Here is a 72089-nt window from a genome sequence, read left to right on the forward strand (position 1 = left end):
ATCACAAGTCTATCCCCTTCTTAATAGGCGCCCAATTTAAAGGAGAGGCAGGGGTCAAAAGGACGTTGTTCAGATTGTGAGTCCTCCGCATCAGAGGTGCTGGGATGTTTCCTCCTTTCTGTCTGGGGCAGGAAAAGTCTTTGGCCCTTACTGTCGGGCACATCCCGACAGTAAGCAGGTAGTGTGCACTCAAATAGGGCAGCTGAAGAGAGATTGATGAAGGGACCGTTTACCAGGTGTGACTAGAGCTGGGGAAGCCAGCAAGGCGCAGTGAAGCATCCTGGCCATCACAGCAGGGGTAGCTTTGAACCACCGCAGACCCAGGGGCCAGGAGGGGACGTGGTGACTAGGACCCAGAGCTGGAGCTGAAGGGGAGGTCAGCCCAGCAGGACCGATGGGCTTCTGAAGAAGGACTTGGTCACCGGCAGTCTCCGTCCTGGCAAGGAGAGGGTCATGGAAATAAATACCTCAATAGCTTTCTCCAAACTCCGGTCTCCCACCAGAAGCCAACGAGCAAAAGAGCTCAGTTGAAGCTTCATGTAGAAGTCAGCCTCCTGGGCGCCCAGAACAGAGATGAGAAGCTGGGTGTCGGTCTGGAGGGGCAAACAGAGGTTACTCAGCACCCCGAGATGGGGCACTCCAAGAATCACCCATGAAGCTTGGAGGGATCTAGCAGGGAGCTTTGCGCTCTCGTTTTCTGGCTAGAATCTTAGCTACGGTGCTGGGGGAATAGCCATGAAGAAGGTGATCCGGCCCTTGCACTCGTCTGAACCCTGGGGGTGATGCTGGGGAGGGGGAGGGGAAGACATCAGTCAGAGGTGATGTTGATATAATATTGTGGTGTTAAGCTGCATCGAGTTGAATTGGAGCTTTCACTCCCTGGGAGTGAGTGGGAAGCCTTAGGATTTATTTAGGATGTTGTTAAGGGGATAAGAAGCGGTGGCAGAGCACAGCTGTAGTCAGTGCTCGTAGGAAAGCAAAATGCTTACCTGTTTGTACCGCCCCAGGTTCAGACTCTTCAGTAAACTGGTTACGTTGGAAAGTTTGGGAACAATAGCACAAGCGTACAATTTATATGACAAGTGACAGTGATGACCTTCCAGTCTCATTGTGGCAACACTCCAGAAGTATAAACTGCCCATTCTTGGTTCTGATTTGTTAGCTGAAAAACTAGGACCGACACTTCTTTGCATAAAAATCCTATCACGAAATTTTAATTTCTAAATTAAGAGTACTTCCCTTTTTCTTAAGAATTTATGTCAAATTACCCTTGAGTAGAGAAATTTGTATTAAAACCTATAGTTTTTAATCTTGACTATCAAAGATCTTTACACTAACTTAAATATTTCTATTTTGCTATGTACCGTCTCACTGTAACATATTTATTTCTTTTAAAATTTTAATAATGTTTTAAAAATTTTCACATTTCAGGGCCTTTCTTTTTATTTCCCCCCTACATTATGTTTTATTTTTAAGCAACAACAAACTGGTGACCATCCAGGGGAAGAATCGAGAGGCCCCGTATCCCCATCAGAGGCTATGAGCGCCCATAAAGGCGTCTCCCTAATACCAGGGAAGCTTGTTCGCGTTGGCTGGGATTACTACTCATTGGATGTGGTGGTCGATCATTTTGTTCGCTAACTCCTCTCTCCAAGGCTGGACTTCCTGCCCTCTGTGGTTGAGCAGGACCACGAAACTAGTTTGGGCCAGTAAGTCGTCATTTAAGGTGGTATTTCTAATTTTCAGGTCAGAGCACCTGCGCTTGAGAGCCTGGAGTCGTTACTGCCGCTGCCACACACCTTAGCCTCCTGTGGCTGATGTCCCCGACGGTGCGGGTGGGTGGCACAGGTGCTGGAAGTCAGGAAACAGAGACCTCTGTCTCAGAGGCTGGGCGCACAGCCATCCGATATGCAGGGGCCCAAAAAGATCACCTGAGTTCCTCAGCCTGATGGGGAGCCATGCCCATGGATGGACGTGCAGTGTGATGATAGTTTGACATTTGGGGAGAAAAAATAGTCATGCAATGCTCTATTCATCCTCCCGGGCTGCCAGAACCTGTAAGATATTTAAAACATCTTTCGGTAAAAGAGTAGAGCCTTTTACAGTGTGCCCCGCCTCTTAAATAGACATGACGACTTGACTCAGCTCCCCTGCAGTAGCGTTCTGTAAAGTGACTTTTTACTTGGACTCTTCTTAATTTCTTTGCAGTATGGAAGTGGAAGAGAAGCAGTCTGGTGTCAGGATTGGTTTTTTTTTAAATTTTTTATATATTTTTTAACATCTTTATTGGGGTATAATTGCTTTACGATGGTGTGTTAGTTTCTGCTTTATAACAAAGTGAATCAGTTATACATATACATATGTTCCCATATCTCTTCCCTCTTGCGTCTCCCTCCCTCCCACCCTCCCTATCCCACCCCTCCAGGTGGTCACAAAGCACCCGGCTGATATCCCTGTGCTATGCGGCTGCTTCCCACTAGCTATCTACCTTACGTTTGGTGGTGTATATATGTCCATGCCTCTCTCTCGCTTGTCACTCCTCTGATTGATGGTACCCAGAAGAGACCTCTGAGCAGACACCTCTGCCCCCATTTCTCCAAATCCATGGTGACAACGAGGTCAGGACTGGAAGTTCAAAGTCCTTTATGGAAAGCTGCAGAGCTCACTAAAAACACTAGACATTTCTTGAAAAAAATATTAATGAATTCTTTTGCAAAACCGCTAAGAACCAACAGGCTATTTTGTGTGGTCCTGAGCTACTCAAAACAATCAGGCCACACCCTTTAACTAGGTCCTGAAATATTATTTCTTATTTTTATTATACCAATTATACATACACATATTCTTTTAAAATATAGCTCAGGATGATGTTAACTTCCTTTTGACCACATGTTGGTCTGAGTTGTCTCTTGGCCTTTTTTCAAGGTTATAGCATCAGGAGCTTTTTGAGTATAGGAGCTGAAACTTAACATGGATTCTTCCCACACAGACCCTTCCTGGATAGTTTTCCTGTCCTTCACTGTTTCCAGTTCATCTGCCCCTTTGTTCAGTTCCCTGCACACTGTTGCAATCGAGCATCTTGTTTCCTATCTGGTGTCTGACCTGTTGGTACTCTTGTTACCTGTTAACACTCGTCATCCTCTCAGGGATAATGACCCCTCACATTTCTTGGTCAATTACCTGATGAGTCCCATCTCCAATCTGCCTCTCATAGAATCCCAGCCTTAGACTATAATTGTTGCTTGTCTTGAAGAAGCTCATTTTTGAAACCCTCCTTTCTTGGGGGGAATGGAATACAAAGCCCATCACTGCCCGCCCCCCCCCAACCCAGCCACAGTGTGCGGAGTCATTCATGATAGTTTAATCCAGGAGCATCAGTAACAAGGTCCTGAGGGATGTGCAGAGTGATATATATTGATATATACTGAACATGGTTCCCTGTGCTGTACAGTAGGACCTTGTCGTTTATCCATCCTATATACAATAGTTTGCATCTGTGAACCCCAGACTCACACTCCTTCTGCACCTTCTCCCCCTTGGCAACCACCAGTCTGTTCTCTCTGTCTGTGAGTCTGTTTCTGGTTCATTTGTGTCATACTTTAGATTCCACATGTAAGTGATAGCATACGGTATTTGTCTTTCTCAGGGAGTGAAGTTCTTGAACCTCAATTCTTTCATACTTCTGAGGTGGATTGGAGCTAAGGCTTGCAAATCATCTTTTTGAAGCCCTCCTCTGAAAGTTCTGTGTGGTCAGCCCAGGTCCTCCCTCTGAGGTGCAGGCGTAGGTGCCATGGCGACTGTGTTCTCACTCTGCCCTGGCCCCACCCATCCACCCACACGTACTCCTTGTCATGTCCACCATCACAATGATTTTTCATATTCTTTGTAAAGTGTTCCTTTATATAAATACCTTCCCTCTCTCTTTCCTTCCTCCTTCTTTCTTTCTTTACTTTTTTCCTACTTTCTCTATTTACTTTTTCTTTCGCCATTTGGTTTTTGCACATTCATCGTCTTCTTTTTGGAATTGTATTTCCTCCTTTCTGGTCCTTTCACCTGGATACCCCTGACTCAGTCTTCAGGAATGAGAAGACTCCTCTGGCCCCCATGAAACATGTCCACAGGATCCTGCACCTGCCCCTCTGGGAGCTCTTCTCCTTGCTGTTAAGTTGTCTGTTGTGTTTGTATCGCCTCTGTTAGAATTCCGGCCCTTTGAGGAAGGGAGGTTGGCCTTCCCCATTGTATCGTTAGAACCTAGTATAATGACTGGGACAGAGTGCCAGAAATAATTGTTTAGAATGAAATGTGACATCTAGAAAAGCACCCAGTTGCCCTGTTAATGATGAATATTGGTGGGTTCGCTGGAGCAATGGACTCCAAGATTGGTGCTCATTTACCCTGTAGGAGAACGGCAAAAAGTTTTGTGTGCTGTCGTGCATTTTAATGGTGATATCTAAAAGTTCTAATCATACGTTAAAATAGTTTTTTTTTAACATCTTTATTGGAGTATAATTGCTTTACAATGGTGCGTTAGTTTCTGCTTTATAACAGAGTGAATCAGTTATACATACACATATGTTCTCATATCTCTTTCCTCTTGCGTCTCCCTCCCTCCCACCCTCCCTATCCCACCCTTCTAGGTGCTCACAAAGCACCGAGCTGCTCTCCCTGTGCTACGTGGCTGCTTCTCACTAGCTATCTACCTTACGTTTGGTAGTGTATATATGTCCATGCCTCTCTCTCACTTTGTCACAGCATACCCTTCCCCCTCCCCATATTCTCAAGTCCGTTCTCTAGTAGGTCTGTGTCTTTACTCCCATCTTGCCCCTAGGTTCTTCATGAGCTTTTTTTTTCTTTCCTAGATTCCATATATATGTGTTAGCATACGGTATTTGTTTTTCTCTTTCTGACTTACTTCACTCTGTATGACAGTCTCTAGGTCCATCCACCTCACTACAAATAACTCAATTTCGTTTCTTTTTATGGCTGAGTAATATTCCATTCTATATATGTGCCACATCGTCTTTATTCATGCATCTGTTGATGGACACTTAGGTTGCTTCCATGTCCTGGCTATTGTAAATAGAGCTGCAATGAATATTTTGGTACATGACTCTTTTTGAATTATGGTTTTCTCAGGGTATATGCCCAGTAGTGGGACTGCTGGGTCATATGGTAGTTCTATTTTTAGTTTTTTAAGGAACCTCCATACTGTTCTTCATAGTGGCTGTATCACTTTACATTCCCACCAACAGTGCAAGAGGGTTCCCTTTTCTCCATACCATCTCCAGCATTTATTGTTTGTGGATTTTTTGATGATGGCCATTCTGACCAGTGTGAGGTGATACCTCATTATAGTTTTGATTTGTATTTGTCTAATGTTTAGTGATGTTCAGCATCCTTTCATGTGTTTGTTGGCAATCTGTATATCTTCTTTGGAGAAATGTCTATTTAGGTCTTCTGTCCATTTTGGGATTGGGTTGTTTTTTTGATATTGAGCTGCATGAGCTGCTTGTAAATTTTGGAGATTAATCCTTGTGTCAGTTGCTTCATTTGCAAATATTTTCTCCCATTCTGAGGGTTGTCTTTTCGTCTTGTTTATGGTTTCCTTTGCTGTGCAAAACTTTTAAGTTTCATTAGGTCCCATTTGTTTATTTTTGTTTTTATTTCTATTCCTCTAGGAGGTGGGTCAAAAAGGATCTTGCTGTGATTTATGTCAAAGAGTGTTCTGCCTATGTTTTCCTCTAAGAGTTTGATAGTGTCTGGCCTTACCTTTAGGTCTTTAATCCATTTTGAGTTTATTTTTGTGTATGGTGTTAGGGAGTGTTCTAATTTCATACTTTTACATGTACCTGTCCAGTTTTCCCAGCACCGTGTATTGAAACGGCTGTCTTTTCTCCACTGTATATTCTTGCCTCCTTTATCAAAGATAAGGTGACCATATGTGTGTGGGTTTATCCCTGGGCTTTCTTTCCTGTTCCATTGATGTATATTTCTGTTTTTGTGCCAGTACCATTGTTGTCTTGGTTACTGTAGCTTTGTACTATAGTCTGAAGTCAGGGAGCCTGATTCCTCCAGTTCTGTTTTTCTTTCTCAAGATTGCTTTGGCTATTCGGGATCTTTTGTGTTTCCATACAGATTGTGAAATTTTTTGTTCTAGTTCTGTGAAAAATGCCAGTGGTATTTTGATAGGGATTGCATTGAATCTGTAGATTGCTTTGGGTAGTAGTCATTTTCACAATGTTGATTCTTCCAATCCAAGACCATGGTATATCTCTCCATTCATTTGTATCATCTTTAATTTCTTTCATCCGTGTTTTATAATTTTCTGCATACAGGTCTTTTGCCTCCTTAGGTAGGTTTATTCCTAGATATTTTATTCTTTTTGTTGCAGTGGTAAATGGGAGTGTTTCCTTAATTTCACTTTCAGATTTTTCATCATTAGTGTATAGGAATGCTAGAGATTTCTGTGCATTCATTTTGTATCCTGCTACTTTACCAAATTCATTGATTAGCTCTAGTAGTTTTCTGGTAGCATCTTTAGGGTTCTCTATGTATAGTATCATGTCATTTGCAAACAGTGACAGCTTTACCTCTTCTTTTCTGATTTGCATTCCTTTTATTTCTTTTTCCTCTCTGATTGCTGTGGCTAAAACTTTCGAAACTATCTTGAATAATAGTGGTGAGAGTGGGCAACCTTGTCTTGTTCCTGATCTTAGTGGAAATGGTTTCAGTTTTTCACCGTTGAGGACGATGTTGGCTGTGGGTTTGTTATATATGGCCTTTATTATGTTGAGGAAAGTTCCCTCTGTGCCTACTCACTAGAGGTTTTTTATCATATATGGGTGTTGAATTTTGTCAAAAGCTTTTTTGCGTCTATTGCGATGATCATATGGTTTTTCTTCTTCAATTTGTTAATATGGTGTATCACGTTGATTGATTTACATATATTGAAGAATCCTTGCATTCCTGGGATAAACCCAACCTGATCATGGTGTTTGATCCTTTTAATGTGCTGTTGGATTCTGTTTGCTAGTATTTTGTTCATGATTTTTGCGTCTATGTTCATCAGTGATATTGGCCTGTAGTTTTCTTTCTTTGTGACATCTTTGTCTGGATTTGGTATCAGGGTGATGGTGGCCTCGTAGAATTTGTTTGGGAGTGTTCCTCCCTCTGCTATATTTTGGAAGAGTTTGAGAAGGATAGGTGTTAGCTCTTCTCTAAATGTTTGATAGAATTCGCCTGTGAATCCATCTGGTGCTTGGCTTTGTTTGTTGGAAGATTTTTAACCACAGTTTCAATTTCAGTGCTTGTAATTGGACTGTTAATATTTTCTATTTCTTCCTGATTCAGTCTTGGCAGGTTGTGCCTTTCTAAGAATTTGTCCATGTCTTCCAGGTTGTCCATTTTATTGGCATAGAGTTCCTTGTAATAATCTTTCATGATCCTTCGTATTTCTGCAGTGTCTGTTGTTACTTCTCCTTTTTCATTTCTAATTCTATTGATTTGTGTCTTCTCCCATTTTTGCTTCATGAGTCTGGCCAGTGGTTCATCAATTTTGTTTATCTTCTCAAAGAACCAGCTTTTAGTTTTATTGATCTTTGCTATTGTTTCTTTCATTTCTTTTTCATTTATTTCTGATATGATCTTTATGATTTCTTTCCTTCTGCTTACTTTGGGGTTTTTTTTGTTCTTCTTTCTCTAATTGCTTTAGGTGTAAGATTAGGTTGTTGATTTGAGATGTTTCTTGTTTCTTAAGGTAGGATTGTATTGCTATAAACTTCCCTCTTAGAACTGCTTTTGCTGCATACCTAAGGTTTTGGGTCGTCATGTTTTCGTTGTCATTTGTCTCTAGGTATTTTTTGATTTTCTCTTTGATTTTTTCAGTAATCTCTTGGTTATTTAGTGACATATTGTTTAGCCTACATGTGTTTGTGTTTTTTTACGTTTTTTTTCCTTGTAATTGATTCCTACTCTCATGGCGTTGTGGTCAGAAAAGATAATTGATACGATTTCAATTTTCTTAAATTTACCAGGGCTTGATTTGTGACCCATGATATGATGTATCCTGAAGAATGTTCCATGAGCACTTGAGAAGAATGTGTAGTCTGTTGTTTTTGGATGCAATGTCCTATAAATACCAATTAAGTCCATCTTGTTTAATGTGTCATTTAAAGCTTGTGTTTCCTTATTTATTTCATTTTGGATGATCTGTCCATTGGTGAAAGTGGGGGTGTTAAAGTCCCCTACTATGATTGTGTTATTGTCGATTTCCCCTTTTAGGACTGTTAGCATTTGCCTTATGTATTGAGGTGCTCCTATGTTGGGTGCTTAAATATTTACAATTGTTATATCTTCTTCTTCGATTGATCCCTTGATCATTATGTAGTGTCTTTCTTTGTCTTTTGTGATAGTCTTTATTTTAAAGTCCGTTTTGTCTGATATGCGAATTGCTACTCCAGCTTTCTTTTGATTTCCATTTGCATGGAATATCTTTTTCCATCCCCTCACTTTCAGTGTGTATGTGTCCCTCGGTCTGAAGTGGGTCTCTTGTAGACAGCATATATACGGGTCTTGTTTTTGTATCCATTCAGGCAGTCTCTGTCTTTTGGTTGGAGCATTTAATCCATTTACATTTAAGGTAATTATTGATATTTATGTTTCTATTCCCATTTTCTTAATTGGTTTGGGTTTGTTATTGTAGGTCTTTTCCTTGTCTTGTGTTTCCTGCCTAGAGAAGTTCCTTTAGCATTTGTTGTAAAGCTGGTTTGGTGGTGCTGAATTCTCTTAGCTTTTGCTTGTCTGTAAAGGCTTTAATTTCTCCATCAAATCTGAATGAGATCCTTGCTGGGTAGGGTAATCTTGGCTGTAGGTTTTTCTCCTTCATCACTTTAAATATGTCCTGCCACTCCCTTGTGGCTTGCAGAGTTTCTGCTGAAAGATCAGCTGCTAACCTTATGGGGATTCCCTTGTGTGTTATTTGTTGTTTTTCCCTTGCTGCTCTTAATAGTTTTTCTTTGTATCTAATTTTTGATAGTTGATTAATATGTGTCTTGGCATGTTTCTCCTTGGATTTTTCCTGTATGGGACTCTGTGCTTCCTGGACTTGATTAACTATTTCCTTTCCCATATTAGGGAAATTTTCAACTGTAATCTCTTCAAATATTTTCTCAGTCCCTTTCTTCTTCTCTTCTTCTTCTGGGACCCCTATAATTTGAATGTTGTTGTGTTTAATGTTGTCCCAGAGGTCTCTGAGACTGTCCTCAGTTCTTTTCATTCTTTTTTCTTTATTCTGCTCTGTGGTGGTTATTTCCACTATTTTATCTTCCAGGTGACTTATCCGTTCTTCTGCCTCAGTTATTCTGCTATTGATCCCTTCTAGAGAATTTTTAATTTCATTTATTGTGTTGTTCATCACTGTTTGTTTACTCTTTAGTTCTTCTAGGTCCTTGTTAAACGTTTCTTGTATTTCCTGTATTCTATTTCCAAGATTTTGGATCATTTTTACTATCATTATTCTGAATTCTTTTTCAGGTAGACTGCCTATTTCCTCTTCATTTGTTAGGTCTGTTGGGTTTTTGCCTTCCTCCTTCATCTGCTGTGTGTTTCTCTGTCTTCTCATTTTGCTTAAGTTACTGTGTTTGGGGTCTCCTTTTTGCAGGCTACAAGTCCGTAGTTCCTGTTGTTTTTGGTGTCTGTCCCCAGTGGCTAAGGTTGGTTCAGTGGGTTGTGTAGGCTTCCTGGTGGAGGGGACTAGTGCCTGTGTTCTGGTGCATGAGGCTGGATCTTGTCTTTCTTGTAGGCAGGTCCACGTCCGGTGGTGTGTTTCGGGTGTCTGTGGCCTTATTATGATTTTAGGCAGCCTCTGTGCTAATGGATGGGTTTGTGGTCCTGTCTTGCTAGTTGTTTGGCATAGGGTGTGCAGCACTATAGCTTGCTGGTCGTTGAGTGAAGCTGGGTCTTGGCGTTGAGATGGAGATCTCTGGGAGATTTTTGCCGTTTGATATTATGTGGAGCTGGGAGGTCTCTTGTGGACCAGTGTCCTGAAGTTGGCTCTCCCACCTCAGAGGCACAGCCCTGATGCCTGGCTGGAGCACCAAGAGCCTGTCCTCCACACAGGTCAGAATAAAAGGGAGAGAAAATACAAAGAAAGAAAGAATAAAGTAAAATAAAGTTATTAAAATAAAAACTAATTATTAAGAAAAAAATTTTTAAAGTAATAAAAAAAAAAGGCAGACAGAACCCCAGGGCAAATGGTAAAAGAAAAGCTATAAAGACAAAATCACACACAGAAGCATACACATACACACTAACAAAAAGAGAAAAAGGGAAAAAAAAATATATATCTTTGCCCCCAAAGTTCAGCTCCTCAATTTGGGATGATTCGTTGTCTACTCAGGTATTCCACAGATGCAGGGTACATCAAGTTGACTGTGGCGATTTAATCCACTGCTCCTGAGGCTGCTGGGAGAGATTTCCCTTTCTCTTTGTTCGCACAGCTCCCAGGGCTCAGCTTTGGATGTGGCCGCGCCTCTGCATTTAGGTCGCTGGAGGGCATCTGTTCGTCGCTCAGACAGGACGGGGTTAAAGGAGCCGCTGATTCGGGGGCTCTGGCTCACTCAGGCCGGGGGGGAGGGAGGGGCACGGAGTGCGGGGCGGGCCTGCGGCGGCAGAGGCTGGCGTGACGTTGCAGCAGCCTGAGGCGCGCCGTGCGTTCTCCCTGGAAAGTTGTCCCTGGATCCCAGGAACCTGGCAGTGGCGGGCTGCACAGGCTCCCTGGAAGGGGGGTGTGGATAGTGACCTGTGCTCGCACACAGGCTTCTTGGTGGCGGCAGCAGCAGCCTTAGCGTCTCATGCCCTTCTCTGGGGTCCGCGCTTTTAGCCGCGGCTCGCGCCAGTCTCTGGAGCTCCTTTAAGCAGCGCTCTTAATCCCCTCTCCTCGTGCACTAGGAAAAAAGAGGGAAGAAAAAGTCTCTTGCCTCTTCAGCAGGTCCAGACTTTTTCCCGGACTCCCTCCCGGCCAGCCGTGGCACACTAACCCCTTCAGGCTGTGTTCAAGCCGCCAACCCCAGTCCTCTCCCTGCGCTCTGTCCGAAACCGAAACCCGAGCCTCAACTCGCAGCCCCGCCCGCGCCGGCGGGGGAGCAGACAAGCCTCTCGGCTGGTGAGTGCCGGTCGCACCGATCCTCTGTGCGGGAATCTCCCCGCTTTGCCCTCTGCACCCCTGTTGCTGTGCTCTCCTCCGCGGCCTCGAAGCTCCCCCCTCCGCCTCGCGCAGTCTCCACCCGCGAAGCGGCTTCCTAGTGTGTGGAAACGTTTCCTCCCTCACAGCTCCCTCCCATTGGTGCAGGTACCGTCCCTATTCTTTTGTCTCTGTTTTTTCTTTTTTCTTTTGCCCTACCCAAGTACGTGGGGAGTTTCTTGCCTTTTGGGAGGTCTGAGGTCTTCTGCCAGCGTTCAGTAGGTGTTCTTTAGGGGTTGTTCCACGTGTAGATGTATTTCTGGTGTATTTGTGGGTAGGAAGGTGATCCCGTCTTACTCTTCCGCCATTTTGAAGCTCCTCTCCTAAAATAGTTTTAAGGAATGTAATTTACAGTGCTAGTGAGTACTGACATTTTAAAATGAAACCACTGTGTCATTCTTTAAATGCATCAGTGGAAAATAAATATCATGGTGATTTGATGACCTGTCATCATTCATTTTAAAAATACGTGAATATGCTCACTTTTAAAGTCAGAAATTTTACTTTGTTCCTTTCTCTCCTTGACCTTGTATTTTCATTCCTTGTCCCTCAAAAAATTTCTTTACTCTATTACATTGTTATGATTAAATGTGCTCTTGGTAACCCTATATTGTTTGCAAAGAAATATGATAATCAATAAAAAATATATGTATGTGTATCTATATGGTATATATTTATACTGGTATATATTTATATATGTGTGTATATACATATATACACACATAATTCATGTATATGTATAGTGTATATGTATTTATCTTGTACATATATATTGTACATATATAGAGATTTAAATTTTTCAGTGTTTTATTTTTAATTATTAGACTCTAGATATTAAAAAATTCTTCTATCTTAACAATCACTTATTTCCATAATTGGTCAAAGCAGCACAAATATATTAAAACATTTGATAAATAATTGTTAAATATGAAAATAAAATTTTATCAGAAATGCATTTGGTAACATAAACACATACACAATATACACACAGAATTTATATGTACATTAATCTGTTGAAAGGTTTTTTTGATTATCCTGTTTCTTTGCAACCAAATAGGGTAATCAGACATTCTTTTTAATGATCTATTAGCTAGCAGCATGATTAAGCCACCCCTTAAATATTCTTGAAAGCAAAACACCTGACTTGATTTGCTACCTGGTTCACTACTGAATTTACTCTCTGTTTCTGAGTAATGTGTTTTTCAAGGTAAATCCAATGCATATAAAAGATTTTATTCATTTGTTTAGAGACATTAGGTTTGACCTGGTTTACCTAGAAAAGGCTGAGAAAATTAAATTATTGTTATTTAAATGCATTTGGCCGAAAGAAATTTTGGTCAGAAATGCTTTTACCTTATCATGTTTTAAGTTTGTTTGTTTTAAATCATAGTGCCGTAGAATTAGGGCATTTCGTTTGTGGAAAATATTTATAATGTATATGCCAAAGCCATTTCCCATAGTCAAAAAAAAATCTACTAAATCAGACCTAATTTTAGTCAGAAAAGGTCTGACTTCATTTCTCAATTCAAGTAGATGTGTTAACACATTTCTCAGAGGCAGAAATCTCACCTCTGAGGCAGGTTATGTTGTCATGGGTCATTGTCTGGGTGACCCTGTGAAGCAATGTATTTCTCCCACTTCAGCGTTTCTCACTGTTGTTCTCTTCCCTTGGCTTTTATCACCCAGAGGTGGAGGAGGTGAGGTTATTAAGTGAAAATTGCCATCCCCCCTCCCTGCTCCCTCATACATCTAAATCCAAGATATCACCACACGAACCAAAACACCAAGTTTCTAAGGCGGCTGCACCCTTAACAGAAATGGGAGTGCACAAGACATCAAGACTTTTTTGCTCTCTTCTTGTTACTTTTCTGACTTTTCTAAATTTTCAGAAATGAACACATAGTACATTTATTATGAGGAAGCCGGAAATCAAAGAGGATGATTTTCAACATTTAAAAATGACACATTCATATTAGTATAAAAACTTGGTTATGCAGCACTGCACCAACCAGAAATCTCTGGAAACAACTATTACTGACATCTTCGGATTGAAATTCTCAGTTTTCTGCCTAGCTACAGTGCAAAACCCCCTAAGGTTAGAGCAGCTCACTGCAGCATTGAATTTCGGTGGGATTAGTCTGGGTTTGCTGAAGACTGTTATTTTTTGTTTGTTTTGTTTTGTCTTGTTTTTAACATCTTTATTGGAGTCTAATTGCTTTACAATGGTGTGTTAGTTTCTGCTGTATAACAAAGTGAATCAGCTATACATATACATATATCCCCATATCTCCTCCCTCTTGCATCTCCCTCCCACTCTCCCTATCCCACCCCTCTAGGTGGTCACAAAGCACTGAGCTGATCTCTCTGTGCTATGCGGCTGTGAAGACTGTTTTTATCAACAATCTTCCAATTAAGATGGATGATCACCTGTGCCTTTGCACAGAGTTGTGTTTACATGTGTCAATACTGCCCCTTCTTTGTCTTTAAGATCTTAGTGGGATGGTGAGAGATGGGCAGTTAAGAGAGTTTTTGGCGATCAGTATAGGCTTATTAGGGACTTCCCTGGTGGTCCAGTGGTTAGGTCTCAGTGCTTCCACTGCCAGGTTCAGTCCCCAGTTGGGGAACTAAGATCCCGCAAGCCATGTGGTGTGGCCAAAAAAAAAAAAAAAAAAAAATTGAAGAAATAAAAGAACAGGCTTATTAAACAGTCTTAAAAATAGAGTTCTCTCAATATAATGGAATGTGAAATTGACATGGTACAACAAAATTGGAAATACCTATGACTTAAAATTAGGAGAAGGACTATTCTCAGTGTCTCAGATAATGCCATGTGTGTTACAATGAAACCAATGAAAAGTTTGTTCATGTGAGTGACTCAAATGGATGAAAAGAAAAAGAAATAAAATAGATGAAATAGAAATCTAATGTACCATCTGTCATTTTTAGGGTATAGTATTTTAGTATTTTTATGGATAGTATAGTACAAAAATACTATATAGAGAATTTTTCAGTGATAGCATATTTTACATATATATCTTCATCTATTCCTCATAGCAACACTAGGAAGTCATTACAACTTTGCAGATGAATAAATTGAAGTGTAGGGAAGTTAAGTAAAAAAAATAACTGGTTTACAGTCCAGATAGAAAGTAATAGAGGCAAACTTCAAATTCTAGCTGGGTCTTGCTCCAATGCCCATGTTTTGCCCAATTATGCCTTGTGTAACTGAGTGCACAAGTGATTTGGATTGGTGGTTATTGGGCAAAAGGGAGAATAAAGCTTCTCTGAAACATGGATATGCCATTGAAGCAGGTCTGTACGATGTAAAATGACCACAGAAATCTAAAGTAAGACACAAACGAACATATCTATGAAACAAACAGACTCACAGACATAGGGAACAAAGTTGTGGTTGCCGAGGGTGTGTGGAGAGGGGTGGAATGGAAGTGTGGGATTAGCAGATGCAAACTAGTATATACAGGATGGATAAACAACAAGGTCCTACTGTAGAGCACAGGGAACTCTATGCAACATCCTGTAATCAACCATAATGGAAAAGAATATGAAAAAGAATATATGTGTAACGAAATCACTTTGCTGTACAGCAGAAATTAGCACAGCATCGTAAGTCAACTATACTTTAGTAAAGTTTTTTAAAAATAGATAAAGTGACCATAGAATCTCAGGTTTCAATGATGCATACTCTGGGGGATGGGAATGATTGATCAATGCACAGTGGCAAAGCAGAAAAAGAAAAACAAAAGTCAAACAAGAAAGTATTAGAATCAGCAGGAGATGACACTTAGGAAAACATATACAGAAAACTTAGAAACGATAAAATTACTAATCAATCTTCAGTAAACTCAGCAGGCAATAAGTTGCAAAGGTCTGCTAATGAATTATTAAACTGAAACGTGGCCCTGGATTAAGATTAAAAGGAGCTCGAAAATGAAGTCTTCCGAATGATATGAAACAAATGTGACAGTCAGCAACTTTGAAAATGTTGCTAGGCTGTTAAGGGGGGGCTATTTGCTTCACATGCTTCTCCGTCAGTTATGCGTTTCCAAGTAAACTTAAAGAGGTTCCTAATTCAGCTCCTTGTGCAGCTGTCAGAGAACTTTTTTCTTTATTTAGTACCAAGCTTAGAGCCTGTGATAAAACGTCCAGGATTACAAATGCCAAGTGAAGGAGCAAATGAATTAAAAATGCACCCGAGATTCTGAGCACCATTCAGGTAGCTTCCGAGGAGAGTTGTCTACAGTATTGCAAACAACTAGAGTTGGTATTTTCCAAGATCTGATTCTCCTTCCTTTATTTCTATGTAGACGTGTTTCTGTTGGCACGTGATGCTACTGTAAATAACAGTGTGAAATTATTAGACCACCGAGAAGGCTTATTACCCTCTAGGGAAGGAGAGGGCATACACCATCTGGAACAGAGAGGTTGTGAGAAGCCATCCATCAGCTCGAAATCTCAGTGCTGTTTTTGGGAGATCGCACTCTCCCAAGGAGTCGGACTTTGTAAAGAGAGAAAAGGTAGAATTTCTCCCTAAATAGATCAAGAGTTGTGCTGGAATCAGGCTAAAGAGCTTTCCTTTACATTCAGGGCAAAAGAAACAGTAACAGTGTCAGAGGATAGAGGAAGTACACAGATAAGTGATTGTAGCTGAGTTCCTGCAGCCTATGGAGAGAGGGCAGGAAATCCAGGAAGGCTCGCAGGGAGCAGAAGAGGTCAGAGTCCTGGTGGACCGGCAGAGTCCTAGGGTCCGGACTGGGAGAACACAGAGTTGTGCAATGCCAGTGTCCACCCTCAACCAGACAGCTCGGTGGGCAGACACCTCGGGATCGGGGGGAGACCACTGATGTGGCCCCAGGGAACACAGAGCTTGATGTCCGGAGAGCACCTTGACCAGGGGACAGTGAAGACCCAGAAGACAGCACATGGAACAGAGGCTCCTCTGGCCACGACTATGAAGATAACTGCTTGCTTTGGGAGAATCAGATGACATCTTGGGAGAATGAAGCAGGGTGGGGAAGGTGCCATGGACGACTGAGCATTGACCCTAAAGAGAACTTCAAGTCTCTTTTAAGTTACTTTGAAGAAGACTGACTGACTTTCCTTTTTTTAAAATATCTTTATTGGAGTATAATTGCTTTACAATGGTGTGTTAGCTTCTGCTGTATAACAAAGTGAATCAGTTATACGTATACATGTGTTCCCATATCTCTTCCCTCTTACGTCTCCCTCCCTCCCACCCTCCCTATCCCACCCCTCCAGGTGGTCACAAAGCACCGAGCTGATCTCCCTGTGCTATGCGGCTGCTTCCCACTAGCTATCTATTTTACGTTTGGTAGTGTATATATGTCCATGCCACTCTCTCACTTTGTCACAGCTTACCCTTCCCCCTCCCCGTGTCCTCAGGTCCATTCTCTAGTAGGTCTGTGTCTTTATTTCCGTCTTGCATGGTGCTGGGAAAACTGGACAGCTACATGTAAAAGAATGAAATTAGAACACTCCCTAACACCATACACAAAAATAAACTCCAAATGGATTAAAGACCTAAATGTAAGGCCAGACACTATCAAACTCTTAGAGGAAAACATAGGCAGAACACTCTATGACTTAAATCACAGCAAGATCCTTTCTGACTGACTTTTAATTGGCAAGACCCAGTGGGCTCTCTGCGTCCCTCTGCCGGAGCCTACTCCACAGTACAATGAGCTTGGTTACAGAACCTAGAGAAGTGGGTTTTGATTTAATTTAACCAAGAATGGAAACTCCTTCTCTTGTGCAAAAGTCCAGGGCTGTGTGAACAAGGGCCACTCCATGATGCCATGTCCCACCATTTCTATGATGTCACATTTTCCTCCTGGTCTAAGATGGTAGCACTTGCCTCTAAAGGAGAAGGCTGGAGAAAGGGAAGAAGAAGAAAGGGGTGGACGTGCACCAGATTCCTTTTAAGGAAGGGTCTTAGGAACTACTTAAGGCACATCCTCTTATGTTTCAGTGGCCAGGAGTTAGCCTCATGGCCACTTCGAGCTGCAAACGATATTGGGAGATGCGAACTTTATTTTGAGTCACCATGACTAGCTAACACTTCTATTTCAGAATAAAGAGATGTTGGGGGAAAATTAACAACTCTGCCATGGGGCCCTGGATGTAAGACATTAGAGGGAGCTGATTACAGGCCATGGAATGATGTGTGATTTATTCCTCCTTCAGATATGGAGGAAAAATGCCACCTGCCATATTAGTAAACGATGGATGTTGCAGCCAATATACCCCCCGAACTGTGCAATCTGAGGGGATTCAGGCTGGAGAAAAACAGGACACTGGCCGTAGGTAGCTGAGGTGCAGATCAAAGGAATGATTTCAGTGAGCCCAGACTCTTGCATCTTCATACGTATTAGAAAAGTGCTAAATTCATTAACTTGAGATGTCTGGTCTTCTTGAATGAACAGCAATCTTTTGACGTTCCGACTACCTGGTGTTTGTTGCAAAAACTCCTGTGTGTCCTCGCTCCCCGCCTTACCTCTTCGGAGCAGTCCTTCAGAGCTGTCTGAGATGCTGTTTCCCGGGCTGAAGTCCTCAGTTTTGACTGCCAAATAAAACATAATTCTCAACTTCTAAGTTGTGCTTTTTTTCAGTTGGCAGAGTTTCTTACACATTTGACAGTAGCTGGACTGCAAGTGCTAGCTTTTAGTAGAGAGACTTTCATGTTTTTCTTCACCTTTACAGGTATTGCACAGAGGGATTAGGAGAGGTGTGTCCAGTTCTGGTGGCCAAATACCACTCAGAAATCTCTCTCTGAAGTTTTGGTTCTTCAGGAGTTACACAGAGGAAAGTGGCTCAGTGTCAAACTGTATCTTTCACTTATTTGGGGACTTTATTCTTCTTATTGCTACTCTTTAGTCTCAAAGGAATCAAATTAAATTTTTCCTCAATTCATTCCCCACTAAGCTACTGACTAATTTTTCTTCTCTTCTCATTTGGAATTCTCACAAGATTGGTCTTTATTTTTGTTCCCTGCAACCTGTCTGCCTCTCTTTTCATTCTGGAAACAATATTTAAAAAAAAAAAAAAACTGTATCAAGGCACTTTAAAAAAATAACTTCATTAAGGCATAATTTTATAACTTTTAAAATAAATTTATTGAGTTTTAATGCTTTATACTTCTACTGGTGACAAAGAAAAGTCACCACCCATCCCAAGTGCAATTCAATGATATTTTTGGTAAACTGACCAACTTGTTGAACCATCACTATAAATCAGTTCTGGATTATTTCCATCATCCTAATAAGATTGCTTATGCCCACTTACTATTAAATTGTAATCGTCTTTCCCCTTCACTCCAGGCAACCAGTAATCTGATTTCTGTCTCCATAGATTGGCCATTTTTGGACATTTCATGTAAACTGAACCATACAGTACACGGTCTCTGTGTCTGGCTTCTTTTACTGAGTATAATGCTTTATTTCTGTGTCTTAGCTTGTATCAGTTCTTCATTCCTATCTATTGCCAAGTAATATTGCCAAATAGTATTCAACAGTTGTAAGAATATACCATACTATTCTATCCATTTTTTAGTTGATGAATATTTAGGTTGTTTCCAATTTGGCGTTATTAATAAGTAATGCTGCTAAAACTTTTGTGTGCAAGTCTTTTAGTGGATATATGCTTTCAGTCGTCTTGACTAGATACCCAGGAAGAGAATTCCTGGGTCACATGGTAATTATTTTTATCAACTGAGTAGCTTTCGAATTGTTTTCCACAGTGGCTGTAGTAGTTTGGTAGGGCCCCATAGCGAAGTACCATGAACTGGGTGGCTCAAACAACAGAAATATGTTTTCTCTCTGTTGTAGAGGCTGGCAGTGCAGGCTCAAGGTACTGCTGGAACCGTTCTCCTCTGAGGGCTCTCCTCTCGGCCTGCACTTGGCCACCCTCTCCTGTACCCTAACTCGGCATCTTCTCCATGTGTCCCAGTTTCTTCTTCTCATAAGGACATGAGTCCTACTGGATTCGGGGCCATCCTAACAGCGTCATTTTAACTTGATCATCTCTTTAAAGGCCCTGTCTCTAAAGACAGTTAGATTCTGAGGTCCTGTGATTTAGGGCTTTAATATGTGAATTTCGAGGAGACACAGTTCAGTCCTAACAGTGGTCATACCATTTGATGTTTGTACTAGAAATGTATGAGGGTTCCAGTTCCTCCACATTCCTGGAAACATTTATTCTTGTCTGTTTTTTTAAAAAATTTTTATTTTATGATAGCCATTCTCGTGGCTGTGATATGCTGTTTTGTGGTTTTAAGTTGCGTTTCCCTAATGCCAAATGATGTTGAACATGATTTCATACGCTTATTAGCCATTAGTATGTCTTCGTTGGTGGACTGTCTATTCAAACCCTTTGCCTACTTTTTAACTGGTGTTTGGCCAGCAAAACTGGATACAACTTCTTTTAGTCTGTCTTTTTAATGCTTACAATGATAAAGAAAAACCACCTTGGAAGAGTAGAGAAAGATACTCCCAGAATGTACAAAGAAGTCGTATACCTCAAAGACATGAAAATCATGTGCAAAGTTTTCCAAAATACGGTTATTATAATTAATTAGCATCTTCTCATACCTCCAAGCAAGGTGGTCCATTGGTCCCTGAATGGGGGCTGAGTCTTGGGAATACTCCCAAGCATTCTCCCAGCATAGAACTATTCTACTGGATAAGAACATGCTGACTTTTTCCTATTCTCCTTCACCATTTGGTATATGATGATTTGTGTTCTTCTAACACTGGAAACATCTGACCCCTACTAGGGTTTCTAGGCAGGCTTTGGAAATCGGGGTGCCCACGTGCCCGATGTTCACTAGTAGATGTTTGTTTCGCTTGAACAGTGTTGGACCATATCTTGTCTTTAAAATGTTTACTGCTAATTAATTGATTGCTGACATCAAAATACTAAATTAAGAGATTTTATATATATATGTAATACGTATGTATGTAATGAGTTTTTGGCTTTTTTTTTAACACTGATCTACATGTCCTCGTGCAGTAGCTGGCTGACTGCATCGGTCCCTTGCATTGAGACTGAATGCTGCTGTCATTCATCTCTATGCTAGTCCTGTTATTTTACTTATATTGCACTTAAGATAAAAATGAACCTTTTATATCCATCCAGTTTCTGAGGTTGCAATTTACAGGCATTTGTTTGCCCCTCACATCCTGAAATTGCGGCAAAGTTTTCTCCTTTGGTTCATCTAAACAGTCTCCAAACAATTGCTCTGGTGCTGCCTTGTTCAGGAAAGCATACTGTCGCAAACTCCATGATGGCAAGGTGGTTTTTTATAAATGTTTCCGTTGTATCCCAACACCTAGAGTGATGCCCAGCATGTAATACACGTGTACGTATTGTTTGTATAATGGGTGACAAGCTAGGATATGATGCCATTACTCACTGTGGTCTGTATTTCTAACTCATAGTCAAGGTCGATCAGTTTTATCCCCCAGATATCTCTCAATCCAGCCACTTCTCTCCATCTTTACCTTCAGCCTAATCCAAATCACCACCTGTCTTAACAGGACTATGAAAAAGTCCCTTAACTGATCTTCCTGACTCAGGTCTGCCCCATCTCCACCTTGTTCTCCACAGGGCATCCAGGATGTGCAGATATGATCATTCCCCTCCTCTGCCACCCTGCCTCTCATTGTTCCTCGGGACTTGTCACAGGAGAGAAGCTACGGCACGTAGTACGTTATCTATGGTGTTATTGGTTGGATGGGTGGATGATTGGATGGATGGATGGATGGGGGAAGAAAACTCCCTGATTCTTGGTGGAGAAACCCACTGGCAATCTGACTAACTATCAAAATTCTCATTTGATGCTGCCATTTTACATGTGGACTCCCCAGCTTTCAAGAGAAGGCAAAGACTGCCGGGGCCTTGTTTCTAGGAATGGGCCCACATTGGCTGAATGAGGTTGAGTTAGTCTTCAGAGGTGCCTGTTGGCTGTATCCTGAAGCCTCAAAGACCATGTCCAAATCACTGAGCTGCTGCTTCTTGGTAGTTCCCCGTGGGTTTACCTCTTCTCGCTGTCAGAGAAGTAACTTTGGGAGGAGATAGACCCAAGGGAGACAGAGAGAAGGAGGTCCCTTAGCAGCCGTGGTGAAAAGCTGCTTACGTCTGCCTTGATCCAAGGCCAGGAGATGGGGTGAATGTGGGGACACCACCTAGATGGCTTAGCCCAAATCTTATAGCGGAGTGATGGAATTCCTTAGCCCAGTCGTATTTCTCTCTCTCTCTCTTCCTCTCAATTAGCATTGGAAGATCAAGAGTTTAGAAATCAGGACTTCAGTTCAAAATCCATGGAAAAAGAATCTAGGAACTATTCATGGAATTTTCTTCTCTGAAAGGAATTATAATTAATAATCCTTCCTGATTTGCTTCTGGGGGAACCCTAGGACCCCAAGGAATACGGGTCTACAGTATTGCGAGAATAGCATCATCTCTGAAACAGTTATCATAGGACTATACAAAGAGTTCATCTGCATGCTACTGAAAAGTACAATGTAAAGTTCTCTGCTGAAAAAGAATAGACTTTTGCTGTCTCACGTTAGATTTGAGCATCCCTGTATCATGATTCAGTTTCCCCCTTCTTCTTCTGTATTACCTGCTTCCCATCCCTCCCCTGTTCGTTTATGCTGACAACATAAACTCAGACAGGTGTAAGGTTAATAATTTTTATGTATGAGCCATTGCATTATCTTTTTTGCATCCATTATTTTGGCCTAGGTGGATTGTGAATGATTAGGGGCCACAGTTTCAATTTATTTGTTGTTGGGAAATTTGAACCCATTACTCAGTCCTAGACTAGCTCGTGCAACTTGCTAACCTTTTCTCTATTCTCATTTTATAGGAAATTACTTTCTGGGCTAGGATAATGATTTCTCTCTCCTCTTAATTGGGAAGTATATAAATTCATGAGAGGATTGTGCTAACGTGTTTTTCTTCTACCTGGGAAATAGCATTTTTGGAAAATATTTAATTGTGGAGAAAAACTAGATGTGTTTTACATGCAGGTTCAAAAGCAGTAAATGAACTAAAAAGAGAAATGGAGGGCACAGGACTGTAAATAGAGAGGATTCTTGATGTGAATGTGCCTGAATAACACCTCTTTGGGTAGTAATTATGGGTGTCTAGATACATATATAAAAATATGGCCTTGTTCTTCCTTGTTAGGTTTTCACACTGCACTTGGTACTAAAGTCCCCCAAGCCTACTTCTGTCATTCCCTTATTGAGTCACTTCGGGTCACGAAGAAGCATAATAAGCAGTGTGTTCACTCTAGGGAAGCTGTCTAATAGGTCTTTCTGCAATGATGGAAAAGTTCTATATCAGTCCAATATCCAATATGAGAACTAGAACTTGAAATGTGACTAGTTTGAAGAACTGAATTTTAAATTTTATTTAACTTTAATTGAGTTTAATTTCAATAACCATATATGGTTGGTGATTACCGTACCGAACAATGCAGCTCTAGAAGCTGTCTTTTTCCCCCCATTTTATTGAGAAATAATTGACATACATCCCTGTATAAGTTTAGGGCATACTGCACGATGGTTTGATTTATACATGTTGTGCGGTGATTACTACAATCAGTTCAGCTAACATCCATCACTTCATATAGATACGATAAAAAGACAAGAAGAAAAGAAAAAAAAATATTCCCCTTGTGATTAGAACTCTCAGGATTAACTCTCTTAACTACTTTCCTGTGTATCATACAGCAGTTCTAACTATAGTAAACCTGTTGTATGCTATACCCCTTGTGTTTATTTATCTTATAACTAGAAGTTTATACCTTTTGACCACCTTTCCCCAGTCCCCCCACCACCACCATCCCCCGCCCCACCTCTGACAACTACAAATCTGACCTCTTTTTCTCTGAGGTGTTTTTTGTTTTGTTATGTTTTTTAAAGATTCCATGTATGAGTAAGATCATACAGTATTTGTCTTTCTCTGTCTGACTTATTTCATTTAACATAATGCCCTCAAGTTTCATCCATGTCATCACAAATAATAGGATTTCCTCATTTTTTACGGCTGAATGATATTCCATTGTGTGTGTGTGTGTATACATACATACATATATACATATTAGAACTTCGTTATCCATTCATCCATCAATGTCTGCTTAGGTTGTTTCCATGTCTTGGCTATTGTAAATAGTGCTGCAATGAACATGCAGGTACAGATACCTTTTGGGGTTAGTGTTTTTGTTTCTTTTGGATATATTGCCAGAAGTGCAATTGCTGAATCATGTGTTAGTTCTATTTTTAATTTTTTGAGGATCCTCCATACTCTTTTCCATAGTGGTTGTATTATGTCACCAACAGTGCACAAGGGTTCCCTTTTCTCCACATCCATGACAACATTTGTTCTCTCTTTTTGACGATGGCCATTCTGACAGGTGTGAGGTGATGTCTCATAGTAATTTTAATTTGCATTTCTCTCATGATTAGTGTTTTTGAGTTTCTTTTCATGTACTTGTTGACCTTTTGTGTATCTTCTTTAGCAAAATGTCCATTCAGATCCCTTGACCCTTTTTAAATTGGGTTCTTTGTTATTTTTCTATTGAGCTGTATACATTCTTTATATATTTTGGATATTAACCCCTTATCAAATACATGGTTTACAAATACTTTTCCTATTCTGTAGGTTGTCTTTTCACTTTGCTGATGGTTTCTTTTGCTGTGCAGAAGCTTTTTAGTTTGAGGTAATCCCACTGGTTTATTTTTTATTTTGTTGCTTATGCTTTAGGTGTTGTATCCAAAAAGTCATTACCAAGACCCAAGTTGAGGAACTTTATTTCTGTTTTCTTCTAGGAGTTTCATGGTTTTAGGTCTTATGTTTAAAACTTGAATCCATTCTGAGTTAATTTTTGTGAGTGGTGTAAGATAGGAGTCCAATTTCATTCTTTTCCATGTGCATATCCGGTTATCCCAGCACCATTTATTGAAGAGTCTGTCTTTTCTCCACTGAATATTCTTGGATCCCTTATCAAATATTAATTGACGCAGGCGCTTGGGTTTATTTCTGGACTCTTGATTCTGTTCTACTGGTCTGTTGTCTGTTTTTATGACAACACTGTACTGTTTTGATTACTATAGCTCTGTAGTATAATGTGAAATCAGGAAGTGTGTTGCCTCCTGCTTTGTTCATTCTGATGATTTCTTTGGCCACTGGGGGTCTTCTGTGGTTCCATATAAATTTTAGGTGGGTTTTTTCTACTTCTGTAAAAAAAAAAAAAATGCCTTTGGAATCTTGATAAAGATTGCATTAAACCCATAGATGGCTTTTGGTAGTATTGACATTTTTACAATATTATTTATTCTAATCCATGGACATGAGATATCTTTCCATTTATTTGCATCAATTTTCTTTTTTTTGTAGTTTTCAGAGTAAATATCTTTCACCTCCTTGGTTAAACTTATTCCTTAGTACTTTATTTTATTTGATGCTATTCTAAATGGGATTTATTTCTTTCTCAGAAAAATTTTTGCCACTGACTTTTGTATGTTAATTTTGTATCCTGCAACCTTCCTGAATTTGTTGATTAGATCTAATAGCCTTTGGTTGATTCTTTAGGATTTTCTAGGATTTTCTAGGATTTTCTAGGATTTTAGGGTTTTCTAAATCCTAGGATTTAGGATTTTCTAAATCCTAAATTAGGATTTTCTAATCCTAATTAGAAAATCCTTTAGGATTTTCTAAAGGATTAGGATTTTCTTTAGGAAAATAAAGGATTTTATTTAGGATTTTCTATATATAAAATCATGTGATGCACAAATATAGATAATTTAACTTCTTAATGCCCATTTTTGATACCTTTTATTTCTTTACTTGCCTGATTGCTCTAGTTAGAACTTCCAGTATTATGTTGAATAGGAGTGCTGGAACTGGACATCTTTGTCTTGTTCCTGATCTTAGAGGAGAAGTTTTCAACCTTTCACCATTGAGTATGATGTTGTGGGCTTGTCATACACAGCCTTTATTATGTTGAGGTATGTTCTTTCTTTCCCTAATTTGTTAAGAGTTTTTATCATGATGAATGTTGAATTTTGTCAAATGCTTTTTCTGTATGTTGAGATGCTCGTATTATTCATTTCTTTCATTCTAGTAAGGTGATATGTCATGTTCATTGATTTGCTTATGCTGAACTATCCTTACATCCCAGGGATAAATCCCACTTGATCATGATGAATAATCCTTTTAACGTGCTGCTGTATTTGGTTTGCTAGTATTTTATTAAGAATTCTTGCACCTATATTCATCAGATATATTGGCCTGTAGTTTTCTTTTCTAGTGGTTTTCTTTTCTGGCTTTGGTATAAGGATAATTCTGGCCTTGTAAAATGAGTTTGGGACTGTTTACTTCTTTTCAATTTATTGGAAGAGTCTGGGAAGGATTGGTGTTAATTCTTCTTTAAATGTCTGGTAAAATTCTCCATAAGAGCCTAGGCTTTTCTTTGTTGGGAGATTTTTTATTATTACTTTTTCAATCTTCTTTCTAGTAATTGGTCTATTCAGATTTCCTGTTTCTTCCTGTTTCAGTCTTGGTAAACTGTATGTTTCTAAGAATTTTTCCATTTCTTCTAGGCTGTCCAGTTTGCTGGCATATAGTTGTTCATCATAGCCTCTGTAATCTTGTGAATTTCTGTGGTAAGAGTTGTAATGTCTCCTTTTTAAATTTATTATTTTGTTGATTTTTGTTGTTTCTCTTTTTTCCTTGATTAGTCTAGTTAAAGGTTTGTCAATTTTATCATTTCAGAGAACCAACTCTTAGTTTGATTAAGCTTTTCTATAATTTTTATGTTCTCTGTTTTATTTATTTCTGCTCTAATTTTTATTTCCTTTTTCTCCTGATTTGGGCTCAGTTTTTCTTCTTTTTCCAGTTCCTTAAAGCATAGAGTTAGGTTATTTATCCAGGATCTTTCTTGCTTCTTAATGTAGACATTTATTTCTATGAACTTCCCTCTTAAAACTGCTTTTGCTGCATCCCATAAATTGTGGAATGTTGTGCTTTTATTTTCATTTGTCTAAAGAAACTTTTAAGTTTCCCCTTTAATTTATTCTTTGATTCATTGGTTGTTTAGGAGAGTGTTAATTTCCATGTGTTCATGAATTTTCCAGTGTTCCTCTTGTTATTGATTTGTAGTTTCATGCCATTGTTGTCAGCAAGGATATGTGGTATGATTTCAATCTTCTTGAATTTTCCAGGACTTATTTTATGGCTTTATATATGGTCAGTCCTAGAAAATGTTCCATTTATGTTCTGTCATTGGGTAGAATGTTCTGTTAGTCCATGTGGTTTTTAGTGTTGTGCAAATCTGCTTTTTCTTACTGATTCTCTGGATAATCTATCCATACTTGAGAATAAAGTATTAAAGTTCCCAAATATTACTGTTTATTTCCCCTTTTAGCTCTGTTAATTTTTGTTGTATATATTTAGGTACTCCAGTGTTGGGCACATATTTACAATTGTTATAGCTTCTTGATGGGTTTATCCCTTTATTACTATGTAATGACCTTCTTTGTGTCTTTTTCTCATTTTGAGTTTAAAGTCTATTTTGTTTGATATAAGTATTGCTACCGCTGCTTTTTTATTGGTTACCATTTGCTTGAAATGACTTTTACCATCCCTTCACTCTCAGTGTATGCATGTCTTTAAGGCTAAAGTGAGTCTTTTGTAAGTACCATAATCACTGGATCCTGTTTTTAAATTTTTTATCCATTCAGCCATTCTGTATTGTTTAAAGTAATTATTGATAGGTAAGAATTTACTATTGCCATTTTGTTATTTGTTTTATCATCGTTTTGTAGGTTCATTGTTCTTTATTTCCTGTCCTGCTAGTTTTTTTTATGTGTGTGTTTTGTTGTCTTTTGATATCAGTATGCTTTGACTTCTTTTTCATGTTCTTCTGTGAATTGCTACTTGTTTTCCCTTGTGGTTACCAAAAGGCTTAAATAAAATATCTTAAAATTCTAACACCTTATTTTAAGCTAACAACCTAACTTCAATAGAATTCCTAACCTTTACACTTTTACTTCTCCTCCTCCTCACATTTTAGGTTACTGCTCTTACAATTGACATATTTATTATGTTGTGTAACTAATAATAGATGATTATAGTTGTGCGGTTTTTTTTTTTTACTACATTCATTTTGAAACTTTTAAACTGGAGTTGTAAGTGAATTAAGCATGACCATTACCAGATTACTGAATTTAACTTTGCCAATTATTTTACTATTATCACTGAGTTTAAACTACATTTTTATATTTGTATGATGTTAATTAGCATCCTTTTACTTTCAATCAAAGGACTTTCATTGGTATTTCTTGTAAGGCAGGTCTAGTGGTGATGAACTCCATCTACTTTTATTTGTTTATGAAAGTCTTTATCTCTTTTTCATTCGTGAAGGACAGCTTTGCTGGTATAGCAAAGCTATAACTGAAACTGGTTGACAGTTTTTCTTTCAATATTTTGAAATGTCTTCCCATTCTCTCCTGGCCTGAAATGTTTCTGTTGAAAAATCTGCCCATAGGCTTATGGGGGTTCCCTTTTAAGTAACTTATCTCTTTTGATGCTTTTAAAATTCTTTTTTTTGTCTTTGACTTTGACAATTTAATTATAATTTGTCTTGGTGTAGCCCTATCTAAGTTTGATATTTTTGGGGTCCTTTGGGCCTCATGATCTGGATGTCCATTTTTCTACCCAGGTTTAGGAAGTTCTCAGCCATTAATCCTTTAAATATACTTTCTGTCCCTTTCTCTTTCTCTTCTCCTTCTGGAATTCCTACAATGCAAATTTTGTTTCTTTTCATTTTCATTTCCCATAAATCTCATAGGCTTTTTTCACGCTTTCATTCTTTTTTACTTTTTGCTCCTCTAACTGGATAATTTCTAATATTCTGTCCTCCAGATAACTGATTGTTTCTTCTGCATGGTCAAGTCTGCTTTTGAAATTCTCTGTTGAATTCTTCACTTCAGTTACTCTATTTTTCACCTCTAGGATTTCTGTTTGTTTGTTTTTGGATGGTTTCTATTGCTTTATCAAACTTCTCGTTTTGTTCATGCATTGTTTCCCTAATTTAGTTTTCTGTGTGTCCTTGTTCACTAAACTTCTTTAAGGTAATTGTTCTGAATTATTTGTCTCACGGTTCATAAATTTCCATTTCTTTAAGATTAGTTATTAGAGCTTCATTAGTTTCCTTTGGTGGTGTCATATTTTCCTGTTTTCTTTTGTGATACTTGATCTCTTGTGTTGGTACCTACACATTTGAGTAATCAGCCTCCTCTTGCAGACTTTGCAGGTTTGCTTTGGTAGAAACAGCCCTTCACCTGTCAGCTCCTTTTGGGTTTCTGTTGGTGGCTGTTGGTAATGTCCTTAGGCAGGTGATGCCTGCTACTATGGTCTATTTTTGGATAAGGAGGCAACTGTTGAAGCTCTGAGGATGGGGACGTGGGATGTGCCCTGACTAAGAACAGTTGGCTAGAACTGCTCACTTGGTTCCCAAGTGAGGCTATAGCATGGGCTTCCTGGTTGCCTGGTTCCTCTGGTCAGGCTTATGAGATGGTCGGGACGGGGTACTTGATTCAGTAGTAGTGGGGCTCTGAATTAGCTTCCCTGCACCCAGGACAGCACCCAGAACAGCATGGCTTGTTGCTTGGGGGACCTGAACCGGGCAGGAGTGTGCACGTATTTCCCTGGTCAGGTGAGGCCACCGGTTTTGCTCAGCAGATGGGGGAGATGGGGGCTGTGCTGTCTGTTCAGGTCCCACTGTAAGCAGGGCCGTTGTGTGGGTTTATGGATTAGTTTCCCTGCCTGGACACAGTGGGAGAAGCAGCTCTAACGCTAGTAAAGCTCTTTGTTTGTTGTCTTGATTCAAGCTGGCCCACATCCCAAGTTCCTTGGTTGTTCAGGGCCCCAGCTTTGCTTTGCAAGCTGTGGAATCTGCCTGCCCTTCTCTAGGCATGAGCATGGCTGGGCCTCATAGCTCCTAGGTATTATAGCCAGCCCTTCTGGTCCGATGGATCTGGAGCCATAGCAGGTGGGGCTCTGTCTCAGCTCCCCTGCCTGTGCTGGAAAGTGAGGGACTGCTCCAGGCATCTCCCAGTTTTTCCCAAACAAAATGTCAGGCTGGGAGGGGCCAGGAGGTACCCTTAGCCTTGTTTGTGAGTAGCACAGGAGCCCTCCAGGCCAGTACTGGCTTTGCCCCAGGGGTGATCAGCTCTGCCTGCTGGTCTCTTGGCTGGAGCATTACTGGGCTACACAGCTTCTAGGCCTCCTGCCACCCCCTCTGGTCAGATGCGGCTGGGAGACACTGTCTGCCGTGGGTGGGGTGTGACTCATCTTCTTGCCTGGGAGTCGGCAAACTAGGCTCTTAGGCTGTCAAAACTCCTCACATGAGGATCTGAGTAAGGCGGATCTGCACCCTGCCATGTTTCCCGGTCAGAGTGCACCCCCGACTTGGTTCTGCAGGTGAGCAGAGCCGCTGGTTAGTCTACCGCTTCGGCACTGCAGGTGTGAACTCGCTCTGCCAAGACCCCTGTGCTGGTTGCAAGCCCCTCCCCTTCCTCAATCAGTCAGACTCCCAGTGGTTGAGCCCCAGAGATTGCCCTGCAGTCCCCATGGAGTGAGGCCAGATCAGGGGCTCCCTCAAAGAGAAACACAGTGCTGGGGGGCTGGGTGTTCCCCGTGGGCTCTCTTTTCTTACTGGAGGAACCAGAGGCTCAGGGGAGACCTGTCCACCTGGTGCTGCCCTGGCCTGGGGGAGTGGCCATGCAGTCAGTGTGTAGCCGCTTCTCTTACCTTCTAACGTGGTCTCTCTTGGTCTCTGTGGTGCAGGGGGTGCTTCAGCCTCCCCTGTGTTCTAGGTTCTCTCAGTGCTGACTTGTTCATGACTAGTTGTTAGTCGTTCTTCTAGTGAAGGGGAGGGAAGTCAGGAAGGATCTATGTCACCATCCACCTAGAGAGTCATCCACCTAGAGGATGTCGTGAGCTCTTAGCACCAGTCACTACAGTAAGTGCCTACCTCTTGTTGTGCTGTCATAACCCAGACACTTAGCCCCATGATGCTCTTTGACCTCCAGCTCTTCACTGCCTCCAGTGTACCCTCTGGATCTGAAGTTTTATAACATCAGTACACCTCCTGTAACGGAGTTTCTCAGCTTTTTTTTAATCCAGCTGAAATGTGACTTTTCCTCTTGAGGACGCACCTTCCCCAATAGCCATCTCGAGTGAAAGATGATTGTTTTGTTATATTTCATGCTCTGTAGGACCTAGTGTTGAGATAAATGTCTTTTTAGCTCCTCAGTACTGTTGCAAAACTACTTTTCCACTTTTCCTCTTTTAAAAAAATGCCAGGTAATTTGAAGTGTATGCTGTCAGTTCCCAGCACCTACAGCCAACCTGTCACTTTCACTGCCCCACTCCCACTCCTACGACTTTCACACAGACTTCTTTTCGACCATCCTTGGTAATTTCATATGGTTTCCTTCATATGGATAATTCATTTAACACTTTGGCCTCTCATATTCCTGACCCCTTCATCCATAATAATCTTTCTTCCATCTTAACAACTAACTCTTACCATCATATTGTATAACTATCCCACATTCTAAATCCCCAAATTTGAGCCCCCAGTTCTCTCCCGCAGTGTATATTCCCATTCACTTTTCCCAGGATTTTCACTTCAACAATTATTTGATGAATTGAGACCTCTGGGTCCATTGATGCTTCCACCTTCTTAATCTTCAGTACTTTCATTATATTCCTCTTTTCTTTTTTCAGTTTAGGGACCATGTCCATCACATATTCATGCCCCTGTAAAAACACTTTTCAAGCTTGCTTTTCTTGCCTTCTGTCAAAATTTCTCTTAAAGCCAAACCCCTGGATTAACCTAATTAATTACTGACAACAGTGCTGTGTATCTAGGCACTTGAGGATTGTTACAGAACACTGAACCATCAAGCTGACTTGTTTCAACTTGATCTCAAATCTCAAATGGGCACTTGATACTACCTGGCAATCCTACTGTATCTCCTCTGTAAACTTGCTTTCTTACCCTCTAAAGATCACCAGTTTGCATCTTCTCTCCTCACATTTCCAGCACACCCCTTTATGACCAGCTGATAGATTTTCCCCTGCCGTCCTGAGAAAACGCAGCTATCAGGTAGGTTCTATCCTATCTTCTAACTAGACATGCACTAGTATATCTGCGTGTGCACCCATGTCCTCTTTTTCTTCTCTCCTTTCAAAGGGTGACACCTTCACCTGTGCTCAAAATATGCTAATCCTGAAAAATTTCTCTTTCTCGCATCACCAGCTTCTCATTCTCTACTGGATCAGTTTTATCAGTATACAGATACATACTTCAGGACCACTCATCTTAAAAAATAATTCCAACCCCATAGCCTTCTCAACTCTTTTCCTATTTCTCTGCTTTTCTTATTAGCAAAACCAATTTTCTGTTCCCCAATTATTATCTTCTACTCTGCCCTCTCCTTTTTTTAACAATATCCAGCAAAGATTCAGCCTCCATGGCTTTGTTGAAATTCCATGTTGTCAAGGCTACCCACAAACCATCTTGGCATGTCTCAGTCATGAACTTACTCAGATTCTCAAGGGGATTAAAGTCAGTTGTCCACTCTATCCTTTGTAAAATGATTCTGCATCTGGACTTCCGTGACATCACACTTTCCTGTTTTTTCTTCCCCTCTGTGCTCTTCCTCAGCTCTGTTTTTCTGTCCTTTCCTTCTCTACCCGACTTACACTGAGTGGCCTCGAGGAACTGTTCCCCGTGGGTCACCTCATCCGGTCTCATGACTTTAAAAGCAGCTGTGTGGAGGCATCAACAAAGGCCTAGGTTTGCAAACTATCAGAAGCAATTAGTATTTTTTACAGTCTCTTCACAAATTACCTCATTAACTTTGTGGAGAAGGGAAGTAATAATCATAGTGTCATCTTCTCCCTCCAAAAATTATTCTGGTTTTCAGAAGCATTTTAAAGAACAAAGAAAAGAAAGAAAAAGAAAACAGAAATCAATGATGCTATTTATCCACTAAGCACATATTCCATGAACTAAAAAAAAAATTCCATTTTTTTCATAAAACATATTGTTTTGTACCTCCTTGAAATTGTTTTGAATGTAGAAGTTAAAAGTTAAATGCAGATATAACTGTTTTATTGAATTTGAACAAAAGCAGTCATTACTTAATCCTAAATAAGGCCACTTGGTACATAGGGCATAGTTAAGTTTAATCTTCTTGGCGTCTTTAACTTGATTATTTATGTTATCAAGACTCTTTGTTTAATTTTAGGGTTTTTTTAATTACATCAAAGTAAGTTTGTGGTTTTATGTGTCCTGTATAGATATTTTTACCTATTCCAAGATTACAAAGATTTTCTTCCATATTTTGGGGAGCAATTACATAATTTTAGCTTTTACATTTAGAATTAGAATCCTTTTCAAGTTAAAAATTTATGTACAGTGTGAGGTATGGTTCAAGTTCATTTTTCCCCCACCTGCGTATCTAGTTCTGTAAGTATAATGCGTCAGAAAGGTTTTGCTTCCTCTTTGAATTATCTTGTTAAAATTCAATTGACCATATATATGTTGGTCCATTTGTGGACTCTTTCTTCTTCCATAGTTTCTATTTTTAAAAAAGGAGATTTTTGTTCTAATAGCATCTTTTTTTATTTAGTTATTTTGTCAGAATTTTACAGAAGCGTATTTTTGAAAGTCTAATAGTTTTGCAAGGCTTGTAATGAAAAACTGCCATAAGCTTCATAAAGCCTCTTGCTCCCAGCCTTCTCCAGTAAGTTTCCATTATTTTCATAGCTCACGTTTTTGATATTGGCCACCACATGTTACTGTTATACTTTTACTTCCTGACTGTTTTTAGAAGTTTTAGGGATTAAATTATTTTTCTTGGTTGATTTCCTCTTCATGTTGGGACACATCTTCCTGTAGTTTGCTAAAGAAGAAAAAATTAGCATTATAAATTTTAAAAAATCCAGTTGAAATAGATATTAAAAATCCACTAGACATCTTGAAAGATAAAGTTGAGGAAATCTTCAATAAATCTCAAAAGGCATAGCAATATAAAATTGCAGAGAAATGTAAACTATAAAAGAAATTCCAGTATGTGAATAATAAGAGTCCCAGGAGGAGAGGAAAGAGAAAAGAGCAGAAAGTCATCAAAGAAATAATTCAAGAAGAATTTCCAGAACTGAATGACATGGGTTCTAGATTAAAAAGGGTCACCAAAAGTCTACGATGACTTGTGAAAACACATCCATAACAGGGTGCTTCATTATAATATTGTAGAAAACTAGATAAGATCCTTCACGTTTGCAAAAAGCATGCAACTTTTTATAGAAATTATCCAGAACCAGAAAGGCATCAGATTTCTGACTTAGAGCAGGGGGGTGGGAAACTGTGGTCCACGGGCACATTGTCTATGGCTACTTTTGTGCTACAATTGCAAAACTGAGTAGCTTTGACAGAGGAATTATGACCTGTAAAGCATAAAATGTTTACTCTCTGGCCCTTTACTGAAAAAAGTTTGCTGACACCTGCTTTAGAACAGTAGTGGAAGTTACAGACAGTAGGTTAATGGCATCAAATTTTGAAAGAGAAGTATTTTTACCTGAGAATTATACAGTCAATTAATGAAATTTGAGAGTAAAATAAAGATATATTCATATGTATAATCTCATATATTTACTTCTCAACATGTAATTAAATTCAACCCTTTCTCCCTTTGTTGTTTTTTTAAATTCCCTCTTTCCTGTTTACCTGGTATAAATTTGTTAATTTTCTCAGCCATTAAATTATAAATATATTCTAAATAATTTGGGATGTGTGAGCAGTGACTTTGACATTGAAAGCATTATGTTTTCATTGGAACCATGGAGAAAATGAGCTCAGATCCAGGATATAGAGTGGATGTGGTCACCTGCAGTGAGCTCAGATCCAGGATATAGAGTGGATGTGGTCACCTGCAGAGGTAAAATGGGCCACCCGACCCAAAATTTGGGCTGGATGTGGAGACTGGTGATACCACACACACCAAGAGTTTATGAAAAGGTTCATTCCTCATTTCACGAGGGGTTCTAGAAAGCAGAGAGTGTTTCCAAGCAGGTCCACAATGGTTTGAGAAAGCCATGAAAGGGTTGTGTAGCGTTTTAGAGGCAGGGCAGGACGAGGGTTCTCGCAGAGACTCTGGGACTTGGGTGGTCTGACCTTTCCACCAAGCCCCAGGGGAGCACAGTCCACTCTGTTACCAACTTATCCTGTAGTGGGTCAGAAAACAAAGGGGGGCAGTGGGGCTCGAAGCTGTCAAAAGTCAAACATCAAATGGAGTCAGACTTTTTGACAAGAGTCATGAAGATAATAACAGTAATTACACAAAAGCCCATCGTTCGAAGGTTGATCCTGCTTTTTTCATTTGTCGGGTTTCTTCCTTCTAATAGAGCAAAGTATTTATTTTTATTTATATTAGAGTACCCAGGAGGAAGAGTCTAGCAGTGGGGTAAGAGAGTGATCTGATGTTATTATCTGGCAGATATTAAATTTAACTTACGGGGGATGACGTATTTATTTTCTAAATAGTTTTAAAATTATGGTTTGTACTTTTAAAAGTTGTTTGCAAGGTAGATGGCTTCAGCTTTATTTGTGAGAGCAATTACTAATGTGACTCTTTACAGGGTAAATTGTAGGCCTGCAGAACATAAACAAAAGTTCTTCAATGTCCAGGGCCGATGCCTCCTGGTAGTAGAACGCACATACTCGAGGCTGGGGACCCTGTCACCTGGTCATCGTGGTGGTACCCAGCGGAGCTCTTATGTGATGTCTTTCAGATGAATTTTCAGGCAGATTAAACTTCTAGGCATAGATAACTGCATAGTTCATTTAGACCAAGTGGTGAGGCATTTCGTCTCTGTGACTGCAATACTTTTGAGTCCTTCTTTATACTATTATAGTACATCTACACGTAGTACTAAAATATCACTTTATACCTAGCTTCCCATAGGTGGGTTGCCCCTAGGTAGTAATACAAAGCCTTCTGGTTTTCTTGTTAGCATTTTGTACATAACAAATGTTTAAAAGTGGTATGAGCAGAATACCTGAATGCTTAAGTAATGTTTCTGAACAAAGTTTGAGATGATTTATTTTCAGAATTTCTTTGCTGAACCTATGAAATACTATAAAAATATTTTTTACATTCATTTCTTAAAAGTTTACGTGGTGTACGATATTGGTATTTCAATGGGAAGCTTTTGCTTGGTAGAGGCTTCTGATCACTGAGACTTAGGAAAAGTTTGTTATTTTCTAGTGCACTCAGAAAGATGGAAGACATAAGTAAGCAGTTTATGCTTTAAACCTGTGAAGAGGGATTTTAGTCATTTACTGTCTGGTCCACTGGAAATGACTCAAGATGTGGCTTTATGAATGCAGTTCCAAATATACTGGCCTTCATTGAATAGACCTAATGTACCGTCTACAGATTATTAGAAAATATTAGTAGTATCATTGGACTCTACATACATTAAAAGTCACTGTCGAGGGACTTCCCTAGTGGCACAGTGGTTAAGAATCTGCCTGCCAATGCAAGGGACACGGGTTCGAACTCTGAGCTGGGAAGACCCCACATGCTGTGGAGCAACTAAGCCTGTGCGCCACAGCTACTGAGCCTGCGCTCTAGAGCCCATGAGCCACAACTACTGAGCCCACGTGACACAACTGCTGCAGCCTGCATGCCTAGAGCCCGTGCTCCACAACAAGAGAAGCCACTGCAGTGAGAAGCCCGCGCACCACAACGAAGAGTAGCCCCCACTCACCGCAACTAGAGAAAGCCTGTGCACAGTAGTGAAGACCCAATGCAGCCAAAAATAAATAGATAGATTTTAAAAATAATAAAAAAAGTCATTATCTAAATGGTGTTGATACATTGTAAGTTTGGAGTATCATAGAAAATTTATACCAGCTTTAGGAATCAAAAGTGTTCATATGTTGTTAAAGTTTGGATTTACCTGTTTAATTTTGTTATGTCCTTTCTGGTCTCTTCAGAAAGAAACCTTTAAAATGGTCTTTCCTCTTTCCCCTTTAGTTACCACCTTTCGACTTCTCTGTCATGTATGGTATCTTGCTAATTTTAACATATTGGGTTATATATGTACTTATTATTATGCCAAATCAAATGCCTAATTATATTTTTTAAAATTTTCATGCAGCTTAATTTTTAAAACACATTACAATTTTTTTAAGTAGATATACATTGATAATAGTTATGCTTTCCTAATTACCCTTTATCATTGTTAGATGGCCTCTCTATTTCTATTAATAAGCTTTGTCTTATGTCTTTTTTTTGGGCTGCGTGGCTTGCGGGATCTTAGTTCCCCAACCAGGGATCAAACCTGTGCCCCCTGCAGTGGAAGCACAGAGTCCTAACCACTGGACCACCAGGGAATTCCTCTCTCTCTTTGTATATGTATATATATAAACAAGTTTTATTTCTTTTTCTATATATAAAACAAATTATATATATAATTTATAATTTTAAATATTTTAATGTTAATTTAAAAAACTGCAAAAGTTGAGCATATATACAAATGCCCTGAATAAATTATTTTACTATTTATTATTTTATATCTTTTTATATGTATATTATTTTATATCTTAAAAGAAACTATTGTTTTACAATCAGAGAAGACAAAAAGATAGAACACAAATGTAAATGGTGTACATGCATGCAGTTATGTATTCATATTTATTTTTACTTTGATCCAAGAACTTATAGTAAGGTTCATGGTATGTAAATTTAGATAAATCTCCTGGTTAGTATTATTTTAATGAAAATCCTTCAATTTCCTGAAACTATTATTAGGGAGGGCATATTGTGTTTAGATAACATTATACGATTAGTAAATAGAAAAATACTGGATATGAACAAGCTTTGAAACTTGTCTAAATTTTTTTAAAACTCCTTATATAGTATTAGATTTATAGATGTAATTGTCATATACAGAAGTACTCAGAAGTCAATAAAGTGCACCAAGTATCATCTGAGTTTTATAGGAACTAATTTATACAGCCTACCAATTATTTAGATTATTACTTACTTTAGTTGAAGAAATATTTATATCCTTTAGATATTGTTTTAGTAGTGATAGCTACTTTGATATCAAAACAAATATAAAACATTTAGAAAATTTTCTTTGATTAAATCTTGTGTACAAATATCCAAATTCTTAGAAAAATTAAAATGTAATACTTTCCCTTTAATCTTTCATTTGGTCTATGGTAACCACATTATTCCTTTTATTTTATAATAGGTGTACTTTAATATTTATTTATTTATTTATGGCTGTGCTGGGTCTTAGTTGCAGCATGCGGGATCTTTAGTTGTGGCATGCAGGATCTTTAGTTCAGGCATGCAAACTCTTAGTTGTGACATGCGTGCGGGATCTAGTTCCCCGACCGGGGATCAAACCCAGGCCCCCGGCATTGGGAGTGCGGAGTGTTACCCACTGGACCACCAGGGAAGTCCCAACCACATTATTCTTAATTCAATTTATTAAAAGAACTTTTTTGGTCAGCGGAATTAAGTAAATTTTTTTCCGTAAACGCAGTTTTTAAAAAACATTGAAGTAGAGTTGCTGTACAATATAGTGATTCACAACTTTTAAAGGTTATACTCCATTTATTGTTGTTATAAAATATTAGATATATTCCTTGGAGCTTATTTTATACCTAATAGTTTGTACTCTATATTGCTTTTTCCCCCCTTCCCTCTCCCCACTAGTAACCACTAGTTTGTCTTCTATATCTGTAAGTCTACTTATTTTTTGTTATATTCAATAGTTTGTTGTATTTTTAAGTTCCACATACAAGTGATATCATATAGTATTTCTTTTTCTGACTTATTTCACTTAGCATAATGCCCTCCAAGTCCATCCATGTTGCTGCAGATGTCAAAATTTCTTTTTTTTTATGACTAATAGTCCATTGTTTATATATTCCACATTTTCTTTATCCATTCATCTGTTGATGGACCCTTAGGTTGCTTCCATATCTTGGCTTTGTAAATAATGTTGTTATTGACATTGGGATGCTGGTGTCTTATTGAGTTAGAGCTTTTGGAGTTTTTTGGATATATCCCCAGGAGTGGAATTGCTGGGTCATATGGTAACTCTATTTTGAGTGTTTTTGAGAAAGCTCCATACTGTTTTTCACAGCGGTTGCACTAATTTGCCTTCCCACCAACAGTGTAGGAGGAATCCCCTTTCTCTACATTCTCACCAACTTTTTCATTTGTGGTCTTTTTTTTTTTTTTAACATCTTTATTGGAGTATAATTGCTTTACAATGGTGTGTTAGTTTCTGCTTTACAACGAAATGAATCAGTTATATATATACATATGTTCCCATATCTCTTCCCTCTTGCGTCTCCCTCCCTCCCACCCTCCGTATCCCACCCCTCCAGGTGGTCACAAAGCACCGAGCTGATCTCCCTGTGCTATGCGGCTGCTTCCCACTAACTATCTACCTTACGTTAGGTAGTGTATATATGTCCATGCCTCTCTCTCGCTTTGTCACAGCTTACCCTTCCCCCTCCCCATATCCTCAAGTCCATTCTCTAGTAGGTCTGTGTCTTTATTCCTGTCTTACCCCTAGGTTCTTCATGACATTTTTTTTCCTTAAATTCCATATATATGTGTTAGCATACGGTATTTGTCTCTCTCTTTCTGACTTACTTCACACTGTATGACAGACTCTAGGTCTATCCACCTCATTACAAATAGCTCAATTTCGTTTCTTTTTATGGCTGAGTAATATTCCATTGTATATATGTGCCACATCTTCTTTATCCATTCATCCAGTAATGGACACTTAGGTTGTTTCCATCTCTGGGCTATTGTAAATAGAGCTGCAATGAACATTTTGGTACATGACTCTTTTTGAATTATGGTTTTCTCAGGGTATATGCCCAGTGGTGGGATTGCTGGGTTATATGGTAGTTCTATTTGTAGTTTTTTAAGGAATCTCCATACTGTTCTCCACAGTGGCTGTACCAATTTACATTCCCACCAGCAGTGCAAGAGGATTCCCTTTTCTCCACACCCTCTCCAGCATTTATTGTGTCTAGATTTTTTGATGATGGCCATTCTGACAGGTGTGAGGTGACATCCCATTTTGATTTTGATTTGCATTTCCCCATTCATTAGCAGTGTTGAACATCTTTTCATGTGCCTGTTGACCACCTGCATTTCCTCTTTGGAAAAATGTCTACTCAGTTCTTCTGCCCATTTTTAAAATTAATTAATTTATTATTTATTTTTGGCTGTGTTGGGTCTTTGTTGCTGTGCATGGGCTTTCTTTAGTTGCAGCAAGCAGGAGTTACTCTTCGTTGTGGTGCACGGGCTTCTCATTATGGTGGCTTCTCTTGTGCAGAATGGGTTCTAGGCGAGCGGGCTCAAAAGTTGTGGCTTGCGGGCTCTAGAGCACAGGCTCAGTAGTTGTGGTGCACAGGCTTAGTTGTTCTGCAGCATGTGGGATCTTCCCGGACCAGGGCTTGAACCTGTGTCCCCTGCATTGGCAGGTGGATTCTTAACCTCTGTGCCACCAGGGAAGTCCCCTCTGCCCTTTTTAAAATTGAGTTGTTTGTTTCTTTGATGTTGAGTTGTAGGAGGTGTTAGTATACATTGGATACTAACCCCTTATCAGTCATATCATTTGCAAATATTTTCTCCCATTCAGTAGGTTGTAGTTTCATTTTGTTGATGGTTTCCCTTGCTGTCAAAAGTTTTTAAGTTTAATTATGTCTCATTTGTTTATTTTTGCTGTTTTTCCTTTGCTTTAGGAGATGGATCCAAAAAATATATATTTCTGCGATTTATGTCAAAGAGTGTTCTGCCTAAGTTTTCCTCTAGGAGGTTTGTAGTATCTGGTCTTACATTTAGGTCTTTAATCCGTTTTGACTTTATTTCTGTATATGGTGTCAGCAAATGTTCTAATTTTATTTTTTTACATGTAGCTGTCCAGTTTTCCCAGCACCACTTATTGAAGAGACTGTCTTTTCTCCATTGTATATTCTTGCCTTCTTTGTCATAGATTAATTGACATGGATTTATTTCTGGGCTTTTTATCCTGTTCCATTGAAGTGTATGTCTGTTTTTATACCAGTACCATACTGTTTTGATTACTGTAGCTTTGTAGTATAGTCTGAAGTCAGGGAGTGTGATTCCTCCAGCTTTGATCTTCTTTCTCAAGATTGTTTTGGCTATTAAGGGTCTTTTGTGTTTCCATGTAAATTTTAAAATTATTTTTTTCTACTTCTGTAAAAAATGCTGTTGGTATTCTGATAGGGATTGCACTGAATCTATAGATTGCCTTGGGTAGTATGGTCATTTTAACAATATTAATTCTTCTAATCCAAGAACACAGTTTATCTTTCCATGTGTGTCTTCTTCAATTTCTTTCATCCGTGTCTGATAGTTTTCCAAGTACAGGTCTTTTACCTCCTTAAGTAGGTTTATTCCTAGGTATTTGAATTATGTAAATTTTAAAATTAAAATAATTTTGTTTTTTTTAAACTTACTATTTACATTTTCACCTACTTTAAACTTAAAATTAAAGGTAAAGATTTCTCAGCTGGAAATCTTTTCTAATTTGTAAGAATAAAGTTCTTCAGAATTAGCCTTTAATAAAAATTACGTGTCCTGGGAAGGGTCTTTTTGCCGGCTGAGCAGACTCGAACCAAGATACACAGGGTTAGGCTGTTTGCACGTCTAGCTTTTAAACAAATACTGATTTCTGTTACGTTGTCCACTTGAAAATTTAAGTTCCTTTTTACTAGTTAAATTCATAGCTCAGCAGGAACACTAAACCTATATAAACCAAAATTAGATGTGAAATTCAAAAGTTAAGTATACAAAGTAGAGCTCAGTTTAAGATAACACTTTAAACTTAGTCCAAACAAGGGGGAAAAAAAAAGAAAGGAAACTTTTAAATTACGTGTTTAAATACTGATAATTTTTGTGACCAGGTGGAAGGAAAGGAGGAGGTTAACTGACCTTTTGTCCATGCATGAAATGATTGACCTTTTTATCCCTACAAATTCCGCAGTTGACCTGGACACTTATGTGAGAAAGAAGAGAAATACAAAAAGATTTAAAAGAATGGAATTCATTAAGCTTTTTCTCCCCATATTAAAATTTCCAGTAATTCCTGCTCAGATTCTTATTGTCTAGTCAACCGAGTATATGTACACTTTTTTAAGGCTTTTAATGTAAACCTTTGATAATGAAAAAATCCAGATATATTATTTAATTCTGTTATTTTTACTGAATTGTCCTCTAGTATTTAATTTCTTTTCTCATGCTAGTAAATTTATATTTATGTTCATAACAAATTAAGACACTTACAGACTTGTCTAAGGAAAGTTCTCTCACACTGAATTGGTATACTCTGCTATTTTCCTGCCAAATGAAAGAATGCTTGATTATGTCTTGACAGTTACATATGCAGGAATTTAAACATGACCTTTTTCTTCCATTGCTGCAAACTGAATGAAATACATTGAAAAAAAGTTCCTCTTCAAAATACATTTGCTCTGAGGCATTCAAGGCTTTTTACTCAGTAGTAATAAACCTAATTTCAATTAAACTTCAATTAACAAGTTGATTCATATTAAAAAAGGAAAAAGTCACCCACACTTGCTGGAGAGAAGTTTTCCTGTCTCTGTTGATTTGACCAAACAGAAAATGTGCTACATTTTCTTTCCAATAACTTTCAGAACCTTTTAAGCCTTTCCCTTTACTTTGTCTTAGAGGGAATTCTTACAGGTTCAGTGACAAAAAGAGAAGTGCTCAGCTCCACATGAATGGTAAGGTGACAGGAGTTCTCAACTCTACTCTTAAAATTCCCATTTGGGACTTATAACCTCACTTAGTGTCTGAGGATTTGGCAGTGGTGAAATTTGTCCTGTCAGTTCTCTGTTTAAATCTAAATGACAGCAGAAGTTTGCTGGGAGCATAAATAAAATTCTGCATTATGTCTACTTGTACCATTGTTAGAAGCTCTAGTTTCTGTAAGCTTTCTTAGTCTCTCACAAAAGTGAGGTAGATAATAGAAAATAATCAACACCAAAAAGATATTGTGGCTTTTTCTGACATTTTAGGGAACAGAAAATGTAAAGGGAAAAGGGACACAGAATGTCGTTCCTACTTTACAGTGAAAAGTTACCTATGCATATTCTACTGACTAACATTAGTTTCTTAAAAAAATGCTCTCAGGCCAAGAAATTGTGTTAATAATGGAGGTTAGAGATTATGTCAAAGATATAGCTATCATAGTAAAATTTGACACAAATGTCCTTGGAAAGATATCACAAATGATGAAAGTCTGCTTCATGAAATATAGAGCAGGGTATGGTTAAATTTAGTCTTATTCAGATCTTGCTTTAACTTGATAAATCAGCAAATCAAGTTCTTACTTATTGTCAGAGTTTTTATCAAGAAAGTAAGTCTCTCCAACACACAATCTTCACAAGTGAAGTACCTTTCAGTCCAGGGAGACTGTTTCCTCTTTGGGCAATAGTGTTTGCCTTCCTTGGAAAAATGGAGACCCACATGGACGCACAAATGTATACTTTCATATTTTGACTAATTTTACTTTGTAAATAACATTATGGAATATTTGACATACTAAAAAGTCAGAAGAGCAAAACAGAAAAAGACTCCCCACGTACCTGCCACACAGCCAAAGATTGAAAATATTACCAAAAAATTAAACACACGATTGTAACCTTCTCTGATCTTGTCTTCGTCTTCTGTTACTATTTTATATTCCAGTGTCTTTAGACTATTTTTAGAGATGGATGGATGAGTAGCTCCAATGAAACCTTTATATTTGAAGCCTTTCTCTTTGTTGTATGTGTTTCTTGTATGTTGGTTTACTTGTTAGTGTTGCTGGAGTGTTGGATCATGTGTTTTATACAAAACCTTTGGATAAAGAAAGATACATCTTTTGGCCATAATTCTACTATTCTTCAGCTTTAATCTATTTTCTGCAGTAATTAATTCATTCTGCTGCTTAGATTCCATTGGCTTTCTCTCTTTATTTGGACCAGTTCTCTCATATAATAATTTGGATCATTTTGTTTTGTACACATTTTTTGTTTTTATGGAGCTTTTAGCTTACTTACATTTTAAGGAAGGAATTCTTGACCTCTGTCAGATGGCCATTTCCATCAGCCTCTGAGTTATTTTGTATTCTTTGTGCCCCATAGGGCCTCCCTCTCCGTCTCTCCATCCTCCCTATTCCAAGCTGGACAGGACATTCTTGGCGACTGAGCTGAGCACACACTTCCCAGTCACTCTTTCTTGCTTCACTTCTTTGAGATCCTCAGATAACTTCCTAAGCAAAGGTGTGTCTTTGTTCTGTTGTTATGTGTGTATATTACATTGTTATGTGTGTGTATTACATTGTTATGTATGTGTGTTACATTGTTATGTGTGTGTGTTACATTGTTATGTGTGTGTGTTACATTGTTATGTGTGTGTGTTACATTGTTATGTATGTGTGTTATGTTATGTCTTTGTTATCTACTTGTTATGGATTTATATCTTTCCTCCCTCCCTTCCTTCTCTTTTCCTTTTTGTCTTTCTTTCTTTCTTTCTTCCCTATATTTTAATGGTAACTCAGGAGGAGGAGATAAAAACATATGCTCACCTGCAATCTTGGTCCAGGGGTTTTAAAAAAAAATTTTGGAAAAAGTTTCAGACTTACAGCAAAGTTGTAAAACTAGTACAAAAAATTCCCAAATGCTCTTTACTCATATTCCCCAAATGTTAGCATTTTACCACATTTACATTACTCTTTTCCCCTGAGATGTTTGAAAGTTGCAGACAAGATGTCCTTTTTTTTTCTCTAAAGACTTCGGTGTACATTTCTAAAACAGACATTCTTATACTAGTACAATTATCAAAATCAGGAAATTAACTTTGATCCTAATACCTTATAGGTAGTTAAAATGTATCAGTTGTCTAACCATTGTCCTTTATTATAGAAGAAAACTTTTTTCTTGCCCAAGGTCTAATTCACAAGCACACATTACATTCAGATGTCTATGTCTCTACTTTCCTTTACTTTGGAACACTTCCTGAGATATTTATCTTTCATAACCTTGGCATATTTTTAATACCAGAGGTTAGATATTTGTAAAATGCCCCTCAGTTTGGGCTTGTCGAATGTTTCCTCAGGATTAGATTCAGATTATACATTTTTGGTAGCAGTACATCAGAAATGCTCTCATATCCACCTCAGCGCACCTATCAAAGTGTGTATGACATCATCTGTCCCATTACTGGTGATATTAACTATGATCGCATGGTTAGAAGGGTGTTGAGGTCTCTTTAAAAACTTATAAGGGCTCTTACAGAAAGGATAGCGAATAGAAATGACCAAGTCAGGGAAGCAGAGCCACAGTGCGGTACTCCGGGAGTAAGGACCTGGGGAGTGAAGACCTGGAAAAGAGAAGATCAGATAAAGAGTTGCTAACCAGTCTTCCCGAAACACAGGGTCAGGTGGCTAGCTGATGGACCTTGCACAGAAATTCAGGATGCCGGGTGTGTGCAGTCACCAAAGTCGGGACCTGAGGGACGAACTTCGGAAAGTTCTACGGGAGCCTGTTGCATCTGTGAGTTTGTTGTCTCTGTGGACCCACAGAGAAGTTCTGGTAGTGAGTCTGGTGTTTCTGTTGCTCCGCAGAATGGGAACTATGTGGGTAAATAGGAAACACATTTTTTCTCAGTTTTCAGTTTCTTTTAAACGTTAATTGACAACAGTGCCATTTATGATTGTATTAAAATATGAAATTCCTAGGGGTATATTTAACAAAGTATGTGCCAGGTGTACACAGTGACAACTACAGTCATTGCTGAAATACAATAAAGAATCTATCTAAGTAGATACATATATATACACCACACTAATAGATTGAGAAACTCAATAGTGCTGAAATGCCAGTTATCCCCAAATTAATGTACAGTTAAATGCAATCCAAATCAAATCGCAGCCAAACTTTTTTTGTAGAAATTGACAAGCTTTTTTAAAGATAATACAGAAATAAAAAGGACACAGAATAACCAAAATTATTTTGAAAAAGAAAAACTTCTAGGATTCAACTACCAGATTTCAAGACTTTTTCTTAAAGCTATATTAATCAAGACAGGATGAGTTTTCTATAAGTACAGACATATTGATCGATGGAATCAGTCTGTACATATATGGCCAATTGGCCAGTTGCTTTTCAGCAAAATTATCTTAGTATTTTAGAAGAGGTCCAGGCAAGTCAGTGAGTAAAAGATAGTTTTTTTCCCGCCCGCAAAAGGCACTGTAACAATTGAAAATCTATATGCAACAATATGAGCTCTTATCTTTACTTGACCTCATACATAAAAATTAACTCAAAATGGATCAAAGTCCCAAGTATAACAGCTAAAATTATAAAATTTCTAGAAAAGAGCATAGGAGACATTCTTAGTGAACTTGCAACAAGTAAAAATTTCTAAGTAGAACATAAGAACCATGACATTTGAAAAATGATATATTCATTTCAACAAAAGAGTGATAATTCTGTAATACGTTATTTTTTGTCCCTGGAAAGTCAGATTGTTCTCAATTCCAGGAAGAAAAATGTAACTCAATCCTGTAAATTTTCTATTATTCAGTGTTTAAATGCTACGTTATTTATAGTGAGGAATATTCTGCATTGAAAATTATTTTTGGAGCGTTACCATTTTTGAGAAAAATAACAGTATGCCTTTCAGACATGTTATCTGTGTAATTTGGGAGGTTGGGATACAAGAGTCCACTTACGTCTTCAAATTTATTTTCCCTCACCGTACAGCAGAGGGCACAGCATAGTGTCAACCAGTTTGTTGCGTGATTGAATTAATAACTTAAAAGACTTAGGAGGACTTCTTGGGATAAACAATCAAAGGAAAGACAATTGAATATATGCTACTTAACTGAATGATACACAGGGGAGTCCACTTTTTAAAATACATGTTTACAGTCAGATGGTAAGAAAAATTATTCTTGTGTATTATTTAGAAAAGATGCTTGTTCTCCTTTACCTCTTCACAGTAAAATATATACGTTGAAAACACTTAAAATTATTGACTGTAGATAATTTGTATTTTTCATTAGGTTTAATGAGAATATAATAAACAAGTATGAAATAAAGTAATGGTGATATATGCCTATTGGAAGATAAAAGAAGTGAATTCATGAAGGATTGTGTTTAAAGCTATGCCACATGATTTCCTGAGACTTTAATCACATAACAAATTGACACAAAGAGTACTTGTCTTTTAAGAATTATAAATAGCATATGTTTTCATACTATTTTTAAGTTTTCACATTTGGCATTTACTTTCGTCTGACATTTAAGAAATTTGAGTGCAAGAGAAACAACAGCATTCTTAATATTTTAGAAAAGGTCAATTCATGTAATTTGATATCTGTAAATAACATCTTTCACTTTTAACAATGGGTCTTTGAAATCAGCTAGTTTACTGACTGGTAAATGACAAACCTGTTATAGAAAACACAGTCTCCTAGGAATTTTTAAGACTCTCATTTCTTTTCGAATTAGCAAAATCAGGAATAGATAACATCCATGGGCCTGTGAAGTCTCCCTTTTGTATTGAAGTGTTGGGCTCAATTTTAGTGCAGAACATGCAAAGGGCCAGATTAATTCTACTGTACAACCTTTTATGGTGCGTATGGAAGGAGAGATGTCTATATTACTCTCCTGACTGAGGAAATACCAACAATCTTGTTAACAGACAGAGTTTACTAGCATCTTGTCAATTTTTAAAATACCTACAGGCCCTACAGTGAGTTCTGGAAGACATTCTGTAAAGGTTTTATGCTCAGGTAGCTCATAATCTAGCAGGGGGACAGATACGCCCACTTAATTATAATTGAATGCGACAAGGCATAGCATGAATCTAGCCCGATATGTACTTGAGGTGCAAAGGACAGCATCCACCAAGCTTTAGAACAAATGTGTAAGTGCCGTGAGTTTAGGCCTATAAATTTGTTTCCTTCAGACACGGCGGTCTTTAAGAGCAAGTGAGTAAAGATTTAATTTTCACTTTGTTATACTTTGCCTATAATTCTGTTTACATCATCAGTGATTTCCCATCCGACTTAGGATGAAACCCAAAGTTCTTCCCATGTCTTTTGAGGTAGACGTGATCTGACCCCTGGTCTTGGGTCCAGTGTCAGCAGCCTCCACCTCCCAGTGCTGGGCTCTGGCCACGTCAGCCCCCGCCCCCCCACCCCCAGTATTTCTCAAACTTATTGAACGCTTCCTTCCGGCAGGTATTTGCATGCTCCTTCCTCCTGCCTGGAATATTCCTCACGCACACGTGCACATCACTCACCTCTTCACCTTTTTCAGACGTCAGCTCCTCAGAACGCCTCCCCCAGCCATCCCATATACAATAGCGACGCTCCCTTGCATTTTCCATGTTGTGCTTTTCTGCACAGCACTGATCCTAATTGATACGTATTTGTTTATATATCTGTTTATTACTGACTTCCCCACTAGGATCTAAGTTCCTAAGAGCAAGAACTTCTCCCACTTTATTTATAGTGTCACCAGCGCTTAAAACACTGTCTGGATTTTAGTAGAAATGTGATACACACAGAATTCAGTAATTATTGAGATATACCACCTGGTCTTTCTTCCTTGTGGTCAGTCATTTGAAACTTAGACACAGCTGCTCAAAAGAACGAGAGCCAGAAGGACTCAGATGTATCTCCCAGTTCTATGTCCCAGATATCTGTCATAATTTAATACTTCCGCTGGGATAGGGGTTTAGTAGCAGCCTTAGGTGTGCACAGCCCTCGGTCTTGTTTACAGTGGCATCGTGCAGAATTACCAGCAGGTTCTGCTTTGTTGTGGCATAATTTCTGGTAACTTCACTTCACTCTCATATAAAGTATTCTTCATTGTCTTTTTGTCGAATCTTCCTATACGTGTAGGCCAAAAGAAGAAACTCTCAAATTCTAATTAAAATACAAATTGACGTAAGTGCAGAGGCATGTGACAGATGAGAATACTCAAGGCCAAGAAAGTGACTTATGTTAGTATAGGCGAAAAAATGAAAAAGGGAGGAAAACAAGCACCTTAAGAGAACTGTCCAATTAAGGACTAATTGGAAATGAATAGTGCACACTTTGACTCTTTAGAATTTGCACTGTGCTGAGAAAAAAAGCCAGATTGTACCCAGGGTACTATGCTAACAGAACTGACCGTTAAAAGCTGACTACAAATGTTCAATTATTTTCTAATGTCAACAAACTATAATTGAATTATGCAAAATGACATCCCATTAACACTCAGTTAACTGCTTGAATCAATGGCAATCATTTCCCCTCTATTTTTGTCTAAAATAATTAGCAGTGATTTTAAAATCCATGCCAAGCTTCAGAGTGAGGTTGGCTAAAAATGATTTCTCATTATGTTTAAAGTGATGGGGGGAGGGTCATCAACATATCGATAGATGGTTCCGTTGTGCAGGGGACAGGTAAGCTCACCTGTGTTAAACCATTCTCTGAATTAGTCCCAATAGGTTGATGGTAACAGTTCTTTAAATCATTAAGCCTCAAAATTGGGAGCCTGCTTAGATCACACCTTAGATGTATCTCTTACCTTTATAGATGTGGAACAATGATTATAATCAGGTCAAATCAGAAACTTGTTGGGGAATAGGAAACTAAAAATTATTGACGAGTTGTGTGATCTCTAAAGAAACAAACTGAAAAGTTTGTTTCACTGTAATAAAGACTGAAAATTCACAGAGAGTTTTGATTGTTGTTGTGCTGGCTCATGGCGTGTGTTGGCACCACCAAGGCAATATGGTATAAACAATACAACTGAGAGTGAGGCCGACCTGGGATCAATGAGCAAATCCTCTCTCTGGCAGTTAACGTCAGGGTCCCCACTGGCTAGTAAAATAGGTTCTTTGGAAGCTCAGTTTTCCTGGATACTTTTCCTCCAGAAGAGAACATGGAAAGTGCCTGACAATGAGTACACTCTCAATTAAAGAGAGCTAACAATTTCACAGTAGTAATATTTCAAGTCTTCTAAAATAAACCAAAAATATACTAGAGTTCCCCTCTAGCTAGCTAAGGCTAATGGCCCCCTGTTTTCAGCAAGAAAAATGAAACAAAAGTATGACTGGTTTTTATCAAAAGAGATCATTTCATTGCTTTTCATGTGTTTTTTTAAATCAACTCTATGGAAATATAGTTACATACAAGAAAATACACCTATTTTGAGTGTACATTTTGACTTGGGTTTTTTTTTTTTAGTGTCATAAATCCTAAATTTAATTGCAGCTTTGCTTTTTTTTTTTTACTTAAGTATAGCTGATTTACAATGTTGTATTAGTTTCAGGTGTACAGCAAAGTGATTCAGTTATACGTATACATATATATTCATTCTTTTTCATTATAGGTTATTACATGATATTGAGTAGAGTTCCCTGTACTGTACAGTAGGTCATTGTTGGGTATCTGTTTTATATATAGTAGTGTGTATGTGTTAATCCCAAATCCTAATTTATCCCTCTGCCTTCTCCCTTTGGTAACCATAAGGTTGTTTTTTATGTGTATTGACGTGTTTTTACAAAATTACCTACATCTGTATAGCCCACTACTGTAATCAAAATACAGCACATATACACAGCAGAAAATTTTCTCTTGTATCCCAACCCAGGCAATCTTTCTTCCATCGCCCCAAATCCCAAAGCCAGGCAACCACTGATGTACTTTCTCTGGTGTGTATTTGATTCATCTTTTCTAAAGTTCGACATAAATGGAATCATGCAATATGTACTCTTTTGTGTCTGGTTTCTTCCACTTAGCATAATGTTTTCGAGATACATCTTTGTTGTCACATGTGTTAGTAGTTGGTTTATTTTCATTGCTGACCAGTATCCCAAGGTACGACTGGGACACTGTTTTTATCTAGTTACCTGTTGATGCACAATTAGGATGTTACTGACGGGTAAGGCTTCTATGAACATTCACATAGAAGACTTTGTGGCAGCACTTTTTCATTGATCTTGAGGAAATTCGTAGGAATAGGATTACTGGGTCATATGGTAAAGAAACATTCAGCATTATTAGAAACTTCTAAACTGTTTTCCAAAGTAACTGTCGTGTTGTCTCCCAGTAGCAACGTGTGAGAGTCCCACATTGTTGTCAACGCTTAGTGTAGTGCGTCTTTTTATTTTTTCTCATTAAAATTGTATTTTAATGTATTCTGCCCAAGACATACAAAATAAGTAAAAGTTCTTGATCCACACTGGGGTGCATATTATGTCACCTTCCTGTGTTCATTGCTCTTTCTTTTTTTTAATTTAATTTTTATTTTATATTGGAGTATAGTTGATTTACAATGTTATATTAGTTTCAGGTGTACATTAAAGTGATTCAGTTATACATATATCCACTCTTTTTCAGATTCTTTTCTCATATAGGTTATTACAGAACACTGAGTAGAGTTCCCTGCGCTGTAGGTCCTTGTTGATTATCTATTTTATATATAATGTGTGTATATGTTAATCCCAGACTTCTAATTTATCCCTCCCCACCACATTTTGCCTTTGGTAACCATAAGTTTGTTTTCGAAGTCTGTGAGTCTGTTTCTGATTTGTAAATAAGTTCATTTGTATCATTTTTTTTATTCCACATATAAGTGATATCATATGGTATTTGTCTTTCTCTGTGTTACTTCACTTAGTATGGTAATCTCCAGGTCCATCCATGTTGCTGCAAATGGCATTATTTGATGCTTTTTTATGGCTGAGTAATATTCCATTGTATATATGTACCACATCTTCTTTATCCATTCATCTGTCAGTGGACATTTAGGTTGCTTGCATGTCTTGGCTATTGTAAATAGTGCTGCTGTGAACATGGGGGTGCATGTATCTTTTTGAATTATGGTTTTCTCCATATATATGCCCAGGAGTGGGACGGCTGGATCATATGGTAGTTCTATTTTTAGTTTTTTAAGGAACCTCCATACTGTTCTCCATAGTGGCTGTACCAATTTACTTTCCCACCAATAGTGTAGAAGGGTTTCCTTTTCTCCACACCCTCTCCATTTATTGTTTGTAGACTTTTTGTTGATGGCTATTCTGAATGGTGTGAGGTGAGTGAGTCTTTTTAATTTTGGGCATTCTCTGAATTAGTGGTCATGTCGTGGATTCTCACTGTGGTTTTACTTTGAATGTCCCTAACAACTAATGATGTTGAACATCTTTTCATGTGTTTGACATTTAATTATCTTTTTTGGTGAAAAGCCTTTAAATATTTCTATCTTTTAAAAAATTAAGTTGTTTTTCTTCCTAATATTGAGTAGTAAGATTTACTTACATTCTCTTGATATGAACCCTTTATCAGATATGTATCTTTCAAACGTTTTTTCCCAGTCTGTGGCTTACCTTTTTATTTTCTTATGAGTATATTTTGAAGAACAAGAGTCTCTTATTTTGACCAAGCCCAATTTAGCAATTATTTATTTCATGGTTTGTACTTTCTGTGTCCTTTATGAGAAGAAATAACCCTGAATCATGAAAGTTGTCTCCTGCTTTCTCCTAGAATTTTATAGCTTTAGCTTTTTCATTTAGATTAATGATCAATTTCAAATCAATTTTTATAATATGATGAAGTAAGTATAAAGATTTTTCTCCATCTAATTATCAAAAATTTCTAGGACTAGTTGTTTAAATATTATTACTTCCCCATTGAATTTCCTTGGCATCGTTGTCAAAAATCAATTGACTATATACATGAATGTTTATGAACACTATATTGTAGGTATTGGCAAACTGATTTTATAAACGGAAGAGTAAAAATTTTAGACTTTTCAGGCCATTCACTCTCTGTTACAGCTACTAAACTCTGCTGCTGTAGCATGAAAGCAGCCATAGATAACATGCAAATAAATGGGCATTGCTGTATTCCAATAAAACTTCATGTACAAAAAAGGCAGGAGGCCAGATTCTGCCCATGGGCCATGGTTAGCTGACCCCTGTGTTGTATTTTATTGATCCCTAGCCAATACAACAATATATTAATTATTGTAGCTTTATTATAGACCTTGAAATACTTGTTCTACTTTTGCAAAAGTTTTCAAAATTTTTTAGTTCTTACAACCTTGTTAAATCTAATTATTGGTTATATCTCCTTTTTTAGTAGATTCTTTAAGATTTCTGTATAAGTGATCATGTCATTTACAAATAATAGAGTTTTATCTCTTCCTTTCCATTCCCTAACTTATCGCTCCTTTTCCTACCTTATTCCAGTGCCTTGAACCTCCAGTAAGGTGTTGAATTAAAGTGGCAAGAACTTGCCTTGTTTGCAGTCTTACGAATAAAGGATCCTGGTTTTATCCTTTAAAGGTTGATGTTATCAATAGATTTTATTGATGTTATTGGTGGGATGTAGGATGACTGTTTTCAGGTTGAGGAAATTCCCTTCATTTCCTAGTTTACTGAGAGTTACTAAAAGTGGGTTCTGCATTTTGTGAAGTGCTTTTTTTTCTTAGCATCTATCAAGACAGTAAAATCGATTTTCCTTATAGCCTATATATTAATATATTAATAATTAATATATTAATTACATTAATAATTATATTGATTTAATAAAATTCCTGAGATACCCTCTGGCAATGGATGAGTTTTATCAACATTTTTAAGAGTTCTTTTAAAACTAATATTAGTCATTCTAGTCTATGTGTGTGTGTGTGTGTGTGTGTGTGTGTTGTACGTTGTGTGTGTGTGGTATCTCACTGTGGTTTTAATTTGTATGTTTCTGATGGCTGATAATATTAACCACTTTTTTTTTCAGAGTGTACTGGCCATTGTTATATCTTCTTTTCTGAGGCAGCTGTTGAGTCTTTCACCACTTTAAAAACTTAGGTTGTCTTTTTGCTGCTCCCAGTTCATGGCTTTTCTGTTAATTTTCTTAATGGTGTTTTTGTATTTTATGACTTTAATATTCATAACGTTCTAAAGGTTAGCTCTTTTTCCTCTTAGTGATAGTGCTTTTGGGTCTTCCCTAAGGAAGTATTGCTACTTCAAGTTTATAAAGATTTTCTCTTCTTTCTATGTTGTATAGTTTTAGCTTTTATGTTTTGGTCTATGACTGATCACAAATTTTTGTCCATGGTAGATGTTGAGGTTCATTTACCTACTTATAGATATCCAGTTGTTCTGGTACCATTTATTGAGAAGACTCCTTTTCCCGTTTACTTTGGTTTATTTGTCAAAATTATTTACTTGTATATTCGTAATACTATTTGCTATTCTATTCCATTGATCTATTTAGTCTTTTATCAATGACACTGTCTTGATTATTGTAGCATCATAGGAAGTCTTTAAATCAGATAAAATGCCTTCCCACTTTGTTATATTTCAAGATTGTTTTGTCTGTAACTAGATCCTTTGATTTCCATGTACCTTTTAGAATCAGCTTATTAATTTCTGCAAAAAAGCTTGTTCAGGTTTTATTGGGATAAAATTAAATCCCAAATTTGGAGAAGATTTATATTTTAGTTTTATTGACTCTTTTAATCTATGTCCATGTTATTTCCTTTTTTTTAAATTTTATTTTGTTTTATTTTTTATACAGCAGGTTCTTATTAGTCATCCATTTTATACATATTACTGTATATTTGTCAATCCCAATCCCCCAATTCGTCACACACACCCCCACCACTTTCCCCCCTTAGTGTCCAACGTTTGTTCTTTACATCTGTGTCTCAACTTCTGCACTGCAAACCGGCTCATCTGTACCATTTTTCTAGGTTCTACATATATGCATTAATATACGATATTTGTTTTTCTCTTTCTGACTTACTTCACTCAGTATGACAGTCTCTAGATCCATCCACGTCTCAACAAATGACCCAATTTCATTCCCTTTTATGGCTGAGAAATGTTCCACTGTGTATATGTACCACATCTTCTTTATCCATTCGTCTGTCGATGGGCATTTAGGTTGCTTCCATGTCCTGGCTATTGTAAATAGTGCTGCAATGAATATTGGCGTGCATGTGTCTTTTTGAATTATGGTTTTCTCTGGGTATATGCCCAGTAGTGGATTGCTGGGTCATATGGTAATTCTATTTTTAGTTTTTTAAGAACCCTCCATACTGTTCTCCATAGAGGCTGTATCAATTTACATTCCCACCAACAGTGCAAGAGGATTCCCTTTTCTCCACACCCTCTCCAGCATTTGTTGTTTGTAGATTTTCTGATGATGCCCATTCTAACTGGTGTGAGGTGATACCTCATTGTACTTTTGATTTGCATTTCTCTAATAATTAGTGATGTTGAGCAGCTTTTCACGTGCTTCTTGGTCATCTGTATGTCTACTTTGGAGAAATGTCTATTTAGGTCTTATGCCCATTTTTGGACTGGGTTCTTTGTTTTTTTAACATTGAGCTGCATGAGCTGTTTATATATTTTGGAGATTAATCGTTTGTCCGTTGATTCATTTGCAAATAGTTTCTCCCATTCTGAGGGTTGTTTATTTGTCTTCTTTGTAGTTTTCTTTGCCTTGCAAAAGCTTTTAAGTTTCATTAGGTCCCATTTGTTTATTTTTGTTTTTATTTCCATTACTCCAGGAGGTAGATCAAAAAAGATCTTGCTGTGATTTATGGCAAAGAGTGTTCTTCCTATGTTTTCCTCTGTTTTATAGTGTTCAGTCTTACATTTAGGTCTCTAATCCATTCTGAGTTTATTTTTGTGTATAGTGTTAGGGAGTGTTCTAATTTCATTCTGTAATGAAACTGTAAATGTAAACTGTAGCTGTCCAGTTTTCCCAGCGCCACTTATTGAAGAGACTGTCTTTTCTCCATTGTATATCCTTGCCTCCTTTGTCATAGATTAATTGACCATAGGTGTGTGGGTTTATCTCTGGGCTTTCTATCCTGTTCCATTGATCTATATGTCTGTTTTTGTGCCAGTACCATGTTGTCTTGATTACTGTAGATTTGTAGTATAGTCTCAAGTCAGGGAGTCTGATTCCTCCAGCTCCGTGTTTTTCCCTCATACTGCTTTGGCTATTCGGGGTCTTTTGTGTCTCTGTACAAATTTTAAGATTTTTTGTTCTAATTCTGTAAAAACTGCTATTGATAATTTGATAGGGATTGCACTGAAACTGTAGATTGCTTTGGGTAGTATAGTCATTTTCATAATATTGATTCTTCCAATCTAAGAACATGGTATATCTCTCCATCTGTTTGTATCATCTTTCATTTCTTTCATCAGTGTCTGACAGTTTTCTGCATACAGGTCTTTTGTCTCCCTGGGTAGGTTTATTCCTAGGTATTTTATTCTTCTTGTTGCAATGGTAGATGGGAGTGTTTCCTTAATTTCTCTTTCAGATTTTTCATAATTAGTGTATAGGAATGCAAGAGATTTCTGTGCATTAATTTTGTATCCTGCAACTTTACCAAATACATTGATGAGCTCTAGTAGTTTTCTGGTGGCATCTTTAGGATTCTCTATGTATAGTATCATGTCATCTGCAAACAGTGACAGTTTTACTTCTTTTCCAATTTGTATTCCTTTTATTTCTTTTTCTTCTCTGATTGCCATAGCTAGGACTTCCAAAACTATGTTGAATAATAGTAGCAAGAGTGGACATCCTTGTCTTGTTCCTGATCTTAGAGGAAATGCTTTCCGTTTTTCACCATTGAGAATGATGTTGGCTGTGGATTTGTCGTATATGGCCTTTATTATGTTGAGGTAGGTTCCCTATATGCCCACTTTCTGGAGAGTTTTTATCATAAATGGGTGTTGACTTTTGTCAAAAGCTTTCTCTGCATCTATTGAGATGATCATATGGTTTTTCTCCTTCAGTTTGTTAATATGGTGTATCACATTGATTGATTTGCATATAATGAAGAATCCTTGCATCCCTCAGATAAATCCCACTTGATCATGGTATATGATCCTGTTAATGTGTTGTTGGATTCTGTTTGCTAATATTTTGTTGAGCATTTTTACATCTGTGTTCATCAGTGATATTGGTCTGTAATTTTCTTTTTTTTGTAGTATCTCTGTCTGGTTTTGGTATCAGGGTCATGGTGGCCTCATAGAATGAGTTTGGGAGTGTTCCTTCCTCTGCAATTTTTTGGAAGAGTTTGAGAAGGGTGGGTGTTAGCTCTTCTCTAAATGTTTGATAGAATTCACCTGTGAAGTCATCTGGTCCTGGACTTTTGTTTGTTGGAAGATTTTTAATCACAGTTTCAATTTCATTACTTGTGATTGGTCTATTCATATTTTCTATTTCTTCCTGGTTCAGTCTTGGAAGGTTATAGTTTTCTAAGAATTTGTCCATTTCTTCCAGATTGTCCATTTTATTGGCATAGAGTTGCTTGTAGTAGTCTCTTAGAATGCTTTGTATTCCTACAGTGTCAGTTGTTACTTCTCCTTTTTCATTTCTAATTTTATTGATTTGAGTCTTCCTCTTTTTCTTGATGAGTCTGGCTAATGGTTTATCAATTTTGTTTATCTTCTCAAAGAACCAGCTTTTAGTTTTATTGATCTTTGCTATTGTTTTCTTTGTTTCTGCTTCATTTATTTCTGCTCTGATCTTGATGATTTCTTTCTTTCTACTAACTTTGGGTTTTGTTTGTTCTTCTTTCTCTAGTTCCTTTAGGTGTAACGTTAGATTGTTTATTTGAGATTTTTCTTGTTTGTTGAGGTAGGCTTGTATTGCTATAATCTTCCCTCTTAAAACTGCTTTTGCTGCATCCCATATGTTTTGGATTGTCGTGTTTTTGTTGTCATTTGTCTCTAGGTATTTTTTGGTTTCCTCTTTGATTTCTTCAGTGATCCCTTGGTTATTTAGTAACATATTTTTTAGCCTCCTTGTGTTTGTGTTTTTTACAGTTTTTCCTTGTAATTGATTTCTAATCTCATAGTGTTGTGGTTGGAAAAGATGCTTGATATGATTCCAATTTTCTTAAATTTACTGAGGCTTAATTTGTGACCAAAGATGTGATCTGTCCTGGAGAATGTTCTGTGCGCACTTGAGAAGAAAGTGTAATATGCTGTTTTTGGGTAGAATGTCCTATAAATATCAATCAAATCTATCTGGTCTATTGTGTCATTTAAAGCTTGTGTTTCCTTATTAATTTTCTGTCTGGATGATCTGTCCATTGGTGTAAGTGAGGTGTTATAGTCCCCCACTATTATTGTATTACTGTCTATTTCCTCTTTTATAGCTGTTAGCAGTTGCCTTGTATACTGAGGTGCTCCTATGTTGGATACATATATATTTATAATTGTTATATCTTCTTTTTGGATTGATCCCTTGATCATTATGTAGTGTCCTTCCTTGTCTCTTGTGACATCCTTTATTTTAAAGTCTGTTTTATTTGATGTGAGTATTGCTACTCCAGCTTTCTTTTGATTTCCATTTGCATCGAATATCTTTTTCCATCCCCTCACTTTCAGTGTGTTTGTGTCCCTAGGTCTGAAGTGGGTCTCTTGTAGACAGCATATATATGGGTCTTGTTTTTGTAACCGTTCAGCCAGCCTGTGTCTTTTGGTTGGAGTGTTTAATCCATTCATGTTTAAGGTGATTATCGATATGTATGTTCCTATTACCATTTCTCTTTGTAGGTCCTTTTGTTCTCTTGTGTTTCCCACTTAGAGAAGTTCCTTTAGGATTTGTTTTACAGCTGGTTTGGTGGTGCTGAATTCTCACAGCTTTTGCTTGTCTGTAAAGCTTTCGATTTCTCCATCAAATCTGAATGAGATCCTTGCTGGGTAGAGTAATCTTGGTTGTAGGTTCTTCCTTTTCATCACTTTAAATATGTCATGCCACTCCCTTCTTGCTTGTTGAGTTTCAGCTGAGAAATCAGCTGTAACCTTATGGGAGTTCCCTTGTATGTTATTTGTCATTTTTCCCTTGTTGCTTTCAATAATTTTCCTTTGTCTTTAATTTTTGTCAGTTTGATTACTATGTGTCTCAGCATGTTTCTCCTTGGGTTTATCCTACCTGGGACTCTCTGCGCTTCCTGAACTTGGGTGGCTATTTCCTTTCCCATGTTAGGGAAGTTTTTGACTATTATCTCTTCAAATATTTTCTCAGGTCCTTTCTTTCTCTCTTCTCCTTCTAGGACCCCTATAATGCGAATGTTATTGCGTTTAATGTTGTCCCAGAGGTTCCTTAGGCTGTCTTCATTTCTTCTTGTTCTTTTTTCTTTAATCTGTTCCACGGCAGTGAATTCCACCATTCTGTCTTCCAGGTCACTTATCCGTTCTTCTGCCTCAGTTATTCTGCTATTGATTCCTTCTAGTGTAGTTTTCATTTCAGTTATTGTATTGTTCATCTCTGTTTGTTTGTTCTTTAATTCTTCTAGGTCTTTTTAAAATATTTCTTGCATCGTCTCGATCTTTGCCTCCATTCTTTTTCCTAGGTCCTGGATCATCTTCACTATCATTATTCTGATTCTTTTTTGGAAAGTTGCCTATCTCCATTTCATTTAGTTGTTTTTCTGGGGTTTTATCTTCTTCCTTCATCTGGTACATAGCCCTCTGCCTTTTCATCTTGTCTGTCTTTCTCTGAATGTGGTTTTTGATCCACAGGCTGCAGGATTGTAGGTCTTCTTGCTTCTGCTGTCTGCCCTCTGGTGGATGAGTCTATCTAAGAGGCTTGTGCAAGTTTCCTGATAGGAAGGACTGGTGGTGGGTAGAGCTGGCTGTTGCTCTGGTGGGCAGAGCTCAGTAAAACTTTAATCCACTTGTCTGCTGATGGGTGAGGATGGGTTCCCTCCCTGTTGGTTGTTTGGCCTGAGGCGACCCAACACTGGAGCCTACCGGGGCTCTTTGGTGGGGCTAATGGCTGATTCTGGGAGGGCTCATGCCAAGGAATACTTCCCAAGGCTTCTGCTGCCAGTGTCCTTGTCCCTACGGTGAGCCACAGCCACCCCCCACCTCTGCAAGAGACCCTCCGACACTAGCAGGTAGGTCTGGTTCAGTCTCCCCTGTGGTTACTGCTCCTTCCCCTGCGTCCCGATGTGCACACTACTTTGTGTGTGCCCTCCAAGAGTGGACTCTCTGTTTCCCCCAGTCCTGTTGAAGTCCTGCAATCAAATCCCACTAGCCTTCAGAGTCTGATTCTCTAGGAATCCCTCCTCCTATTGCCGGACCCCCAGGTTGGGAAGCCTGACGTGGGGCTCAGAACCTTCACTCCAGTGGATGGACTTCTGTGGTATAAGTTGTTTCCAGTTTGTGCATCACCCACCCAGCAGTTGTAGGATTTGATTTTATTGTGATTGCGCCCCTCCTCCTGTCTCATTGTGGCTTCCTCTTTGTCTTTGGATATGGGGTATCTTTTTTGGTGAGTTCCAGTGTCTTCCTGTTGATGATTGTTCAGCAGTTAGTTGTGATTCTGGTGTTCTCACAAGAGGGAGTGAGAGCACATCCTTCTACCCCACCATCTTGATCCTCTCAAAACTCTCCTCTTTTTTTAAAAAGATTTCATTTACTTTATTTCAGAAATGTCTTACAATTTTGATATGAGATCTTGCACATCTTTTATTATATTTATCCCTAAGTAGTTGTGTTCAATTGCAAATTAAAAAAATTGTACAATATACATTGCTAGTGCAATAAGAATATAATTAATTTTTATTTATTAGGTTTGTTTCCTTAGTGATTGACTTATTATTTCCAGGATTTTTTTTTTTTGGTTGGATCCTTAGGTTTTCTATGTACACAATCATGTTATCTGCAAATAAATACAGGCTTACTTGTTTTTTTCCAATCTTTATGTGTTGTATTTCTTTTTCTGGCCTTATCACATGGGTGAGGTTCCCTATTACAATAATGAATAGAAATAGAAATAGTGATGACTGAAATCCTTGCCTTGTTCATGATTTTAGGAGGAAAGTATTCAGTATTTTATTATTAAGTATGTTCTTAGCCACCGTGGAACAGTATGACTGGTTCATCCTAGGTATAGGACACGTGGAAAAGTTGTCTGTAGAAAATTTAAAAACAATAACAATTCTGAATTAAAGTTACTTGGCTTTTTAAGTTCTCATTTTATGACACACCTTAAACAATGTCAGTATTATGAGCTGAATTGTGTTTTCCCCCAAATTCATATGTTGAGGTCCTAAACCCTCGTAACTCAGAATGTGATTATTTGGAGATGGGGCCTTCAAAGTGATGATTAAGTTAAAATTAGATTGTTAGAGTGGGCCCTGATCCTATATGACTGATGTTCTTAGAAGAAGAGGAAATTTGAACACACTGATGCCAGGGGTGTAAGTACACAGACAGACCATGTGAGGGTCACTGACAAGCCAGGAAAAGTGGCCTCAGAAGAATCCAGACCTTCAACACCTTGAACTTGGACTTCTAGGCTCCAGAACTGTGAGAAAATAAATTTCTATTGTTTAAAGCATCCAGTCTGTATTATTTTGTTACAGTAGCCCCAGCAGATTAATGATAATCAATCACTATCACAGTTAGTGATAAAGTCCTCTTTCCAGAAAAAAAGAAATTGCTCACCTAATTTCTAAAAAATTTCTGTGGTTAAACAGTCAAATTTGCACATTTTCTATTGCTTGCACTTTAGTTAAGATTGTATTCTACACAGGATTTGGTTTAGAGCACTCCTAGTCATAGGGTAGGCCCCTCACAAACTGGAATCAGCTCCATTCATTTTAGTAATAAGTTTCAATGGTTTGGGATTGTTTGAACTCTCTTTCAGGGATAGTTAATATTTCTAAACCTTGTGGGGTTACATATTTCTGGATTTAAACAGTACATTCAAAATAAACAATGTTAGTACAGTTATTGTAAAGTCAAAGAAAACTTGAGTCAGTCTAATGCTCTCATTTTACACGATACCTTATTTTTCTTCAGTGCAACATTTTTCGGACATGTGAGAAAACGTATTCATTCTCTACAGTCTTACCTGTTCACTAGAAAATCCTGCAGAATTTAGGAATATAAATCAGTGAAAAGATTTTCTAGATACAGCAATTACAGAGTAACTCCTGCATAAACATCAATACAAACTTTTGTAATTATTTAAACAACAGCAATCATTCTTTAATATGATTAATCTGAACACGTTTTTCTTTTCCTCTGTTTGAAGAGGACATTTTTACTAGTTATAGGCTCTAGGCTAACAACTGTTTTTTTCTTTTAGTGCTGTAAAGAAACTGTGCCATTTTTTCTGGCCTTCATTGTTTCTGTTGAGACTTCAGCTATCATTTTTATACCTTTGTCATGATATATAAAAATATAACCTACCTTTTGTCAGGCTTCCCTGGTGGCGCAGCGGTTGAGAGTCCGCCTGCCGATACAGGGGACACGGGTTCGTGCCCCAGTCCGGGAGGATCCCACATGCGCGGAGCATCTAGGCCCGTGAGCCATAGCCGCTGAGCCTTTGTGTCCAGAGCCTGTGCTCCGCAACGGGAGAGGCCACAGCAGTGAGAGGCCCGTGTACCGCAAAAAAAAAAAAAAAAAAAAATATATATATATATATAAAACCTATCTTTTGTTCTCTGATTGATTTTAAAATTTGATCTTTATCTTTGGATTTCTGCAGTTTGACTATGATGGGCCTAGGTGTGATTTATTTATTCTGCCTAATGTTTTATTAAATTTTGATATGTGGTTTGTTGATTTCATCAACTTTGGAAAACTCTTGGCCATTGTTTTTCAAATTTCTTTTGTCCAGTAATGTGCATAGCAGCTTTATTTAATTTAATTTTTTTATTGAAGTACAGTTGATTTACAATGTTGTATTGCTTTCAAGTGTACAGCAAAGTGATTCTATTTTTTGTCCACTAATGTTCATAGCAACTTTATTTTTTTATTTTATGTTTTTATTGAAGTATAGTTGATTTATAATTTGTGTGTTTTTCAAATTTTTTTGCCTTATTTTTAATCTCTTCTCTTTTTGACTTCAATTATACTTATGGTAGTTGATTGGATACTGTTCCAAAGAGTATTTTATTCTTTTTTGCTTATTCGTTTTTGCTCCTTATATTTCACCTTGAATAATTTCTATTGACCCAAATGTATGTTGACTGATTCTTTTTGGTGATGGGCCAGACTGCTAATAAGCCTATTGAAAGAATCATAATGTTTTATTCTATACCATACATTGTACATTAGAGAGCAGTAGAGACTGAAGTAAATAAAAGTTCTGCTCAGTCATGAACTTGCCCCTTTCGTCAGAGTGCTAGTGTTGGGAATCGCATTTGTAGCTAAATGGGTTTTCTGGATTTTTCTCCATTGGCTGCAGCTGCTATGAAGGCCAGATGAGGGCCTCTTTGCAAAGTTAGGGATTAGAGGGCCTGAGGATTCTCCTCATCCTAGAACTCTATTCTGAATCTTGCACAAATGTGATGTGTCTGTGCCCCGGGTGGTGCCCCTCAGCTCTCCTGCCCCTCCTCCAGCCACATGTATCCTCTCCCTGGTATGCAGTGGGGGTCCTCGGAGACTTTCTCTCATAGTTTTCCTGTCCTCCCTCTTTAGTAAATTTAAGTGAGTTTAGTAAATTCATGTTTCTTTGCCTTCTCAGCTCTCCAGTGGGTTTGAGATATGAGTTTGTGGCTTCTCAGCTTGTTCTTGTTTGGGTAGTGACAATTTTCTCTTGTGACTTTCTGTTCTAAACAGAAGTGGAAGTCTCAATGTGATGTTTGATGGAAAGAACTATTTGATTTTAAAGTTGTTCATTTACCAAATTTTTCTTTAGAGTTAGTGTATTGTTCATGCTTTTGTGTTAGGTTTGAGAAATCTTTCCCATTCCAAGGACACAATAATATTCACCTTTCTTTTCTTCTAAGAGCTTTATTGTTTCTTGATAATAACTTTAATGAAATTTGAATTCTACTTGAGAGTTGAGGAGAAATATATCAGCTTGAGGGATATTTTGTGTCCCATTGAGAGTGGAGCCCTCACCCTTTATTTATTTATTTATCTTCCTGTAGTTGCTTTCATTGGTTTTGAGAAAAGTTACAAATAATATTAATGCTTTTACTTTGCTCCTTTTAATCAGCGTTTCTTTTATTGCTAAATGTTTCTAGATTATAATAATTATCTAGCATCCTTGGAATTACATGAATTCATCTGAATTAATTAAGATTTTAACAGCACTATTCCAATTTTTAGTGACATAAGAGGAATTTAAAGTGGATTATTTATTCCCAATATAAATGTGGTCAGAAAGGAATAGGGTACAGTTTTGAAAGTGTAATATGTCCAAACATACAGCTCAAGAGATTTTATTGATTTTACCTCTCTAATCAAATTCCAATTACATGGTCCAGTCTAGATTCATACGAAGCAATCCATCTATTTTTTGTGTTACTTGCCAGATCTAGTTATTAGAAGAAAAGTAGGTCATTAGGCTCTTTAGACTAAAAATATTTTAGCCTTAATTTAAGACTAATTTTTTTGAGTTTATAGGCTTATTTAAAGCTATGTTTATGGGATGTTAATGTTTTAGAGGGAAGATCTCTGTAGTAATTTATATTAATCATTTGTAGCATTTGAAAGATATAATCCTTATAGGTGACATATATCATACCTGATCTGTGCTGTTTAAGTGATTGATTTAAACTTTCTTTTCCGTAAATACATCCACTGGAGGGAAGGAAAAATGGTAAAAAGGCCTAAATTTTTATTATCACAAAGTAATTCTAAAATCTTTAAAAGAAGTTTGTCTTCTTTGCTCCTTTGTTCTTGTAAACAATTATAATACAGTATCTTATAGCTGAAGTCACATAATTTTGTTTTTATAGAAAACATATTATGTTGCAAAGACAGGGAATATAGGCCAGTTTGTTTTTGTATTAATATGTAAAGGTATCGTTTTTATAGAAAAAAATAAATATTTTTTTTCTTTCCGGAGATATGAATATCTTTCATGGAAGTGTGTTAGAATTCCATCATGCAGATTGTTTATCAGTGAGAAATCATATTTGCTCTTTCAACTAGTATTTATTTAATCCACCATTTGTACTAAACTTTCCCAGAGATATAGAGACACGTGACAACATATAATATTGTTGGAAAAAAAAGCATGCAATTTTATGACGCATTAAAAACTGCGAATCTAGATATTAGTGCTTTCAAAATTCTAAGGGGTTGAGACCAGTTGAAACTGGAAAGTAAATTAACCACTAATTTCCTAATTATTTTCATAAAAGTTTGTAGCAGTTGAGTAGTCAGAGGTGGTTTGAAGGTGAGACGATAACAGATAGCTGTCAAAGATGGTCCCCAAGGGTTCCTACTTCCTGGTGTTCGTACCCCTCCCTTTGAGAGGGGGTGAGGGCTAGAGACTTGCTTCTAACAAAGAGCATAAGACAAAGTAATGAAATCCTCCTGGCTTAGTTGCACTACAAAAGACTGTGATCTTGCTCTTGCTGGCTTTCTCTTTCTATTTCTTCTAAGCTTGTACACTTTGATCGTTTTGTTTAAAAAAAAAAAAATCCTGCCATGTTGGAGATTTGCGTGGTGCCAGAGAGCTGAGGGGCATCTGCCAACACTGTGGAAGCAGCAAGGCTCCCACATCAACAGCCTGGAAGGAACTGCCTCCTGGGACCAGCCCCAGGAGAGACATGGAGACACAGCCCACCCTCCATCCTGGAGAGGAGGCTGTAGCCCCAGCATCACCTTGATTACAGCCCCTGAGAACCTGCAACAGGGAACCCAGGGAAGCCACACCTGAACTCTGGATCTAGAGAGATAGCAAGTGTTCTGTCAAGCCACCAGGATTGGGGTAGTAGCTCATTGTGCAGTCATCCGTAGCAAATGCGGATGGGGACAGCTGGGGCGGGGTTGAGGTGGCATCCCAAAGAATGGGTGTGATGGGAATGAATAGGCTGAGGAAGAATGTTGTGGATCAAGAAACAGCAGGAACAAAGGCAAGGAGCTGAGCATAATCATTGGGCTAAAGTGGAAAAAGTATACCATGGGATACTCAAGAAGAACCCAGGAACAGGTTGTAACAGAATCTCCAAGCTAGGACTGGGAGCACATATTAGTAATCATATAAAGAGCAATGATAGCTAACACTTCATTGTTTTCATGGAGCCAGCGTCTAATTTTATTTAATTAATATATGTACTACACGATTTGCTAAGCGTTTTATGAGCATTATCTCATTCGGTCCTCACAATAACTCTGAGAAAGATACTGTTTCAGTTATAGCTGAGCGAACTGGGGCTCAGTATATTTACTGTGAGCAGTTTTCATCTGGAAAGACTATCAGCCTATTGCTTTTTCTAGTAGTGAGACAAATATCTTGGTTATGTACCTACTCAGCTGTTATATAGACATGTTTGAATTATGTGGAGACAGTTTCATGATCAAGTAAACATTTCTTTTGTCAGAAAGTAGCTGCTCATATGATTAATGCTCTACTAATCAGGGCACAAACATTTTTGAGAGTTTTAAACTGAAACTTAATTAGATAGGACCTAATAGAACTTAAGCAATTCCTCACACTAATTTTCCATCAAGATGCTCTTTCTATCAAAACTTGTATATATTTAAGTCTAGGGATCAGTCATGATTTTAAGAGAAATGATACATGGGAGACATCCATTGGTTGTTTATCAATGGGTTTTAATCTTTCATTAGATCATAATGACTCATTGTTAAACAAAATGAATATATTTTAAAATTTAATGGAAAACAAGTGTTAAAAAATGTGTAAAGAGAGGAGTTGAATAATGTATCATCTCTGCCATCTTAAGAATTCCAAGTCACAATGAGGACAAATCCAGGCTTTGAATTGGGAGAGAGTTGGCAGTGATAAGGAAGTTTTCTTTGCAAAACCTAAGTGCAGAGTTTAAGATTAGGGGAGTGGAGCTCCTCTGAGTGATATGATAAACGTTGGGGGATTAGTTCAGATACAGCACGATGAAAATGATTGTGATTGTTTTGAGTAAGAAACTGTGAGTTCAAGAGTTAAGGTGCTATTTATTTATATTTCAAGCTGATAATAAAGCTACTTGAAATTATGGCAAGAGGTGGGTATAGAGGAAGATTTTTAAAAAATCAAATGTCGACAGGGGCATCCTCTGTTGAATTTGAAAAAAAAATCTTACTATCATCTTATCAACCCACACATATAATGGTACTTGATTAAAGAGAGTTGCTCAGCCTTTCAGAGATTTAAAAGACCCGTCTAGTCACTATATAAGCTAGTTAGGGTTATCTTTCAAGTGGTGCGGACATTAAAAGAAAACTTGGATTATTTATCATAGAGCCTTTAGAAGGCAATCTTTTAAGACTCTGAAAATACTCAGCAGTGTTTTATCCTTTTACTACAAAGTGTTGCAGAGGTATTTTTTTGTTGTTATGGAGATAGGCCTGTGTGCTTTAAAGGAAGTTATGAAAAAAAAAAGAACAGTACACTTACAAAGGAATCTATCAACATTTTATCCCACCCTCTCTATCATGAATAACTCACTTTTCAACTGTCACTCACTACTTTTTTGTTCATTTAACTCATTAGTCAGGGAGGTGAAATTAGAGATGTCTTTAAACCTTTCTTCACATGTAGAGAGTTGAAGGTACATAAATATTACATAAAATTGTGGGATTTGGAATAAACATGTTTCAAAGCTAAAGGAAATGGTGGAGAGGTCCCGATTGTGCTCTGCCACATGAAAAAATAAAATCTCTGCTCTCGAAAAGCTGAATTATCGCATGCAAGGCCCTTACAAGTCTGGAGGAATTTTATTTTTACCCACTTCTGATGTGCTTCCTGAGACAGTTTTGAAATTTGACGACAAACTTTTATGAGTGAAGATGTGTTCTGCTGGTATCCTCTGAGGATTTACCCCTCCCTATATAAGCACACAGTGTGATAAGGTTTATACTGTACACTGAGAGTCTCTTTCAGTTTGGGACACTGGACACATCCTCCCAGTGAAGGTGATCTTTCTCTGCCCATCAGCATCACATACCAAGTGGCCTCCTAAGCCCCCATGGAAGAATTTCTAACACGGTGGCAGGTGGAGGGCAAGAGGAGAAAGTTGTTGAATTGAGACTCGCTTTCTCCATGGACCTCAACTCATGTTTACCGTGCCTGGCCCCTAGGCAGGATAAAGCTTGTAGTGTGAAATATTTTTTTAAATTGCAATTCAGACCTTGAGCATCATCAGGAGATCCCTCTTGAGGAATCCTTACCCTGCAGCCTTCTTAAGGGGTAAACCACTTCCCTCCCGGCCCTTCTCCTCCCTGGCTGATTCTGAAGGTCCTACAGGTGCCATATTGTTTCCTGTCACTGCTTCCATGCTCCTCTCTCCCCCCTTTCTAAGATGCCAGTGTTGGACTTCTTGTCACCAAAAGTTATTCATTATCCCTACTTGCAGCTGCTACCGACACCAGACTCAGGCTCCCTCATTTCCTTAAACTTTTAATTCCTGGGTTACTGTCACTCTCCCCAGCATGATTTCGGTGTTGATTCTGGGTGACTTAGAAATACACGTGGATGACCTTTCTGAAGACCTGTTCCCTGGGTTACTTCAGTGCCTCTTCACTTACTTTTGTCCTTGTCTTTTCTTCTTCAGTCCTGCTCTCCCATGGTCATAATCATGGCCCTTGTCATTACCAATAACTAATCCCTCCACTGTCTACATTTTATCCATCCCACTCTAACCATCACTTCCTATAAAGTTGGAAGTAACTCCCACAATTAATCTGACACTGACAATCCTTTGACCCCCACAAAACCTCTGATCCATTGGTTCTGCAGCTTTCTGTTGCCTTTTAACCCTTTAATGGTCTCTCTTCTCTTCTTACGAAGCATACATTCCAGTCTATCTGATCACCTCCTTGCATTCACCCATACACTCAGTGTTTCATCGTAGGCCTGTCTGCTTTGTACCAGCACTCATGATGCTGGGGATGAAAAACACAGAGCCATGTTGGGTGTGCCTGGGTGAGTCCTGGTGGACCCTTAGCACTGCCTGACGACCGTGTTCCATCTCCCTAGCTCATTTGTTTGTCCCCCTCCTAGACAGGTATTTCATACCTTCTCTTCTCAAACTCCCAACCTCTCCTTCCCCATATTTGTCTTAGCTGATTATTTTGTTGCCTATTTCATTGAGCAAATTAAAGCCATCAGAAAAGAACATCCACAGATTGCCACCAGCACATCCACCACCTAACAGCATCCGCATCACACGCTCTGCCTTCATACCTGTGGTTAAAATGAACAGGTCCTCTTGCATCTGAGGCTGACTTTTTAACTGTGTCTTTTTCCTCCTCTTTTCACTCACTTCCTTTGGTTGCTCAACTGTAACCTTTGAAATGATGTCAACAGGGATGGTCCTCTCTGAAACTGCAAACTGCCTCCCCATCCTGACCGCTGATCTCCCCGCTTGCTCTGTGTGTTTCCATAATGCTTATCATCTTCTAACACACTATGTATTTACTCATTTATTATAATTATTTTTATTGCCTGTTCCCCTGCTAGAAAGTAGGCCCCCTTGAGGGCAGGGATCTCTATGTTTCTTCATTGCCCTATGCCAAATGTCTAGATCTGTGCCTGGATAGAGGAGGTACTGAATATTTTCCATCAAATCAATAAATTATTGTTCAAAAGGATGTAAGTCACTCAGGACAGGAATTATAACCCAGAAACGTATTTTGCTGATTTTGAAAAAGAAAATTTTTCCTATCTTGCTGTTTTCACCTAGTTTGGAAAATTCGTAAAACTTAGATTTCTTATATATTCACTTTATATATAAAAACCTAATTTACACTTGTACAAATTATTTGGGCTAAGAGATCCCTGCTGTGATACACTCCAGGGACCCCCCCCAAGGCACCACCTAGACTTGACAGCACCTGTATCCTTCATTCCTGTGCCCCCACTCCCTCCACATTTTCTTTTAGGAGAGAAGAGTTCCTTGAAGGGCACACGTATTCTCTGATAAATAAAAACTGAGTAGTGATAACCGCATTCTTTGGATTAGCAATGCCTTCTAGAAGATACTTTTTAACATACTTAGATGTTTTTGTTTTTAAAGCAAGGAACAGTTGATATATTCTAATTTCAACATTAAACTAAATTTTAACTATACATATTAATTTAACCATAAATTTAGAAGACTTATACTGCCATGGTACTGTATTTGCGTATCACTTTCTTCACTCACAGATGTGGAAACAGTTTGCAAATAGTTAATTTTACAAAGAAAGTCTTTACGATATTGAATATAACCTAAGAAATCAAAACTTTAATAATGCACAATTATCACCTTTAAAAAAATATTCCCTTAAGTCTATCATTTCATTAACTTACATCAATTCGAAATATAACCCTCCACAAGTTCATTTATTTCACCACATTTTTTTTTTTCAAAATGCTGTTAATATTTTCTGATGATGCAGCAGAAATCTGAAGGGTCCCAGCAGTCACTCACCCACCTTAACTGATTTGTGTGTCAGGCAAGCTAAATTCAGACACCATTCATCTCGGCTCGAGTATTTCTGTCTTTTTTGGGCTGAAAGTAAGTAGAAGAAAGTGCCCCTCCAGCTCTGTCACATTTGCAGGCAGCCTGCATCCAAGGTCACAGCATTGGGAGAAGAAGGGACCAAAGCCATGTGTGCCCACTCAGCGCCCCCGACCCTCCCTCTCCTCCTGGCCACAGAGCTCAGAGACACTCACACGTACAGCTCCTCCCTTCCTGGGAACTAATCTGAAGCCACGTTTCCACTTTGTTCCATTTTTTTTCCATCCACCACTTCTGTTTCCTCCCTGTTCACCTCCTCACCGTAAAAAATCTAAGTGAAGGATGAGACCATAGTGATAAAATATTCTTTTCTTTCTTGAACAAAGGCAAGTAGTACATTCAGAAGGTCAGAGTTCCAAATTTTGTGTCCTGAAGGACTTCAATTCCAAAGTTCCTTGAAGTGTCTGCAGAGGAAGAGTCTCAGTGGGAAAGCTTTACTGTTTTTGAAATTTCACACTCCTTTTTCTCCTGAAGCAGCTTCGTTAAACCAAGCTTGCTATTTAACTCACACTTGCCAACCCTATAGGGTAGTGAGAAGGGATGAAGTGAGACCTAATTAGATGCTGGAAGGGACTACTACATATTCTATTAATAAAAGGCTTCCTACTTGATAAAAACAGGATTTTGATGTATGAAATTTGTGAAATAAGCATATTATGGTGCTTTTCACTATCTGCGCCTTACTGTCATGTAGCATTTTTAATGCTTTTATTTCTGAATAGTGAAGAGACGTGTTAAAATACTAGGCATCCACCCATATTGGTATAATTTGAAAGGTGCCCGAACTTCTTTGTCTATAAATCTCCCTTTTCCAAGTACTCCATAAAATTCTTGGTTTGCATGATTGAGGCAGTGAAGTTAACACTTAATATGATGATATGATTTGGGTGTATTTAAAATACATATTATCAATAGTTTAGCTTATATGTGCTGATGCTAAAAACCAGCCCTGAGGGAATAAGGCAGAGTACAACTGATTTTCTGTGGTTAGACCAAGAGTGGAATCAGAAAATGTTAGCCTTGATCAGACTCTGGAGAAAGGGTAGCCTGATAGCAAGGAAGCAACGTGGTGGCCTTGGAGGCTTCTGAGGAGAGAACGCTCAGAGTGGGCCGGCAAGGGAGCAAAGACTAGCTTTCTCTGTCCGTTGGGCAAAGAGTCAACTTAGGTATTGTAACGTGCACTTACTAATAATTATTATTATTGATTTTGTCTAAGATAACTATTTTAACACTTGTTGAGAGGAAGGAAGGAAGGAATTCAAACTCAAAGGGTAGTGTTAGTGGACAGAGTGAAACTCTCAGGTAAAGAGTCGGGACCCAGACCATGTAAACCGATTAATGAACTCGGACAGCAAACAGTCCAACGTGGGGCTGCTCTGGGGGAGGCGTAAGAGGCGGTGGGGTCTGTGGCCCCTTATGTTCTGCTTCCTGTAGTGGCCCCTGAGGCAGCACGGAGGAGCCCAGGGCTCTGAGAGTCAGTCAAAAAAAAATCACTGCACAATCTCTAGAGATTGTCATACTGACTGAAGTAAGTCAGACAGAGAAAGGTAAGTATCATATGATATCGATTATATGTGGAATCTAAAAAAAGGATACAAGTGAACTTGTCTACAAAATAGAAAGACTCACAGACATAGAGAACAAACTTATGTTTACCAAAGAGGAAAGGGGGGGAAGGATAAATCAGGAGCTTGGGATTAACATATTCACACTACTATATGTAAAATAGAGAATCACAAAGGACCTACGGTATAGCAGAGGGAACTATACTCAGTATCTTGTAATAAACTATAATGGAAAAGAATCTGAAAAAGAGTATGTACATATATATGTGTGTGTGTGTGTGTGCACCTGAATCACTTTGCTGTACACCCAAAACGAATACAACATTGTAAATCAACTATATTTCAATAAAATTCTTAAAAAATCACTGGATAAGTGAAAGGTTTTCTTTTTGAGATAATTTTAGACCAATATTGTCCACCTTTAGAGTTAGATAGACACTTGTTTTTAATGCAAACAGTGCTGTACCCCAACTGCATGGACATGTTTCTGTCACTATTTTATAGGCTAGATACCTAGAAGAGGGCATTGTGATGCCATTGAACGAATGTTATCTTATCAATAGCTACCAGCTTAGTGTTAGTCATCTAAATCTCAAAGCCTTTTATATAC

At 38.1% G+C, this 72089-nt stretch overlaps 1 long non-coding RNA gene across 1 annotated transcript; it reads left to right on the plus strand.

The window, feature by feature from the left end:
* The first annotated feature begins 4061 nt into the window (after positions 1–4061).
* Positions 4062–46483, plus strand: LOC141278855 (uncharacterized). Its single transcript, XR_012332245.1, has 3 exons — positions 4062–4160; positions 20882–20979; positions 44878–46483. It is a non-coding gene; the product is annotated as an uncharacterized lncRNA (long non-coding RNA).
* The last annotated feature ends 25606 nt before the right edge of the window (positions 46484–72089 follow it).

The sequence above is a fragment of the Tursiops truncatus genome, chromosome 6, assembly GCF_011762595.2.
Source record: "Tursiops truncatus isolate mTurTru1 chromosome 6, mTurTru1.mat.Y, whole genome shotgun sequence".
Classification (NCBI taxonomy): domain Eukaryota; kingdom Metazoa; phylum Chordata; class Mammalia; order Artiodactyla; family Delphinidae; genus Tursiops; species Tursiops truncatus.